The sequence below is a fragment of the Bidens hawaiensis genome, unplaced genomic scaffold (assembly GCF_021521415.1).
Source record: "Bidens hawaiensis isolate Kalapana, Puna unplaced genomic scaffold, B.hawaiensis_p1.1 tig00014913_1, whole genome shotgun sequence".
NCBI lineage: Eukaryota > Viridiplantae > Streptophyta > Magnoliopsida > Asterales > Asteraceae > Bidens > Bidens hawaiensis.
The window spans coordinates 85,617-156,753 of NW_027492324.1; the positions used below are offsets into that span (position 1 = coordinate 85,617).

The window sequence follows — 71,137 nt, forward strand, 5'->3', positions numbered from 1 at the left end:
CCCGGCCCATTAAATGGAAGGCCGAGATAGATATAGCTCATAGGCTGGTGGAGTGTTTCTTGTTAAAATCGTTATTTAGCTTTTATATATATATTATTTATTAGTAAATTAAATAGTTTTGATAAACAGGTTTAGGGTTTGTTTATTTTAATCTATTTGTTTTATTAATAAATAAATGAGGTGAGGTTGTTGTACAAATGCTTCTTATTATTCAAAGTTTATGCGATGACATAATTGTAAATATGAGATGATCTACGCACAAAAGATACATAATTACACTTGAAGAGAATAAGTATGCACATTATACGCGTAAGTCTTAACACATGTTTGTTCTAGAAAAAAAATACAATGTATGTTCTAGAAAAAAAATTGATTATTTAAGAAGGATAACAATAGAGTGCTTAAATTAAGGAGAAAAAATCCTCAAGTTTTCTAAAATGAAAATAATGACAAGACAAAAAGTTATCAACATTTAAAAGGTGGTGATGTACAATTGAGCGTGATCTTTTTTCCAAAATTACAACTATGTTACCGCATATTTGTTGTAACTTAAATCATTTGCTCAAAATCCTTACACTATGTATGATAATATGTATGATAACAAATCTTTGTATTAGATTCTTTACCTAAATAATGTGTTAAAAGACATATATACGTGTGTTTGATAGTGTGTAGTTGTAGGAGGTGAGAATTGATAGGAATGCCTTAAATAGGTTCTTACTCCTAATTAGAACATGTTACTAAGGGAAGAAGTTTGGTCCACCTATCAATGTCTATGGATATTGTTGATCGATATATATATGTTTTTTTTGTTATAATATTTGACACATACCCCTAACATCTATTTTTTTTGAATAACTTACGACTAGATATACTCTTAATCTAACTATACTATTAAAGCAATAGGCTTTAAGTCCATTTCCCTTCTTTCTATTGGTTGTTGATTAAACCTTTCATGTATATCAATCACTTCTCTAATTTCTATCTTAATAAAATAAATCAAAAATATATTTAAATAAGATACAATAAATTCTCTTTAATTATTCTCTTTTATATTTAATTTAATTTTAATCTTGAATCTTTTATAATTATCTTTCAAGTTAATAATTAAAATTCATAATTTTAACTCCGGCTAATTAAATTCATTTTGGGGAATTTCTAGGCAATTAATGATATTTACGAAATTATCACTACTAAATTATATGATATTAAAAATTTATTTCATCACAGGTCAAATACTCATTTATTTGGGTGAGATACTTACTATTTAACATTTTTCTTCAAATAATTATAAATATCATTAAGCAAACCTTTAGGGAGAAAATAATAAGAACCATCCACAAATGTGAATTTCGTCATATTTACCGTTCTGAAAATTTAAATTTAAACCCTTTTAATAACCTAACAAAAGGAAATATTTAATTATGGAATTTCTATATTCTAATTAATTATTAATTATTATTTGATTAAATATTTGACTAAGCATGCATAAGACTTACTATAACTACTAATGTTGACCGAGAATAATTATTCATAATTTAGCAATTAATGATTCAAATATATGAGGTTGATTTTAAATTAAGGAATTATTTAATTACGGAATTTGTATATTTTAATTAAAGGTGGTATATCGTTTGATTAAGGATTTGATTAAGCATCTATACATGTTTACTATAAATACCGATGTTGACCCATTGAATGATTCTAAATTCAACAAATATTGATTTAAATATATGGTGTTAATTTTACTTTTCAATTATATTAAAACCAAATTAGTAACTTATTTTTCCACACCTTATATGAATTACTTAATTATTTAAATGCTAATTAATTATATTGTGTTGAGTATTTTTATTAATAATTCATGTGAATAAATTAAAACACTAGACAATCAATGATTATTAATAATTCATGTCAATAAAAAATTCTAAAATAAATTAAAATACTAGACAATCAATAATTATTAATAATTATTGAATATTTTTAAAATCTGGTCAAACATCATAACTAACCTATTAATGTAATTATGATATTAATTATTCTAATTTAATTATTCTAATTATTATAAGAATTCAAAAACTTAATAGATCATCTCATTTACATTATATAAATCTCAAGATAGAAATCATTAACCATTTTAATCTCTCTCTCTCTCTCTCGGCTTATTCCTCAACCGTCTCCTATATTTCGGTAATGGTCGATTTTGTTATACGTTTTTCCGGTAAGGTTCTATTGTTTCCGGTAAGGTTTTCCTGTAATGTTTTATATTTATTTTAATTGCTATATGATTTTTTTATAATCTCTTTAGGTTGTAAATCAAAATCCAAGATTGAATTGATATGTTGAAGTTATTACGGTTTTTCGGTAACGTTTTCCGGTGAGATTTTATATTTATTTTAATTTTTATATTACTTTGTTATAATATCTTTAGATTTTATATCAAAATCCAAGATTAAACTGATAATTTTCTGTTTTTTTTTTGTATTTATATTAATAATTATATGATTTTTTCTTATAATCTTTTTAGGTTATATATCAAAATCGAAGATTCGGTGGAGATCTTCACTATTTAGTTTTTCCGGTAACGCGATTCAATTTTTCCGGTTGTAAGTTATAACATCAATTTTACATTTTTTACATGATTCAAATCTTCCATAATTTGTAATATATTTATTATGTGATATTAATATTAATATTAATATTTAATTTTATCATTTCAGGTTATTGTCCCCAACTTGCTATAGCTAATTTCATGGATTGAGAATTGTTTGATAAGTTGTCTTTTATTTTTGTTTAATATTGATTTATATTTATGTTAGTATTCATGTATTTATTTATTTTTCACAATTTATGTATTTCAATCGATTATTGTATAAGCTCGAAATTAAATTTAGTTGATTATTCTATAATACATTAAATTATCTATAGTAAGATAATCAATCTTATATTGTTGTTGGTCAAAGTCTAATTATATTGAATAAGTTTAAATAACATTTACATATTTGATTATATTGAATATGTTTAAATAACAACAATTTGAATAAATTAAAGATTTGACTCAATTTGACCATTTATATTGAATAGGTTTAAATATTAAATAAAATTTACATATTTAAGCATAATTCTCATTCCTAATTTGACTAATTTTTTTCAACCCTTTTGATTTTTTTGAATACCATCCATAAATATAAACTCATTTCATAATTATTCAATATTCATGCATTAAATAAAAAAATTATTAGTTTCTTCTAAATATTTCAAGTTATTATGAATTTAATGTCAATTTCAATTAAATTCCTTAAGTGAATAATAAAAATTATTTATTTGAACCATTTTGAAATTCGAATTCTTGACCACTTATATAAAGTTTACAAAAATATGTTATAAAGCTAATAATTCGGTGCTCACGTACATTATAGAATCTTTAATATATTTTACCAATTTAATATGTCTTTATTATAATAACAAACATTTCCCATTCTGTTTATAAAGATTGACTTATTTCACCACTGTTTCCAACATTTCCCATTCTGTAACTACCAACTCTTCCTCTCATTCCACCATAACCTGCATATTTGTTGCCAAAACAAATGAAACCGTTTTTAGTCAAAGCTTTAGATTGCGAGTAATTAATTTGGGTAGGCGTTTTGTTGTAATAAAAGTTATTCAAGTACTAATACTGGTTGTCGCACTTATATAATCCGTTGTGGTCTAACACCTTAAGATAAGAAACTTTCGTTTAAAATGAAAATAAGGTAGTTTTTTTCCAGTTGATAATTATTTAAACTAGATAAATGAAGAAACACTAACCGGACCCCAGGCAGATTACTGGTAACCTGGGGGTTGGAGAGATGTTTCCCACGAGGGGTTAGACCCTTGGAAGATGGTTCTTCTGATAACCTGCAAAACAGACACCGTGAGCTCGTCACTGAGAAGGGGGGGGGGGTTCCTCCTTGTGACCACCCTCCGGCGTGAGAATCAGACTAGATTGCTCTTTAAATATAAAAGTATACTAAGAGATTGCTAGAGCAGATATCAGGTATAATATGATGATAATGTGTTTTTGATAAGATGATCATACCATTTGGGGTATTTATAGCCGAAGGTAGGTTTCCAAGGAGGTATGGCCGGCTGCAACAGTGTTCCTGTTCCACCAACAGTAGCCTACGCACGTGTCCTGCTAGTAGTTGGTGGGTAGGTAGCGGCTGATAGTGACCAGACCTGCTGTATACTATTCCTTTTCCACCAACTGCCAGCTACGCACGTGGTATGACAAGAGTTGGTGAGTAGGCAGCGGCTAACAGTGACAAACAGTGTAGGAGCATGCTGCTCGCCATACTGTTGTCCATAAGCTGTCGTATCTTTAGTCAGATCTTTTTCCCATACCTCGTCAGGTACAGTACAGAAGATCTTCATGTATCGTACGGACTGGCTTATTTGGGCGGGAGTATTCCCCCTCCCGCCCTTGTGCGGGATAGTTCCCGGCTTCGCTCATTCCTTCAGGTGACACTGAGTGATTGAGAGCTAAGTGCCTTGTGCGTGTAGCCTTGCTGCGCGGGTGGCCTTCCCTCATGGCTTGTATCCGAGGCTGCGGGAACAGGCGGAGTCCTTCACCATGGGAGGCATTTCCTGCGGGAACAGCTTGCGTACTGCGCGTAAGGACGTCACGTCTCTGAGCATGGTTGGTCCTGCGGATCCAGTTGGTTTCTGCGCAGACGTCCCTGTTTAAGGTGAGTCTTGCGGGTCCAACTGGGCTCTGCTGGGACCTACCTCTTCAAGTCCCCCCAGTCCAATATTCTTCTCATGCGTGTTTAATAAAGTGAGGTGAACTTTTGGACTTGAGCAAAGGGTTTTGAAAAGGGGTTTTTTAAGGTTTTCCATAGGGATTCCTCCCGCGGAAGTCCTTGTCACTTGCAGAAATTCCCGAGTTTCCTGCTTGGTCTTTGGGTATGATGCGGGCAGGTCTGTAACCTCCTCGCAAGTCAGGAGCGTTGAGTCCCACTTGTGTGGTCTTTCCATGAGGTTTTGGTAGTTTTGAACATAGTGATCAATTATGTTAAAACCACCAATTCCATCCTGGAGCTTCCAACAACGTAGTTCTCGACGTTCCCGCTATGCGGGGATGTTATTTCCGTTTACGCAAGCATTGCCCAGAAGATCCTTCTTGGTTTCAATTCCCAGCGGAGCGCTAGGTATGTGAAGGGTTTTGCCTTAACACTGTACCTGCGCTCGTCTTACGGTTACTTTACTTGCAAGGTATTCCTGGCGTCAATTCCCTGCGGGTGCTAGGTATGTGAAGGGTTTTGCCTTTACACTGTACCCGCACCCGTCTTATAGTTACTTGGTTGCCGAGGAATACTTGGCTTCAATTCCCTGCGGGTGCTAGGTATGTGAAGGGTTTTGCCTTAACACTGTACCCGCAGCCGTCTTACGGTTACTTGTTCGCCAAGATTTTCTTGGCTTCAATTCCCTGCGGGTGCTAGGTATGTGAAGGGTTTTGCCTTTAACACTGTACCCGCAACCGTCTTACGGTTACTTGTTTGCCAAGGTTTTCTTGGCTTCAATTCCCTGCGGGTGCTAGGTATGTGAAGGGTTTTGCCTTAACACTGTACCCGCATCCGTCTTACGGTTACTTGTTTGCCAAGGTTTTCTTGGCTTCAATTCCCTGCGGGTGCTAGGTATGTGAAGGGTTTTGCCTTAACACTGTACCCGCAGCCGTCTTACGGTTACTTGTTCGCCAAGATTTTCTTGGCTTCAATTCCCTGCGGGTGCTAGGTATGTGAAGGGTTTTGCCTTTAACACTGTACCCGCAACCGTCTTACGGTTACTTGTTTGCCAAGGTTTTCTTGGCTTCAATTCCCTGCGGGTGCTAGGTATGTGAAGGGTTTTGCCTTAACACTGTACCCGCATCCGTCTTACGGTTACTTGTTTGCCAAGGTAAGGGGGGATTTTCCCGCTTACTTTTTAATACTTTTAAATTTTGAATTTTGAAATTCGAAAGGTTGGTGGAAAGATAGGAACAGTCCAAACCTCTGAAACGTCGTGCGACAGTTTCTTCTGACTGTGTCAGGACGTGCAGGAAGTTATGGTGACGTGACATTATATGGTCATTCCAGACGCTTTTTACGGCGCGTGGGCGCGATTTTTCTGGCGCGTGGCCGCGAAATTTCTGGCACACGTCCTGTCAACAGCTGTTGCCAGCCTGCTTTTTGCCACGTGTCATAGTTTCATTGCACCCTCGATTTCTCTCTCCTTCGCATTAAATTCACCGCATTAATTGCGATTAGTATATAAAGGGGGAGAGGCCTCTTTGTAATCCACACTTTCACCTCTCTTCTTCTTCTTCTTAGTGATTTCCGGCAAATACTCCCCTTTTTCAGGCAAGCATTTTCCCGAAATCACTCTTCTTTCTGCAAAAATGTCTTCTCATGATGCTGAAGCTGTAGCCGACGATAGGAGTACTGCTGGCGAGTGCCAGTGTGCTCTACCTGTCGATCAGTACCAGTACATCGTCAGGAAGTTCATGCTCGAGTCTCTCGAGCCTGAGTTTCCTGAATCCCACCAGACTGTGTACGATGCCCCCAGTGGCAAGATCGGGGTATATGCTGCATTCTTTGTTTATGGGAACCTTAGGTTCCCATTGACAAAGTTTGTGTACCGTGTCCTGGAAAGGCACGGGGTGCACCTGACCGAGGTGCATCCGATGGCGATTGCCAAGGTCCGGCACTTCGAGTGGGTGTGCCGGATTCTGGGTATTGAGCCCTACGTGGACCGCCTGATGACCTTCTATACTTGGAGGTGCGTCCAGGGGTGGTACACCCTGACAACCCGTATTAAGGGTTTGAAGATCTGCGTGACCGAGCGCAGTCTCCGATCGTGGAAGCGGGAGTTCTTCTACATCTCTGCCCGCGCCATCCCCATTGCCATGAAGTTCAAGAAGGGTCAAGCGCTTCCGAGCCTTCACGCTTCCAGCTACCAGGAGGCGGAATGGTTCGCGAAGATATCCCGGGTCCAATCTCCGGTTTACCGGTTTGCGGAGTCCGGGATGGTGCTGCTGGGGATGAGCCGGGTATGGAAGGTGGCGTCTCGGTTTCCTATCCTTCTCGAATACGGTTTGAACTCTATTCCTTATGGTATGTTTTGTCTTTCTTGCTGATATTAGTTTATTTTCTAACTGTTTCTTTTCTTTCAGAGGGGAATAATTTGGAGTCGCTCCTGTTCCCGCGGGAAGCTGACGGTCCCGTGCGGGTGGGCACTCGTGCTCTGGACGACAATGAGTTGCCCATCCTGGAGCAAACGGCGGATAGGTTTGTGGAGGTCTATCCGCCGGGCCAAGAGATCCTGAGCCACCGGCGGCCAGGTAAGGAGATATTCTATCCTGAACCCCTCAATGCTGTACCCGCTGCTGGAAATCCTTACATCCTGTCTTCTTCTGAGGAATCCGCAGATGGTCCTCCCCTTGTGCGGAAGAAGAAGGCTGCCGGAGGGAAAGGAAAGGAGAAGGTGGCCTCCACGGCTGATCCGGTGCTTCTATCTGACACCGAGTCCGATAGTGGAGAGGTGGCGGGGAACCCCGGTGGTGAGAAGACCACTGCTCCGGAGGCTACGACTGTTACCTCCGGAGAACCAATGACGACGACGGTGACCGGCGTCAAGAGACCGGCCCCATCGGGCTTGTCCCCGCCCCTTCGTACGTTCAGGCTCAAGAAAACCCGTAAGTACAACATTCTTCTTTTTGTAGATTTATCACTTCATAAATTTATAACACTTATCTTCTTGTGCAGGCGTGGATGTTGACGCATTCCAGGGTGAAGTACCGAGCAGTACCTTTCCGCCGATGACGGTGGGCTTGGTCAGCCTACCTGAGGCGTCGACCCAGGCGCCTGCGCCTGGTCCCGCTGGTTCAGTTGCTCATTCTGAGCCGACTGTTCCAGCCGAGTTTATGCCATCGCCGGCCGTGAGTGCGATTTTTACGGCGTCCTTCACCGAGCCGGCGGTGACGATTGCTGCGGATTCTGCGGCAGCGACTGCGGCGGCTGCCACCATGCCCCCGCCACCGGCCTCGATGGCCGGCCCATCAGGTACGCATGGGAGTACTCGCCAGTCCTTGCCACCTTCCCATCTGCCTGACCTTTTGGATGGGTTTCCTTTGGGTTCAGGTGATGGGTTCGGCGGTTATCGGCCTGTTATAGACCCTACAGGTGCGTAGGGTTCCTTTGGCCCTTTTTCACTTAATTTTTTTTTATCATCTTTTTCCTAACTGCTTTTTTGTTTTTTGCAGTGTCGGATTCCAATGAAGTGTATGTTCCGCGATGGAACATACGCCGAGGAACAACCCTTCGTACCCCTGTGGAGTGCGTGGACTGGGCTCGCCACGCTGCTCCTCATGGTGCGTTGGGGGAAGCCATGGCTAGCTACCAGGAGGGTAGGCTAACCAATGAGCTTCGGGTTCTCCAGGCCCGGATGCAGCCGCGCGTCGAGCTGCTTTGTCGTGAAAACGACAAGTTGAAAGCAGCTCGCGCCAAGGACGTATCTCAGGCGCGTGCTCTTCGGGAGGAGAACCAACGATTGACCGCAGCTGCTGCGGAGAAGGAGAAGGCCTTCAAGGCCCTCGAGGTTGAAGTTCAAGCGCGACTCGAGGCCCGCTCCAAGGCTGCCCAAGCTGTTAACGAACAGCTTCGGCTGGCTAAGGAGACTGCGAGGAACGCAACTGAAAGGGCTACCAAGGCTGAAGCCGTTGCTGAGCCTTTACGCGTGGAGAACGAGGAGCTCAAGGCCCAATTAGAGGCTCTCCAACGTGCTCATGATGCCTTGGCGATGGAAGATGCCAAGAAGCTCCAAGAGATCCTGGACCAGAGGGGCGTGCTTGACCACACCGAGCGGAAGCTTAAGGGCGTTGAAGAGGCTGCTGCAAAGGAAGTGCAACTTGCCAACCTCAATAAAAGCGAAGCCGAACGCGCCTGCACCCAAGCCCTGGTTGCCAAGGAATGGCTTCTTCGAGAAGCGTTGCCTCAGGTATTTTATCTTTCCGTCTTCACGCTTTCCTTTGTACATAGAAAAGGTTTGACACTTGTATTTTCTTTGTAGGTTGTGCATCGGGTCTTCTCAGAGACATCCTATGACGATGCGATGAGCGCAGCCCTCAACGCTTCTCACGAGGATGGGGAAGGTGAACCAAGTAGCTGCTGCTGATGATGGGTTAGCTGTCCTTAAAGCTTTCCTCGAACCGCCCCGTTCTGATGGAGCGGGTCCAAGTGGAGGCGGCCCTGAGGCTTGATCCTGAAGATCCCTTCCCATTGCTAGGATAATCTTGTACAGATGTATTTTTCTTTTCGTAGGCGGGTAGTTACCCGGCCATTCTTGTAATAATTAATGTGAAATATAAATCTTTTTGCGTATAAGATTGTTATTTCCTTCTTTGGGTTCCTTGCTTTATAAACTTATGACTTGCATACTTAGTTTAAATTAGCAATTTTCCAAGTGTTTAGAATAAGTTAACCTGTTAAACGTAGTTGATAATGGGTTAAAGTTTTGCTTCCTCTTTCGTGATTGTGCGGGTAGAACCGTCACTTGCACTTAGTAGGATGGCTAAACTTTAACCTTCATCTGACCTGCGTGTAGGTTTTCTTCATCTTTGAGGATAAGTTAACCTTTGAACGTGGTTGATAATAGGTGTGAAGTTTTGCTTCCTCTTTCGTGATTGTGCGGGTAGAACCGTCACTTGCACTTAGTAGGATGGCTAAACTTTACCCTTATCTGACCTGCGTGTAGGTTTTCCTCATCCTTTGAGGATAAGTTAACCTTTGAACGTGGTTGATAATAGGTGAAGTTTTGCTTCCTCTTTCGTGATTGTGCGGGTAGAACCGTCACTTGCACTTAGTAGGATGGCTAAACTTTACCCTTATCTGACCTGCGTGTAGGTTTTCCTCATCCTTTTTAAGAGTTTTGTTTTGAACCGTTCGACGCGCGGTTGTCGATAGGTTAGTGTTCAGTTTCCTTTCATGATTCATGCGGATAGACCGGCGCTTTCATTTTTGGGTGCTGAACTTTTTCCCCTTCCAACTGACCTGCGTGAAGGTTTGTCACGTTATTGGGTTCGTGCGGGTAGGACCGCCTTCCCATGCAATGACTTCACGTAATTATGCGGTGAAAACCGGCATATTAGTGTTCAGAAAAGTATTAAATGTAAAATCATCAGCTTCGATGTTCTTAAAGAGAATCATTTCCATTAGAAGTGGCTCTTGGCCTTTTCTTTACAAATTGGAATTGATTTACATGCAAACTGTGTAAATGAGCTCCCTTCCATGTTGTTGGGATGGGAGTGCCATCGAGCCGATACGCACCTGGTTCGGGATCTCGTTCTTTACGCAGCATGTAGTCTCGATATTGAAGCTGGAATTGATTCGTGTTTTCCCCGGCTGGGGTTCTACACGCACCCGCCTGCTCATCCTTTATTGCGCCACGAGGTGCGCGAGCGTCCCATCTCTGACAAATGCTTCGACCATGTCTTTTACGTCTGTGCATTCTTCAGTGTTGTGGCCTTTTGTCTTGTGAAAGTCACAGTATTTGCTCCGATCAGCATCGTGACGATGTCGGATTATTGGAGGCTTTGGCCACGGGAGCTCTTCGGTGGCGAATATCTCAGTGACGCTTTTGCTGAGCGGCGTCCATCTGGAGTTCCGGTGCGGGTGTGCATTATCCCTTCCGCCCAATCGATGTTGCAAGCCGGATGAGGTGTCAAAGTTTACCCTTGACTGCCAAATGCCTTGCTTCCGCTTTTTATTTAGTCGGGCGGTGAGGACGTTGTCTTCTCTCGTCTTCTGGGTGTAGAGGTTTGTGCTCTGTGGGAGATCTCTACCCAGTTGCTTCTCGGTTTCCGCATAGCGTTTTGCTGCTGTCATGATGGCATCCCATGTGGATGGCATGCCATCTTTACCCGTTAGGGTGCGGATGAGCTCTGGGTCATGCGCGCCCTGGATGAAGGCAGCGCGAACAAGATCTTCGCTGATATTGCCCAAACTTAGCTTCTTTGAGTTGAAGCGAGTGATGAAGTTTGGCAGAGATTCATCTTCTTCTCGTATGCATTTGAGGATTGTCCATTGCTCCTCGGTATACTTCCGTTGCTGGCTGAAGTGTTGGCTAAACTTCTGCTGGAAGTCTGCCCAGTCGTAGATGTGGTTGACCGGTAGACGATCAAACCAAGCTCTAGCAGCCCCAACAAGCGTCATTTGGAACATGTAGCACCAGGTGGGTTCCGTCCAATTGCTGACGGTTGCCCCTGCTATGAACCTGTTCAAATGATCGTCTGGATCAGATATACCGTCATATGTGCATATGTTAGGCATTTGTTTGGCACTCTTTGGGGCGATTGCTTCCGCAATATCCCTTGCAAACTTGGACGTCCCTGCATTTGCAATGTTTGGTCTGAACGTTTTGGAGAAGTCTCGTGGACTTCCACCTGTGCTTTTTGGTTTGAAGGCTTGTCCAAAATGCCTTTTCGGTTGGGATTCCATTTCCTTACGCTTCCCTTTTGCCCTATGGCGAGGGTTCGCGTCGGAGTCGGATTCCTCCGAGTCATCCAAGTAATCTTCGAATTCGTCAGCCTGTTGGACGGAACGCAAGCGTTCGTCCAACTCAGCCTGGAATTCCTTTTGTCGTGCCTCCGCCCATGCCTTGACTTCATCGAGAGTTTGGCGGGGGAGTCTTCGTTTCTCAACCTGGGTATCAGTGGATCCTAGTAGGCGATCGTTTACTGCACTTGCCCCAGCCTGAGTAACTGGGGTAGTGTTCGTAAAATTTACTTCACTTGTCCCGGCTTGGGTAACCGGGGTAGTGTTTGTAAAAACTGTTTTACCGGTGTTCACCCCAGTAGCTGGGGTTGTGGTTACCGGAATTTCTCTAACCATCTTTTGTAGAAAGTTTGAAAAAACTGGAGATAAAGTTCTAGCTTTATGCACGGATGGCGCCAATGAAGAAACACTAACCAGACCCCGGGCAGATTACTGGTAACCTGGGGGTTGGAGAGATGTTTCCCACGAGGGGTTAGACCCTTGGAAGATGGTTCTTCTGATAACCTGCAAAACAGACACCGTGAGCTCGTCACTGAGAAGGGGGGGGGGGGGTTCCTCCTTGTGACCACCCTCCGGCGTGAGAATCAGACTAGATTGCTCTTTAAATATAAAAGTATACTAAGAGATTGCTAGAGCAGATATCAGGTATAATATGATGATAATGTGTTTTTGATAAGATGATCATACCATTTGGGGTATTTATAGCCGAAGGTAGGTTTCCAAGGAGGTATGGCCGGCTGCAACAGTGTTCCTGTTCCACCAACAGTAGCCTACGCACGTGTCCTGCTGGTAGTTGGTGGGTAGGTAGCGGCTGATAGTGACCAGACCTGCTGTATACTATTCCTTTTCCACCAACTGCCAGCTACGCACGTGGTATGACAAGAGTTGGTGAGTAGGCAGCGGCTAACAGTGACAAACAGTGTAGGAGCATGCTGCTCGCCATACTGTTGTCCATAAGCTGTCGTATCTTTAGTCAGATCTTTTTCCCATACCTCGTCAGGTACAGTACAGAAGATCTTCCTGTATCGTACGGACTGGCTTATTTTTTCCAGTTGATAATTATTTAAACTAGATAAACTTACAAAATTTTTATAAATTAAATTGATAATTATTTAAACTTTCAGACTATTAAATAAATCTTAATTAACTAGACTCTTTTGAAATGCCTTTCCACTTTCATTATCTTTCAAAACCAACTTGTTATTTTTACGATGGTCCATTTTAAGATTAACTCCTAATATGTAGATGTAGGAGGTGAGAATTGACAGAAATACCTTGCAAACATGTTGCTTGTAATTAGAACATGTTAATGGGAGGAGTTGGTCCAACGGAATCATAGTTAAATCCTTGTTACTTGCTAAAACTAGAAGATTAAAAAATAGTAAGAACTTTGTGATTAAGATTTTATTATCCTATACCATTGTTGCACCATTGGTCCATTATGCCAACCGCTATACTCCACAATCCCTCACGCGTGAGGATAATGCATCCAACGTGGAAGGGGTCACGTGTGTGACACCCCTGGAATACCCCCCCCCCCTGTTGGTCAGGTGTGGCGTCAGGATGGTGACCATGGTCACTATCGTCACGCTGTCTCCCTCTCCAAATTGACCGTTGGCATATATATATATACATACATGGAAGAAGAGATCTTTTGAGAACTTGATGAGTTGTAAGAAATTTAAGAACTCAATATGGACCGCACATTTAAATAAATGATATGAAATATGTGGCTGAGAATAAATCTGATTAAAAAATGAATCATGAGAGAGAATAAATATTCTTGATAATTACACAAGTTTAAATGTTAGTTACACATGATAAGTCGATTCGGTGTTTAAAAAAAATACTGTAATTTTTTTACGTTACTTACACTTACTTATTACACATGTGTAAAAAAATTCAAAAAATATATATTGTCACGTTGAGTTATTTCGATTTCTTAAAACTCAAAGTGGTTCTCAAAGAAATCAATCCAATACATACATATATATACAATACATTTCAACCAAAAACAAACCCATTTCAACCATTATAGAAACCTATTTCAACCAAAACAACAAAGTTTCAAAATAAATTATTCTTCTTCATCCAATGATACAGATATTTTTATTCATGTAATGGCATACATCACGGTTCATGATGCTTTGGACGAGTATCTTCAAATGCCTGAAAGAATGATACACGATAGTGTTTATAAGTTTACCAAGAATATTATTAAGTAATATAGCAAGAAATATTTTACGTACGGAGTATATTCAAAATTATATAAATTGTATTAATAAGAAAAAATAGAAAATGGAGAATGAGGAAATTGTGTATACCCTTAGAGCATTCCCAACCCATCCCCCATAATTATGTGAGGGGGATTGGTAAATTATAAGGTAGAGTTTTGAATGGTTGTGAGTGTAAATTATAGGGTGGAGAGAGAAATGTAGTGATTTTTGTAAATTTGGGGAAACATTTAGGGAACATTGTTTGCCCCTATTTATTTTTTAATATTTGTTAAGTAGGTTGTGAGTAGAGGAGAGAGAAAACTGTAATAATAAAGGTATAAAAATTATTATTTAATTAAACAGGAAAAAAAATGTAGTGTTTTGTAGTGTAATTATAGGGATATGGATGGGGAATGGATTGTGAATGCTCTTAGGTTGAAGGATGTTGAAGGGTGATGTTGAATGATGGGGGGAAAAGTGAGATGTGACGAGTGAGGAGTATGATGTTGAGAGATGTATACCTCTTAGTCTTACACCACACCTCAATTGATAGCCCAAAGGCTGTGCAACAGTTCGGAACCGCGAGAACTGAACCAGAATCGAAACCGAAAGTGACTGGAAAATAACCGGAACTGGAACCTATTATAGTAAACCGATTCGGTTCTAAAACCAGTAAAGTCGGTTCTCGTTAATCGGTTATGTGCCATAACCGGTTTGGTCGTTTATTTATCAAATGGGTTATGCAAAATCTGCAAATTGAAAAACAAGTTTATATAATTGTTTGTTTTCTTTCACGGTAAAATTACTTTAGATTGCAACATGAATATCAATTATATTTATTATTAAAACCAAATTGTTGAAGTTAAATAAATCATTAGTGTTGATAAATTAAAGGAAGATCATATCATTTTATATTATATTACCTTAAAAGCTTGAATCAAAATTTATCTTGGCTGCTAGGTATTTGACGCATAGAAAAAAGATTTGAATTAAAATATTATTGAATGGATGTCGGTTAATAAGTAACCTTATAAAGAATGAGGATTGCTAAATTTATTTAAAAACTTTTTAATATTCCGGTTCTTCGGATCCATGTCTAGTACCGTCGTTTTTACCCAAAACCGAACCGGTAAACGTTTAATACTTATACTGAGAATCGAGAATCGTAAGGTAACACACGTTAGTGGTTCTGAGGCATTGGTTCAGTTCTGGTTCTAAACTGTTTGTTGCTCACCCCTAGATAGCCCTAAGAAGAAACTGATAAAATAAGCAGCTCTAATGATACGAACACGACACATCATCGTAGTATCCCTTCAAATATAATGGTTAACTTCGAACTCAAGCTTGTTTGTTTTTACACAATAGTCCAATGATATCCACATCACCGAATGCGCATTGATGGGTCAAGTCATATTAGAAAATCCCAGGTGGAGATTTTTCTAGGGTTTATCTTTCTTTTCTTTTAACCGTGGGTCGTGTCTATATTTGCAATCGGATCAATTCCAGAACCTGAATCAAATTCCCAAATCGATTACTTTATATTATTCCATTCAACTTAATTTGTGCTCTGTGCAATTCAAATTCCATGATCTTATGGATCCATCTGTGCAAAACGCTCCAACTATCGAAGAAGACGAGTGGGGTAAATCATACAAATCTTCATAGTTTGCTTGTGCTTTATTTTCGATTAATGTATTGTAATTTTGTTCTAGGGCTTGTAATAGTTGTTTGCCACCCTTACTGTTTATAAAGATCCATTTGTTTTGTTGATTGGATTTGCTATATGTTTTAAATCAAGAATCAAACTTTTTTATTATAAGACTAGCCAAGTGTGATTAGCAGCATTTGATGAAAGTTCTGTTATATGTGTACCAATTGTGATATTTTGTGTTGTTATTATTGATCAAATGTTTAATAACCTAATTGTTGTCTGTCATACTGTTTTTGGTCAGATAATGATGACTTTGTAATCCCGAGTCTGGGAATTGAAGATCCGAATCAAACCACAGCAAATGATCCGCCAGTAGAAGATCCAAAACAAACAAGCGAAGTGAGTTGCTAAGTTTTTTAATATAAGTTATTGAACTATCTGTGTTTATTGTACATAGAGCTCGAAATTTTGACTCGTTTAATGTTTAGTCAGGACTTTACTTTGCCTGTAACGGGCCAAATGGTTTAGTCGTAACAAAGGGTAGAAAGAGAAACGGGTCAAACGTCACCCTAAATGTAATTAAATGCATAAAACATTCTAACAGTGTGTTTGGGACTGCTTCTAAAGTTGTTTTTTTAATGATTTTTTTAAAAAGATTTATATAATATAACAATAAGCTGTTTGAAGGGTGTTTAGGAATAGGGATTTGTTATCTACACTGCTTATGTACGTATTAGCGAGTAAAATAGGCTGTTTTGAATAAGCAGTTAGTTCTCAGGTCAAAAAACAAGCAGTTGTAAACTTCTAGTGAGGTAGTAAGCAAATCCCAAACACCTGAGAGCTCGTTTTGATTTACGAGGGCTCGAGCGTTGCTCTTGAGTTGTTTGTTAAAGCCTGAGCTCGCTTCGTGATCGGCTCGTTTAATATTTATTAATTAATTTATATACATTTTTTTATGTTTATATATTTTGAGAAAAAACTTAAACAAGCGTAAACTTGGCTTGAGCTCGTATAGTACCTTGAGCTTGGCTGTGAAGTGTTGAGTACATAGAAGTCCAAAAGAGGTAAAACTTAAAAATACACAAGGCTCTAGTGTGGGCTCAATAACTAAACGCGCTTTATTTGATGATCGGTTCGAGCTCGAAAATCCTCGGCTCATTTCAAGTTTTTATTGATCCAAGCTCAAACTCGTTTGCACCCTACAAACACCCCCTAAGTAGCTTTATATCCTAACTTAGATTATTATTGTAACATTATGAATCTAAAATTTCCAATCATACATTAACTAAATGTAAAATCCAAGAAAAAAAAAGTGTTTGTGGGTCTGCTTAATCCAACCTGTTTCTAAATCGCGCATTTCGACCAGGACCCACTTTGACCTATTACCCAACCCAGCTGACCAATCATTTTCCCACCTCTAGTTTACATTTATCAAGATTAAGTTCTTTACGTTTGTGTAGGCTAAAAAGGAAGAAAGTATATATCTTGGGCCTCACGGAGCTCCACCGTCCCAATCAAAACAAGACGTGAACTCGTATGGACGAAAACAAAGATTCAAGCAGAAATTGAAGGACGCTGATCAGAAAATTAGTGGGTCGGGTCGAGAAAATAAGATTGAAAATATAAGGGATCTTGTTGGTGGTAGCAAGATGCATGGTAATCCTTCCAAGAATTCTAGGGATTGGCTGGACCCTCATTGTCACGAGTCAGAGTTTGAAAAGAGACGACCTCTATAGAAGCGTGACTGTAATGAGTATTTGAACTGGTTACTGGACCAAAAGTTTCTTTAAAATGATGTTTTATATAATCTATTCCAAAATGTAACTTTCGCCGTTTTTGTTGTTTTGAGTTTAAAATTTTGCGTGTTTGATGTAAAAGTATAAAAAAATGAAAGATTTCCTGAACTTCTAAAACATATTGCATAAATGGCCAATGGCATCACCTTTCCTTTATAGTATGGCAATACTAGCAGCTACATGTATAACATATGTTATAGCATATTGTTTTGGAAAATTCTACTTCATTTAAGAGATTAAATACGCAGCAAAAGTTGGTATCTGGTTGTGAAAACTGATTTGGCGTTTAGGTTCATGTATCTGAAACGATTTCAGTTTATGTCTCATTTAACGCTACAACCTACTAATACAAGCCCATGTCCCATTTTAACACCCTAGAGTTTTATGATGATTTTCTACTAAGTACAAACACATAGCTTTGGTACAAAAGATACTATAACACGAATTTGATGATGATATTCAACAAAGTACAAGCAAATAGCTTTGGTACACGATTATCCAACGTGCCATCCAATTGATATACGTTTTTCCAATAAAATAAATAAATTAGTATATTACGAACTATATTTAACTAATAAAACAGTTAATTACCAAATTATGATTGTAGTTGTTTCATGTGCAACATCAGATGGATGTTTGCGTAAGCAGCGCGTTTGGGTCGTACCACGAAGATTGTGAAAGCAGAACACCAGATGCAGTCAATGTGCCTGTTTTGCCAAAGTCAAGCCTTTCAAACTCCTCCATAATTGGTGTCATGTCTTCTTGGCTGATCTTTCCCATTTCTTTTAATTTATAAAGGATGAACTCCGCCGCCCTACCAGATCATCAAAACAAAAAAGCCTATAGTTTATAAAGGATGAAAACCGGACAAGACTGACAGGTTAAATTCTTTTCTTAAGGCATGATGACTAAGATGTTCCGGTCCGGACATCAGTGTTCTCATAACCAGCCTGGCTTGTCGGACCGGAAAAGGACACATTTTGACCAAGTGTTCAGACCAGATATCAATTATTTTGTATTTTTTACCTTATAAAATATCATTTAGGTCTAGCCCCTACTTAAAATTTTATGTTTTGTTTATTTAAGGCTTCATACTTTATTAATCTTGTAAATCAATACAAAAAAACAGTGATGTAAAGTACTGTTTAAATTTCGTTAATATATTTTATGTAAAATTTATAAATTATATATGGCATCATCCCATTTTCAAATCGGGTCCGACCGCTGTATAGATTGTAAACAGGACTCAATATGTGTTACCTATTTATCTAAAAAGATTGTAAACAGGTTGACCAAGTTAACGGGACACCGTTATTGGGTAAAACATGTCGATAGGATAAACTTATACGTTACAGTCTTATATATTCAACCCCAAGTTTAAACAAGACGAGTTGCTAACGGGTTTATAACCAGAACAACCCAAACACAACCCATAAATAATCAATATAGACACCCAAACTAGTTTATTTTTATGTCAGGTTCATGTCACAACAGACCATTCACTAATAATATTTGAAGAATGCAATGGTTTCTAATACTTACAAAACAACACCATCATCATCAAGATCAGCAGCCTCGAGATCAGCAGGTGTAGTCTTTCTTTTAAGAGCCCATTTCACCAACGACCTCTGTCTCCGTTGAGTATGCAACACAGCAAAAGTAAACAACAACTGCCCTAAATAAATAGTACCCGACAATATCCAAAACAGAGAAAAAACCCGCCCACCTTTCGTCGAAAAACACTTATCAATATAACCCAAACTCGTAATCGTCCCCACGACACAATAAAACGCGTGAACAAAATCCAAGTCCTCAACCGCCACCAAAACCACAGTCCCAGCCGCCATAAGAACCACCAGCAAAACCACTAGCAGAATACACTTGTTTCTAACTTTATTATTTTCCATTCTTTTAAGTGTTTCTGCAGTACCAACTGTTTGATTCATATGAAACGCTTTCGCAAAAAGCAATTCTTGTTTTTCAATCAAAAGATCTGCAGCTTTACTTAAAACGAGCCCGATAAGAAGCATGCCCAAGAAGACAAATAAGCAGGCGAGTAATATTGTAAGGTTACTACCCGGGAAAAGATCTCCATAACCAACAGAAGTCATTGTGACAACTGTGAAATAAACTGAATCTAGAACACTGTTTGTTTTTTTGCCGTTGATCTGGTGTCTAAGAAGGTAAAAACAAAGTGTACCCGAACCTAAGTAGACGCATAATATGATGGCTACTTTTCTGTAACTTGGATGGAGGTAGTTAAAAACAGATTTGGGGCGCGGAAGTGAGCTGGTTGATTTGGGTTGTGAAGGGAATGAGTCGGATATCGGGGCGCTTTTGATTCGTCTGAATCGTTTTCTTTTGAGGGAGGTTAGATGGTCTTTTGCTAGTGAGGGTTGTTGTAGGTTAGTGGTTGTTGGTGACCGTTGGTTTGGTGACATGGCGGGTTGCTGTGCACCGGTTGTCAAATTCATTGTGATTTTAATATCTGTAAATAACAATTAGTGAGCATTTAGTCACTTCAAAGGGTGGCGGATGTAGAATAGTACATTATAGGCATTAGTCAGTTTCAATAAAGTTTTTGTAACAGAGTAACTTTTGCAGGATACCTTAAATGATTTGTATAACAGCTCCTCGTATAAAACTAAAATAAACTTGATTTTAGTTTTATACAAATGATTTGTATACGGTCCGTAAATCCTTTTCCACGTATCATATGGGCCGTATAATATTTTATAGGGCTGGTATAATAGGTGGAAAATGTTATACATGCGGTCGATATGAGGAATAAGAAGATAAGATTAAACTGACCTGAATGAAGTTTATTCGAATTGTGGAAGTGCTAGCAGAAGCAATTATACATGGTTTCCAATTGCAGAAAGTCGTAATGTGTAAACGAAGTGGAGTAGAATTTTAATATGTAGGAAAGTCTCCGGCACCAAATTAAAATTCAAGTAGAAAAACGGTCCACACGCTTTGATTGTCAACCGTCGGATCACGTTTCGATGTCGGTGATAAGCATTACTACTTTCTGAGATATCGTCGGCAGGACGATTAATAATTATGCTTTCGACATCCGGCATGTTCAATTAAAATTTAAAATATTGAAATTAACTGCCAGTGGTCGATAACAATTGAATAACTTAACTAGTGCACGAAGATCTAGATCGTCAATAAATGTGTAATGCTTGACATTGAAGCATGCATGGGCTCATGGGGATTAAACTAATACGTCCATTCATCTTCATCTTTTGACTATTGAGAACATGTTCTTTCCGGGAACAAAGGAAACCTTTAGTTGTATGTTATAAAAGATATATTTTTTTAGAGTAAAATGCGGTTTAGTCTAGACGTCGGCAACCGACGGTTTATTTCAATAGTTTCAAATTTGTAATTTTTCTTCATGTGATTTATTTCACTTGCAATTAAACCGACTACACTAACCCTATTAAGTCTTGTCATTAAACCTATCAGCGTGCCCTTCACATGAGGGACACTTTTTATTGAGATTGAAATATCAAAAAAATGTATATTGATTTGTGTAATCTGTTACAAAAGACAAGGTAAATATATAGAGGAGACATTCACAAAAAAAGGAAATACAATCAAAGGCATTAAAGTTGAACAATATCCTTGAATAGCTTCCAACGGTCCTTGACTTCACAAATCATAAAGCTGTCACAATCTTCATACAAAAAGGAAATGATGATTTAGCTTATCCTTTTATTTTACCTTTTTTTAGTTTTCTAACACTCCCCCTCAAGTTGAGCAGTGGGATTTCCGATGCTCAACTTGTCAAGATAATTGCTAAAGATCCTCCCGTTGACAGCTTTTGTTAATATATCGGCTAATTGGTCTTCTGAACGAACGAACGGCAGTTCTATAATTCTTGCTTCAAGTTTTTCTTTGATAATATTCCTATCAACCTCCACATGCTTTGTGTGATTGTGTTGAACTGGATTTTCTGAAATTTGTATTGCAGCTTTGTTATCACACATGATCCTACTGGCTTTATTTTGAGGAAACCCAACTTCAGTCAGAAGTTTACGTATCCATAGAACTTCAGTAACGCCTCGTGCAATCCCTCGGAATTCTGCTTCGGCGGTAGATAAAGCTACCACTTTTTGGTTTTTTACTTCTCCATGTAACTAGATTTCCACCAACCAAGGTAAAGTATCCTGATGTTGATCTTTCATCACCTTTATCTCCAGCCCAATCTGCATCTGTATATAACTCGACATTTAGGTGTTTATTTGGTTGAAAGAGAACTCCATAGCTTGTTGTCCCTTTGAGATATCTGATAATCCTCCACACTGCTTCCATGTGAGTTAGTTGAGGTTGATGCATAAACTTGCTAACTACCCCTACGGCATATGCAATATCTGGACGAGTATGTGAGAGGTATATCAGTTTTCCTACCAAGCGTTGGTATCTTTCTTTGTCTGCCAATTCTCCTTTTTCCATACGAAGCTTGTGATTGACCATCATAGGAGTTTCGGCAGGCTTGCAGTCGATCATTCCTGTTTCAGCTAGAAGGTCAAGTATATATTTCTTCTGATATATATAAAGATACCTTGTGTAGACCTTAGTACTTCAATTCCGAGGAAGTACTTTACTCTTCCTAGGTCCTTCATTTCGAATTCTTTAAACAACCTTTTCTTCAACCTCTTCATTTCTTCCTCGTCATTTCCTGTAATGATCACGTCATCAACATATATAATTAAGCAAGTCACAAGTTTACCTCTGTGTTTAAGGAAGAGTGTATGATCGGAGTTGCTCTGTCGAAATCCATATCCTTTCATTGCTAAAGTAAATCTGCCAAACCAAGCTCGGGGAGACTGTTTAAGTCCATAGAGAGATTTTTTCAACCGACATACTTCCTTTGTCCTGAAATTTTCTATGAATCCGAGCGGAGCTTCCATATATACTTCTTCTTTTAGTTCACCATGTAGAAAGGCATTCTTAACATCAAATTGAAGAAGAGGTCATCCTTCGTTTGCAGCGATCGAAAAAAGGACCCGGATTGTGTTAATTTTGGCTACCGGAGAAAATGTCTCTGAGTAGTCAATCCCGTATGTTTGGGTATAGCCTTTAGCCACTAATCGTGCTTTATATCTTTCAATAGTTCCGTCTGGTTTATGTTTGATCGTGAAGACCCATCGACATCCTACGGGTTTCTTTCCTGGTGGACAATCACACCTTTCCCATGTGCCATTTTTATTAATGCCCTCATTTCTGTCTCCATTGCATCCTTCCAATTTTTTGATTCTAGGGCTTGTTCTATAGAGTTTGGGATTTGTTCAGTGTAAAGGGATGCTGTGAAGGCCATGGCTTCTTTGTAAAAGTTTCCTTCAGCTATGTTGGCCATGGGGTGTGACATCTGCCCCGATCCGACCCGACCCAGGTACCCGTTTCCCTTATCCGATCTCTTTCTTTTATGATTTAATATTTATTTATACTTATATTTTACTTTTAATAATAATAATATATTTTCCTTCCCGCCTCTTTCTCTCTTTCTTTCCGCCTTCTTTTCCCTCTTGTTGCCGTCCCGCCTCTTTCTCTCTCTTGCCGTCGTTCCGCCCTTAAGCCTTGTTTCCCTCTTTTTCTCCTAACTCTCCTTGTCCTTTGTTTCTTCCCGCCTAAGGTTGTCTGCGCAGCTCCACGCGCCAGACTCCTTACAAGGAAGCCTGCGTGATGACCATCTGTTCCAGCGATACGCGAGACGAACTCTTCTCGCAGCGCGCTAAGAATTGTAATTCTTCTCGCAGCGCGCTAAGAACGGTAGTTCTTCCCGCGACGCGCTAAGGATTTGTAGTTCTTCTCGCAGCGCGCTAAGAATCGTAGTTCATCCCACGACGCGCGAAGAATTATAGTTCTTCCCGCGGCGCGCTAGGAATTGTAGTTCCTCCCGCGGCGCGCTAAGAAATGTGATTCTTCCCGCGGCGCGCCTTAGCCTTCTCGCGCGCAGCTTTCTCGCGCGTGCGCTCGAATCTTCTCGCGCGTGCGCTCGAAACTTTCTCGCGCTGTCTTGTGTCCTTTCTTCTGTTTTAACTTGCTTGTTTGCTTTTGATATCTTATCTTCTGTGCTGTTGACCTGACCTATCTTATGTCTGAAAAGCCACTTTTGGCGCAGCATGCGCACCAACCCCATTGGTTGACAGAAAAAGTGACTGACATTATCTTTTGAGATCTGCTTTTTCCATGCTTGACCAGTACCTTTATCTGACCCGCCCATGCCTGTTTACTGCTACCTGTCAGCTTTTCCTTGTTTCTTGCAGCTGCCATATCTTTTGATATCTTTTGCTTTTGGAATCTTTTGCTTTTTGAGATCTTTTCCCCTTTTCTAGGGATTGTGTTCCCTAGGGTTTCCCTATAAATAATAATGTTAATTTCCTAACACTACACACACAAAGCACTTAAACTCTCCTGTTCTTCCTTGCTCTCTGCCGTTGATCCTCTGTCGCCTCCCTCTCTGCCTCCGTCTTCCTCCATGTTCTGCCCTGCTTTTCCGGTAATATATATTATATATAATAATTTACTTATCAATTATGCTAACTTATAATCAAGACATTAAAACAAATCATTAAAACGATAATCTTTAATTATAGGATAACTTTGCTTGTTAAGAGTTGGTTCTTGCTTTATCTTACACCGCACCGTTTATCAAGTGAGTAATCTCGTATCTAATCCCTTTTTATTTTTAATGTTTTGGGATGTTCATGTGTTCATACAAACTTAGAGTCTTAAACTTGTTTATGAACTTTAGTCGCGCAGTATCCCATGTGTTGAGGACGTTTACTTGGCTGTTTATTTGTATGTGTGTATCATTAACCGCTTTGTTCGGCCTATTCCGAAGTTTTCATGGATCCATTAGATGAACACCGGAGACCTATCGTTTACGGTTTTCTTTGTTTACACTTGCACAGATGTTTTCTTGTTTTTGTGCTCATTTGGGAGCACGGATTGAACTATGAACTATGATCTATTTAGGCTTGATCACAATCTGATTGCACCCTTGTTAAACACCAGACATACACGTGTTGCGCGCAGATTTATTGTTATCTATGTATTGTATTAAACTTGATTTCTCACCAACACGCAAGTGTTTGACGTTTATTTTAACACATGTTCAGGTTTGCAGTAACTGTTTCGGAGCTTGTGGACACGTAGGAAGTTTTCTTTATTTTGGACCTAGATTAAAATGTATCAAGACAAGTTATTGTTGTTCGAGTATTATAATTTATAATATATTGATTTATGTTGCTTTATGTTATCTTCTGTCTACTTTGCGTGTGCGCGAATGAATGTATTTATTAAATATTGACACCCAATAGTGTCACGAGTAATGAAACAATATGTGGCGCCCCGATGTATAATCCGCCTTTGGTCGGGGTGTTACATGGGGTACCTAGAAGATTTAGACTGCTTTTCTGGGGAGTATCGTTTTGCTGGAATTCCTCTATTAGATATTGGTGGTAGAGCATATTTTTCGACTGTTTCCTCTTATCTTTTTACTTTTTGTGTTGGTGACTCATCTTGTTCATCCTGCACTATTCGTTCTTCTGTTTCATTGTTGTTAGATATATCAATATTTTGGCTCTCATGAGTTTCATGAATCTCTTTATCTATTATATTTTCACATGTTTGATAATCACTTACCTTGGACGTCAAGTCAGGAGGATTTGGGTATGAAACACTAATTGTTGGTCCAGATTGTTGTGAAGTGGGTGACTCATTTTAGATACTGATATTGACTTCTTCGGATGATAAAACACATTTTGGAACCCATTTTAGCCAACTCAGTGTGTCATAATCACTCTCTCCTTGACCACTATGACGGGAAATATAAAAAAATTCGGTTTCAAGGAAATCACAATTCTTGGTAGTGTAAATTTGACGACTTTTGGGATTATAACAACGGTACCCTTTTTGGTTTACACCATAGCCTACAAATACACATTTTTCGGCACATGGGTCAAGTTTGGTTCGATTGATCTTGGGTATGTGGACAAAGACGGAGCACCCAAATATTCGAGGTTGTAAAGTAAGGTCGGGTGGTAATTTTGTAAATTCAGAAAGTTTTTGAAGAGGGGTTTTTAGCTCAAGAGCTTTTGTTGGCAGGCGATTAATAAGATACGCGGCAGTGGCGAGAGCTTCAGGCCAAAAAGATTTAGGAACTTGAGATTCAATCAAGAGGGATCGAGTTATTTCTAAGAGAATGCAGTTTTTCCTTTCGACGGTGCCGTTTTGTTCGGGAGTGTGGGAGAAAGACGTTTGGTGAATTATTCATTTTGTTTGACAAAATTGTTTCATTGAATCGTTTAAGAACTCCCCACCATTATCAGACCGAAGAATTTGGATATTGGTTTTGAATTGTGTTTGTATCATGGCATAAAACATAGTAAATTTATCAAAAACTTCGGATTTATGTTTTAGAAAATAAATCCATGTCATACGAGTACAATCATCAACAAAAAGTACGAAAAAAACGAAAGTTTTGTCCCCCGATAACTTTTGCCGGTCCCCACACATCCGAATGGATAAGGGAAAACGGAGAATTAACTCTTGTACTATTTAGTTTAAAAGTATGTCTATGACTTTTTGCTAAAACGCAAGTTTCACAAATTAATTGTTTATTTGAAGGAAATAATTTAGGAAATAAAAGATGCAAATAACCGTTGGAAGGATGCCCCAATCTTCTATGCCACAACCACGCTTCTCTGTTTGTAGTCCCATGAGCTAGCATCACAGTACCGTGTTGAGTCACCTCTTCCACATAGTACAATCCTTGGCGTTCAATGCCATGCCCAATGATCGCTCCCGTCTTGATATCCTGTAGGATACAAAATGTGGGATGCATTAAGACCGTACAATTTAATTCCTTAGTCACATGACTAATAGATAATAGTTTATGTGATAATGATGGGATATACAAATAGTTTGAGAGTTTTAAAGTTAGGGATATTTCAATAGTTCCCCCTGCCTTTACGGGAACTATTCCCCCGTTGGCGGTTTTGATATGGTCGATGCTGGGTTTAGAGTTTGAAACGATGTCAAACAGGTCATACGTCATGATATCGATAGCACCACAATCGAATATCCAAAATATTTCTGTATTTCCATTTGTTTGTACCATATTAGCTTGTACATGATTTAATGTATACTTAGTTTTAGATACCCCACTATCTTCATTTTCCTTAGTTTTGTAAAAAAAGAGTTTTGACGAGGGGAATGTTTTAAATTGTTTTGACCAGTATCATGAATATTACTCTTCAAGGTGGTTATTTAATAATTTTATAACATTATTGTCAAAATATTTAAAACTAAAAAGAGAAGGGCTTGAGAATAATATCTCAAACCCTTTACCTCCATCAATATGCGTTCCACCAAATCCGGTGCCTCGTGGCTGATCGTTGCCGCCGTTTGGCTGGTCTCCGCCACTTCGTGTTTGGTTACTGCCGATGGCCGCTGTGTGTCCGACGACCGCAGCGGCTTCGCCTTTTTTGTGCCCATCGTTCCACCACTCGGGGTAGCTTGTCGAAGCACTCGTCTTTGGTATGTTTCATCATACCACAATGATTGCATTTCAATTTTGTTTTGTCGAGCCGGGATGATGATCCGTTGTTCGGACCTATTCGCCCTTTCGACGGATAACCTAGACCTCCAGATCTGTGTGACCCGTTGGCAACCAATCCTGCCGCCACACCGGAGTATCTCCCTCTTTATGGTGTCATATTGTCGGTCAAGGGCGTTTAGGAACTGGAAAAGCTTCTGTTCTGACCGGAGTTTGTTGTAGGTTGCAAGTCATTGGATTTGGATCTCTTCTTTCAATTTCTCCCCAAATACCTTGCATAGTGATCCAAAAAACTTCAAGTGGTGAGCCATTCTGTTTTATGCCGTTGGCCTTGACATGGAGATCGAAGGTTTGTAGTTTGTCTTTTCCGCTACTATAAGTAACAGCCAATGCATCCCATAGTGTTTTTGATGTGGGAAACTCGGTTAGATTAGCTGCTAAAGCGGGTTCGATATTTTGTATTAACCATGAGAACACGATTAAATCATCTTGTTCCCATTGTTCATATTTTTCATCGGTTGGGTCTGGTGGTGCCGGATTTCCCGAGAGGTGACTCAAAAGAGTTTTTGATTTACCCCCTATCGCTACTCGAATCATTCGAGCCCACATGGCTTAATTTTGGCTGTTAAGCATGAGGCTGATTTTCAAGCTATCAGACAAATTTTGTTTTTGGGTTTGGGTTTGGTTGTTGAGGCTATTTTTGAGAATATTGGTGATTAGCAAAGCAAGATCATTGTTGTCGGTCATGGTGGTAATTGATCGGCTGAAAAAAAGGTATATGATGGGTAGTTTGATCCTAAGATCGTATATGCTCTGATACCATATTGAGATTGAAATATCAAAAAAATGTATATTGATTTGTGTAATCTGTTACAAAAGACAAGGTAAATATATAGAGGAGACATTCACAAAAAAAGGAAATACAATCAAAGGCATTAAAGTTGAACAATATCCTTGAATAGCTTCCAACGGTCCTTGACTTCACAAATCATAAAGCTGTCACAATCTTCATACAAAAAGGAAATGATGATTTAGCTTATCCTTTTATTTTACCTTTTTTAGTTTTCTAACACTTTTGTCATCTTTCTCCCAATATAATCCGCAACCCTAATTTGCAAGGTCCATCTCGTGAGGGGTTGGAGTGTATTTGGTGGGAATGACAAACTAATCCTCATGTGAGGGGTGCGCTGATGGGTTTAATGACCATAATTAACGGGGTTAGTGTAGTCGGGTTTAATGCAAGTGAAATGAAACCACACGTACGAAAATCACAAATTTGAAACTATTGGAATAAAACCACATGTTTAAACAAATCAAAGGGACGAAAACCATAGTTTATTTTTTTTATTTATATGTCTGACTCCTTACGCCAAATGTAATGGGGCGTTGTTGAGGGCGAAAAAGCCCCATAGTGTCGGGCACACCGCCTCCCGAGACGCTATTGGGCACTTTGGAAGAAAAAATGGTTTGGGTGTTTTATAGAAAGCGATGAAATAGGTTGATTTTGGTCAACAAAAAGGGTTCGAGGCAATGAAGAGGGCGGTGGAGCACTTTCCCTCTCCACCACTACACATGGTCTTACAAATAAGAATTTAAAAACCTACCTATCATTACAAGTATTGTTGGCTATCGTTCATCAAATAGTTATTTCACAAAACGGATCAAACAAAACGAGTAGATTGAGTGAACTTTTCTCTATGTGTCGGTATATAATACAGTATGAAAAGATTCTTATGGCGGTTTACGATAGAGTTTAAAAGTGTTAAAATTGTGCGTGAAGGAGTTTATGTGGGATATTTTGTCATGTCTATCGATAAAACATACACTAGACATCATCAATGGCTAATGATAAACAATCTTGTGGTGATTTTCTATCATTTTTAGTTTGAGATCATTGGTAAATCATTGAGATCTAGGCTATTTACAAACACGATCAAAAGGTTTGAATCGATATCAAGAACACTGAACAAATAACTGAAGACACACAATTTAATAGAAAACTCCCTTTATTAAAATTAGAAAAATAACTCACAGTCTAACTACAATAACCCTAAATGATAAGACTCTAACTTGGTAATAATTTATTTATAGAGTTAATAAACTAAACTTTGCAAGCAACAAACTAAACACTAACATGAACTTGTCAAGAAACTATAACAGATTCATGAAACCATTATACATTTTCATACTCCATGTTATATGTCAAGAAACTATAATTGAACCACATAAACTCAAGAATGCCATGAATTAAGAAAATATCTGACCAAAACCAGATCTACAAATGTAAAGATACAAAACAATCAATAAGAACCTTCTTAAAGATTTAAATGTAGACATACATCACAATGATGAGCAAAACAAGGAGAGTGAAAAGAAGAAATTTGATAAGTGTAATGCAAGCAACTGTTTCTCATAACTCTTTTTGACTATACCAAACTCGACCACACATCAACATTCAACTACACTCCAAAGCCCAGCTCTTTAGCAGCCCATACAATTAGCCTAACATGGCAAATAAACATAACAAAAAACACTATTAGACACTGTGGGACTAGCTCACATGATAGAGGTGCAATCATCTTAGGTAAGAGGTCTTTGATGGGTTCAGTCCCGGACAAGAAGGAAATTTGGTGCAGTTTGTTAAAGAAAAAAGAAGGTGAACCAAAGAATCAATCAATATTTACCATGTAATGGCTACGATATTAAAATGAGACCCCCTCACACATTGTTCATTATGAAACTTATGATGTTTGATACGTTATTCATGATGTCTCGGGTGCAACATTAACAGCAATTAGCCCATCCATTAAAGTAGGTTTAAGCAATGTAATATGATGGTTAATAGTTATGCGATGTTTCAATATATGTTCACACAATGGTTGAACCAAAACCTTTTATCTTAAAGGGTTTAAAATAATATAGTTTTTTTTTAACATTTACAAGCATATATTGGTTCCATTTTTTAAGATGGATGTGTTATATGCGTGAGATCGTTGGCGACTTTCTTGTTGCTGTAGCTGATACTTAAAAAGTATTTGATAATAGATATTTAAGTATTGGCTTGAAAAAAAAACACCTCCACCGTATTATTAGCAACCACCAGCGAATGTAATCCAGTTAGCATCGCTCGTGTCTTATTGTGATGTAAAAATTTTACATAGGTGGTTTATGGTTTGTATCCAGCTCATTTATCCTAAACACTATCATGTTTAACTCCTTAAGATACCAAGTGATACCATGTTAAAGGGTTGTATCATAAATTGTCATGTCTAATCAAAGTGTGTTGCCAAATTACTAGTTGATATCAAATATAATCTTTAACAAATTATTAATCGTGAGAAAGTAAATAATATCACTATGTTTGTAATTCTTGTTACTCCCGTGTATCTCTTAACAATCAAAACCGATGATTCTCTATACACGTCTCAATTAATGGCTTTAAGAGGTACAATTTTAAATGATTAATACAAATACAATTGTATGACAATTTATATAAATAATTTTGTAACATATAAAAAGCACTATCATAGTATCATATGAAAATTGAAGTAAACCGATAAAACTAACAATCAACATGAGAGATCTATGGAGTAATCAGTTCGTAATTAATTAATTCATAAAAAATTGGTTACAAGAAAGAGATGGGAAAACATAATCCTATTACAAGAGGAGACGAGAGAACATAGTTTCTTCTACAAATTCATTCATACATATGCTATTCTTCGTTTACTCCTTATATCACCGCTCTTTACCTGGTTGGGCCTATTTTTTAACTCTTAACTTGGGCCTGGATCGGACTTGAATCGGGCTGGATCATAATTCATAACAAAAATTTTATCAAAGATATGAATAGTCGACTAATTTCACATATGCCGTCAAGGTTTCCATAGTTAAGGCAAGGCAGTCCACACTGGTTTTTATAAACTTAACCTTCATACATTCTCCTGTTTGTTTGGTCAAATAAAAACTATGTTCATGGTATAATCATCCACCGGAACAAAAAGACTTATAAACATTAATTAATAGACTTATGGTTTTTTTTTTATAAAAAATTAAAAAAAAATACGTTGTGACCTTAAACATCTATCTATAGTCGATATAAAATATATTAGTTTGAGGCCCGTGTATTACACGAGTAGTTCTTGAAAATACAATATTTAATAAATAATCAGTATACAATAAACAATAAACTCGTTAAACACTATTAATACATTCGTTGTACAATAGTCTTTAAAACAATTTTAAAGTAAAAGATAATTAGAAAAACAAAATGTTTGAAAAAAAATATGAAGTAAATATTAAATTAACAAATTTTGAAGTATAAATTTTAAGAATGGTAACTATTATTTTACTATTATAAATTTGTTAAAAATGGTGAGTTTTAAAGTAGAACTGACAAGTGGCAAAACTTGTAGCATTTTCTTAGAGAGTATAGATAAGAAACAACAAAAGAAAGCTGACGTGCCATCCTCAAATTGCTTCTTAGTCTTTTTTTTTGGTACGTGTGACGGTAACGTTGCTCATAAACGTTCTTTTAACCTGCTTTTTTATGGGTTATATGAAGACTTACTCTCATAACTCATATACACACTTGATTTTTTTTTTTTGAATGGTGATTTTCTTGTGTGTTAGGACACCGTACTCTGTAAATTCGAATAGCCGTGTTGTTCCTCTATAGGCAGACTATGTTGTCTAAAGTTGTAAGCAAACCGGATGTCAGGTGGGAAGTTCGTTTATCTTCGTCCGTTTAATAAACGAAACGGGCACGAAGATTTTTTTTCGGTAAGCTTAACGGACGAACACGGACAAGGGCCGCGTCCGTTCAATAGTGTTCGTGAACATTCGGTAACGTCCGTTTAATAGTGTCGTGTACGTTAAAATTCCTTGAAAATGAAGAATTTGAAGCTTGTTTTTTGTTAAACGCTAGAAGTTTGTGGATTTTGAACACCAAAACATTATTTTGATATGATTATGTGTTTGGTTACTATGTTAAGTCTTAGGTATTTTTTGATATCATGCGGTGCAATGTTCATTAGTGTTTTTGTTAAGTATTTTGACATGTTTATGTTGTTTGTCCATTTACGTTCATTAGTGTTCATTGGTGTTTGTTTGTCCATTAGTGTCAGTTTGTGTTCGGTTGTCGATTAGTGTGTTTGTCAAGTATTTAGATATGTTTATGTTTGTTTGTCCATTAACGTTCATTAGTGTCCGTTTGTGTTCGGTTGTCAATTAGTGTCCATTTACAATACTAACGAAAACGAGCACAAACAAACTCAATTCCTTAACGAACGGACACGACACAAATTTTAGTTCGTTGGGGTGTTTCTGAATCGTTCGTTTGTCCGACAAAAAACGGACAAGGTCTTGTTCAGTTCGGTCTGGTCTGCTTATAGCCCTAATGTTGTCTTAATCGGGCCAAACTTTCCCCATGAAACTATACCGTCGGCTGTCACTTGACAGTCGCTATGCTATCACAAGAGCATAACTCTTTAGTGTGACACACGATGGGACGAAAACCTGGATGAGCTCGGGATTCAAACTGACAACCTCTCAAGTTCTAGCTCAAATTCTTCATTACCCTAATCCACCAAAATTAACACATATATAAATCAAACTTGGATTTCCACTAGATAATTATCTGTTCTTCGACCACTAAACCACAAGAGGATTATAAATATAGAGAAAAGATAAAATACAATAATAGCTTATCGTACAAAACGTACGCAACAATAGGGAGTGTCGATTTCCACTTTTGGTTCAGTTGCATTTAGTTGATCAGATTCAATTTATTCCTAAGCGAGAAGGGTACAATTGTCTTTTGATACGTAATCTAAATTAAGTAATTTGCATATAAACGGTTACGCGTATCCTGATTTATAGTTTAATCAAATCATTTCTAGATTAATTACATAGATGCAGATGATGCAAGAACCATAAACGCTTATAAAAATGCGTAACACTACATCTAGATTAACAAAATTTAAAGTTATGATACAATAACATTTATACGCTTAATACCACAGTCAAATTAATAAAATAGAAAAATATGATACAAGAACTATAAACGTTTGTCAAACGCATAACACAATATCTAGATTAATTACATAGATGCAGTTGACACAGGAACCAAAAATGCTTTTCAAACGCTTAAATTAACAACGGTTACATTTTAACAATAATTAAACCTAAAACGCTTACAAGAATCATAAAAAAAACACATGTTTTCTCTGTAATCTGAGGTCTATCATGATTTCTTTCGATCTTCGTTCCATTCCCAAAGTAGATGATTTAGAGTTCTTCAATTTCTCCATCTTCGTTCCGTGACTAGTACTTTCTGATTACGCTTACATGTAGAACTGAATCGGCGCCGTGTTATAAGATATTGAAATTTGTAGATAGATTCAATTGATTTTGTGAGTGATTTTCGGGATGGTTTATGAGAGATTATTTGACGATCTTACCCTTTTAGAATAATTAAGACGCGTGTTTTTTATTTTTTCCTTAGACACTTAAACTGATCGTGTATTTATCATACAATTAGGTATTATTGTACGATAACCACCCTTTATAAATATAAACACACTTGATTTACATACTATGTGCTTTTTATAACGTATTTTATTTTATATGTTTGTTTGCAAAACCCCCTAAAAAACATTATTCTATCCGTCATCTCCTTTAAAACCCTTGCGTGGATTCTCTTTCGCCGCCGCCGTTCCTGTCTCCTCCACCGGTTTTTTGTAAGTTCCTTTAATCAATTGCTGCTGTTTTAGTGTATTTATGTCAAATTTAGGGTTTGTGTGCTTATTGTTTCGATTCGACCTCTTTAACATATTAGATTTTCAATGTTATAAGATTCATAGTTTGTTTGACCTAACATACTAATTGTTGACTTCAAGTTAGAATTGTTGATATTATTTCATACACATTGCTGTTGATTTAATGATAATAATAATAATAATAATAGCCAATTATTTTTATTTTTTGTTTTCAGAAAACATGTTGGACCTTAATCTATTTAGGGGGGAAACCCTGAAATTATTCGTGAGTCTCAACGGCGTCGCGGTGCAAGTGTAGAAGTTGTCGATGAAATTATTCACCTTGACAAAGAGTGGCGACAACGTGCGTTTTTCTTTTTTTTATTTTATTTTACTTTTGTTAATAGCTGTTTCGGTTATACACGATTATTATTTGGTTGTTTTGGTCAATTTGAGTTGGCAGTTGAAAAAAGACTAACAGGATTAACAAAGAAGTCGCTAAACTTAAGATTGTAAGTCCTTTTTCATGTGTTAAAACAGAATGATTGTCTTTGTGATCTTAATTAATTAATATAATGTTTTGATTCCAAAAACAAAAGCTAAGCTGTAAAATTTATTGTTTTCAAGTCTGGAGAAGACGCAAGCTCCCTAATTCAAACCACACAGGAAAACAGGGACTCAAGCGCAAGGAAACAAGAAGAGGTTCAAGAGGCCAAGGATGCATTAGATTCTAAATTGGCGACAGTTGGGAATCTTGTTCATGATTCAGTTCCCGTCAGCAATGACGAGGTTAACATATGTATTTTTTAATAGTTTCTTTTAATACATGTTATGTTCGTAACAGTTATCTTTTATCTTTTATGCATTTTGTACATGGTGGTTGTATTACATTGTTACCCTTGTATAGTATAGGCGAACAATGCTGTTGTTCGGACTTGGGGACAGAGAAGAGAAGAACCGAAACTAAAAAATCATTTTGAGATTATTAAATTATAAAGGCGTGTGTATATATATATAAAGGGCAAAAAACAAACACATAAGTAAAAAATGTGGAGGGACTTTAACGTGTAAATTTAACATATGGAGGGACTTTAACGTGCAAAAAATTGTCGAGTGACTTTAATTAGGAAAAAACAAAAAATATATTGGTTTTTTATGATATTTGTCCTAATAAATACTAAACAAGCCGACTCCGAGCTAAGCCTAAGCTTGACAAAACAACTCACAAGTCGAGTCAAACTTTAGAAAAATAGCTCAAAACAAGTCAAACTTGAGCTCGGATTCTCCTAAATAAAAAAGAGTCAAGGTCGAGCTTGTTGATTATCTAATTAGTGTAATTGAGAACTTTAATGCTACAAAGTGTATTATTTTTGTTTTTGTATATATAGTGATGGTTTGGTTATTTAGCATAACTCTTGGTGTTGGCGAGATGGTTATCTTGATAAGGTTAAGTTAAAAGTTAAATGTTTGGTCACAAACCCAAATTCAAACCTCTTTGGTGTAAACATTGGTGGAATTTTTTGTATTAATAGGTGGTGTAGAGAGACCCTTTGTATTTCTACATGGTTTACTAACTCTTTTTTAAAATTGATAACTCGCAAGGGGGGCTGTTAGTAACAGACTAGAAACTCGCAAAGAGGGGGGGGGGGGGCTGCGAGTTTTAAAAAAATCTGACACATTTTTTTATCTTGCAAGGGTGGGTAGCGATATATAAACACATCAAATCTCTACCTAAGTTTTATGTACTATTTTCTCTCTGCATGCTAAGAATAAGAATCTTGCACTCTTTCAATTTGATTCCTTACCTATACTTGATATATCAAATCCTACACTAATATTCCTTTACATGTTTTGGGTAAAATTCTTGGTCAAACAAAAAGAAATCATGTGAATGCACAAAACAACTCAATTTTTAACATACCTAGCGCCGTATGGTTTGGTAAAATCGACCTCATAATAAATTGTTGGATCCATGCAACGTATCTTCTCCCATGCCCATATCTGCAATAGGAACGTAAGACCACAAATCTCCGCAGCTAAATTAGATGATGCTTTGCATAGGTTTTTATACAAACTTGCTAATACTGCACTCCCACAAATTAACTGACCGCATGCATTTAAATCAACTAAGTGATTTAAAAAATAAAAGTGTACCAAGTTGTTCACGGAATCAACAAAAAGGGTAGAACCAAACAAATGCAATATATACAACCTCGCGCTTTGTATATATTGCTCTTCGGTTGGATTGTCCGGAAAGCGGGTTTTTATTTCGTTTAAAATGTGTGGCAAACTTAGCTTACACCCAACTATATCTCTTGTTTCAGGCGTAAAACCCAAAAGTTGTTCACACATACTAACCATTTGCTCTCACGAGAACTTGTAATTAACACCGGTAATTGCAGCACCGTTGACCGGCAAACCCACAAAACTTGTATGTCTTGTAGAGTTACCGTTGCTTCATCGAATGGAAAGTGAAAGGTATGCGTTTCTGGACGCCATCTCTCGATCAAAGCGGTAACTAATGCATGATCGACGGTCCTATAACCGCTAAACGAATGTATGTCATAACACTTGGTGGGATTGCTTTATCTCTAAGAGACTCCCAAAATTTTTGATCGCCTCGCGTAACATTCAATACACTATTTTCCTTCAAGTATCCTGTAAACAAAGAATAAGCTCGGTGTTCATTAATAGCAAATAAAATATCATTTTCTAGTAGACCCGGATTTACCCTCAAACTCATTTGTACTACAAATTTTAAAACAAGTTTTAGATTTTTTAAAAGTACCCCATATTCAAAACAACAAAAATATTTTTGAATGTAAGATTGGGTTTATCTCTTCAAAACAAGATTTAGATTTTTGTATGTGAAGTTGAGTTTATATATTTGTTGGCAGCTCTTCCAAACCATACACTCGCGTGATTTCTTTTTGTTTGACCAAGAATTTCATCCAAAACATGTAAAGGAATATTAGTGTAGGATTTGATATATCAAGTATAGGTAAAGAATAAATTTGAAAGAGTGCAAGATTCTTATTCTTAACATGTAGAGAGAGAATAGTACATAAAACTTAGGTAGAGATTTGATGTGTTTATATATAGCTACCCACTCTTGCAAGATAAAAAAAATGTGTCAGATTTTTTTAAAACTCGCAGGCCCCCCTTGCGAGTTTATAGTTTGTTGGTAAAACTCGCAGGCCCCCTTTCGAGTTATCCATTTTTACAAAAGAGTTAGTAAACCACCTAGAAATACAAAGGGTCTCTCTAAACCACCTGTTAGTACAAAAAATTCAAGATTGGTGTATCTCTTTCAACTTCGTTGGTGGGTTTGTTTGGTCACAAACCCAAGTTCAAATCTCTGTTGGTGTAAACATTGGTGGGTTTTTTTTTTTTTTAACTTTGTTATTTATGTTTTTTTATACGTGAGAATGGCTGTCTTTCAACATTAACGTTTGGTGTGAGCCAGATGATTATGTTGTTAAGTGAAACCGATCAAATTCGATCATTCAATTTTATTTTAATTCTGGTACCATAACAAACGTGACGAAGACCGGCAAATTTCCGTACACTCATTGCATGAATGCCGGGCCGGACGCCATTACATTGACTCACCTCAGTTTTATATTTTATATTGTTTTTTTCTTATTTTTAGTTTTAATTATGATATCATAACGCACGTAACCAAAAATAATCGAATTCGTGTCGACTTACCGTCTCAAAACAAAGACTGACAACGTGTGAATTTTGCTACACCCGGGCTTTACTGACATGTCCCGACACAACGCGTCGGGTAATACACCGGCTTTTTTATAGCACAAATTGTTAAAATTTTAAATTTTAAATTTAAAAAGATTTATAGTCAAAACTCAAAACCCACTAATAAACATTATTATTCTATCAACACAACACAACACAATACAATACTCGTTTAAAACCCTTTGCGTAGATTCTCCCTCTATCTCTGCCTCCGTTTTCTTCACCGGTTTTCTGTAAGTTTCTTTTCGATTTGAAGTAATGATTGTTTGTTGCTATTCTAATTCTTTCAGGTGCTCAGATTTATATTAAAAATAGTTCCAATTACAATAAAGAGGCAGGTAAGCGGGCAACAAGCTGCGCCGCCACCCCCTTTTGAATGGCAAAACCGATCCTACTGAAAACAAAGTTATCGTTTTTCGGTGTCGATGAGTTACTGTGCACGACCCGCTGAACTCTTTTTAGAAACGCAACAGCATCGGGGGCAAGAGACCCAAATGTGTCAAAAGCAAAAGGAATGAAGGCGTGTTGATTCTCCACACACGCATTCTCGTGCTTAGCAATTTTTCCTGCTTCTGCTTTTAGCACGACATGCCTAGCAACAAACCCGGTGTCCCTAAGCCCGACAAGAGGGGACACTCCAGTAAGGTCCACACAAGCATGCTCCCCCCCCCCAAACACAAGAATGTCCGTTGGTTGGAGAGTAGACCTTCCTTCACGTGGATCCGACAAGAAATTCACAGGAGCCTCTTTTCTTGCCAAGATTCCCTCCCGTTTTAACACATCACAAAGGACATCTCTGACCAAATCATGTCTATATTTGAACCCAGGGAGTTCTTTGCAATGAATCGCGTGTTCACCAAAATTATCTAAACAAACCTTACGACAGACGGGGCATGGCTCATCAACTGGGAACAGTGGAATCATTAAACGATATTTAAGAATGGCTCGGTACTCCGCTGCTGACATGTGCTGCCCTAACCCTTCGATTGGGGTGACAGTCAAAAAGTCTTGAGCATGAGGAGCCTGAAGACATTCTAATACCGCTCTTTGATGAGAGGACATGCCAAACTTTTCTCCCAAACTTTGGACGGTTTTACTATAAAGGGCACTCCCCAAAGCATTTTAGGCTTTAGGGGTGGCGGCGTCCTTATTAGCGAACCTGCCAAGATCAAAATCGGGAATAGAGTTGTGCAAATAATCCATCGCACACCCAAAATCGGAATCCAACCAATCAACACCACAATCACGCAAAATGTGGTCCTGTAACTTCCAAGATTGTGCTCTCGAGGCGACGAAAGTATAGGTGGAAACATCCTCAGCTGAATATAACCCTAAACCACCGAAATGGATAGAAAGAGAGACTAGTCTCCATTGAAAATCCCCAAAAAACGAACCCCACATACCACAATTCTAATTCTAGTCGTATCGATGTATTTGCCTTTGATTTGTCACTTTATATCTCAAATTTAACATAATAAATTGATAAATCTGTTAGCATATTGGAGTATTATTGAGTTTGACCTAACATACTAATTGTTGACTTGAAGTTAGAATTGTTGTTATAATATTTCATACACATTGGTGCTCATTTAATAATAATAATAATAGCCAATTGTGTTATGTTATTAGTTTTAAAAAATCTTTTTATTTTTTGTTTTCAGAAAGCAAGAAAGCATGTTGGACCTTAATCTATTTAGGGAAGAAAAGGGCGGAAACCCTGAAATTATTCGTGAGTCTCAACGGCGTCGCGGTGCAAGTGTAGAAGTTGTCGATGAAATTATTCACCTTGACAAAGAGTGGCGACAACGTGCGTTTTTCTTTTTTTATTTATTTATTTATTTTACTTTTGTCAATAGCTGTTTCGGTTATACACGATTATTATTTGGTTGTTTTGTTATCATACAGGTAAATTTGAGTTGGATCAGTTGAAAAAAGACTTTAACAGGATTAACAAAGAAGTGGCAAAACTTAAGATTGTAAGTCCTTTTCGTCTTTTCTTGTGTTAAACTGAATGATTGTCTTTGTGATCTTAATTAATTAATATAATGTTTTGATTCCAAAAACAAACTCTAAGTTGTAAAATTTATTGTTTTCAAGTCTGGAGAAGACACAAGCTCCCTAATTCAAAGCACACAGGAAAACAAGGACTCAACTGCAAGGAAACGAGAAGAGGTTCAAGAGGCCAAGGATGCATTAGATTTTAAATTGGCGACAGTTGGGAATCTTGTTCATGATTCAGTTCCCGTCAGCAATGACGAGGTTAACATATATTTTTTAATAGTTTCTTTTAATACATGTTATGCTGGTAACATTTATTTTTTATGCATTTTGTACATGGTGGTTGTATTACAATATTACCCTTGTATAGTATAGGCGAACAATGCTGTTGTTCGGACTTGGGGAGAGAGAAGAGAAGAACCGAAACTAAAAAATCATGTTGAGCTTGTTGAACTTCTTGGAATTGCGGATTTGAAGAAAGGTATTACGATGATTTGACTATATATGGTATTCTTGTGGTTTATTATTTATATTTTGATATTTGGAATTTTGGCATATGTTTAGTCAGGCTTGGCTTGTAAACAAACCGAATGTTCAGTGTACTATTCGGTTGGAAGTTCGTTTACATGCACAAAAGCTATTGTCCTTTTATTTAAATGAACTACATAAAATGTTTCGTTCATTTGTTTACGTTTGTGAACGTTCGTTCATATGTGTTCGTTTATTTACATTTGTGAACGTTCGTTCATATGTGTTCGTTTATTTACGTTTGTGAACTTTCGTTCATATGTGTTCGTTTATTTATGTTAGCTTAGATATCAATAGAAAATGTCAAATTTATAAATGTGTGTGTGTATACATGGGATTATTGTTATTTATGTTAGTTTTTTAATGCATTAGACATTTAGACTTGTACATTTGTGTTAATTTATGTATGTTTATGTTTGTTGGCTTGTTCAATTATGTTGTTGGTGAACCGTTTGCTTAGAATTTTACAAACGAACATGAATGAACACGAACATGTCATTTTCTTTATGAACAAACATGCGCAAAAAGTTAGTTCGACCAAGTGTTGGTGTTCGTGTTTCAGTAAAGTTAAATGGACGAACATAAACATGCTCTGTGCTTGTTTGTTCAGTTTGTTTGCAGGCATATGCTTATCCGTCCATAGTAGAGGTGGCCAAAACTGGCTGGTCAATTGTTGAGTTACGGGTCAATTAGGTTTTGGTGATTTTTTTTAATTAAGGTAAAAAAGGTTTAGGTTTAAGCTTGACTCATCAACAACTATTTTCATTTTTGCTGGAATTCTTGAAATAATTCATTTATTGGATACGATTAAAAACTTTTATATATTAAGAATCTAGACCTAAACGGCTAAACCAGTCATTTTAAATTAAGAGGAGAAGTTGCAAGTATTTTTAAATGCACTTATGGTATATTTGACTTTGACCAGTTAGTTATAAAGTTTTACCCACATGGGTCAAAGTTGCAACTCTTACCTTATGCGACATAGATGCTAGTTTTCTTATTCTGCAAATCTATGAGCTTTCTAATCGTTCTTCTAAACAAGTCAAACTTGATATTTAACAAGTACAACGGTTCCAAAACTTAGTCCAACACCTATTTCGCTACTCGACTTCTCAAAGCACGTGGTCAAGTTGCACGAGGGAAGTGAGTGGAAAGATAGCGGATTAGTAGGACTAAGTAGTTAGTTGTTATTTTCTTTTCTTTATATACTGAGTTATGATCAATACTAGGTCAAAACACGCACTCATTAGCTTACAGTCGCATACTCTAGCTGATAGTTCGAGTTTTTTACTAAAATGGGTGGAAGGGAAAAATTATTTACCGTAATAGGTGATTTTGAAAGTATTTACCAAAATGGGGTTTTTCTATTTATCACTTATTTACTTTTATTTTTAAGGTTTAAAAGGAGAAAAAAACTACTAATCGGTTATGAGTTTATCCTCTCTCCCTTCGTCAATAATCAGATCTTCTATAGCAGCTCCAATCCACTGGACTTCAATCGTAATTCCCAGGTTCGATTTAATACTTTCGGTTTTTATAATCGATTTTCATGTTCTGTTTTTATACACGATTTGATTCAGCTTTTAAATCAATTTTCATAGTTTTCAATCTGCAGGTTGATTTGTATGTCCAATTTTGGCTTTCTATTTGGTATTAAATTTCTCTAAAAATATTGATTTCATTATCGTTATTTTTTATTCTTGTATTTCATTGCTTTTAGAATATGGTTTTCTTACTACCATCTTTAGTGGGTGGTGTAGGGGTATGGTATTAAACCCAGTTTACAATCCTAAATTTATTATATTTGGTTTGTTTTATTATATGGGCTAATACATTTGTTATTGGGCTGAGGAGGTTTGTGGAGGTAGCCCTAATTGGGCTAGGCCCATTAGGGTATCATGATGGTGGCCATGAGACTCTATATAAGGAGGTCTTCTCATGAGGTCATGCTCAGTAGGTGCCACCACCAGTTTTTGTGTCTGTGAACAAGAGATCTTCAAGATCATCTTAGCGGTCACCTCCACACCCCCAAAACGCCACTGCAGATCGCGAGCAGCCGGAGGAGAGGATCAGCAGACCAGGATGCGGTTCATTCATCTCGAAATCCGTGGAAGCTCCGTCATGGGTCAGGTCAGATTCCATTTCGTGCTTCGACATTAGCGCCATCCGTGGGACGGCAATGAACCACACTGGCCTCTCTTCTCGGCCCTCCGATCCGTTCATCAAAATCTCAGGAAGAACCACCAAGCTTTTGGGGGAAACCCTTAGATCTATGTTTTCAGATCTGGAAAATACTTCCAGATCTGGAAGATGCAGGAGGAAACCACCAAGCTTTTGGGGGAAATCCTTAGATCTGTGTTTTCAGATCTGGAAAATACTTCCAGATCTGGAAGAAACAGGAAGAAAACAACGAGCTTTTGGGGAAAACCCTCAGATCTGGGTTTTCAGATCTGGGTTCGTCCGAGCAGCAGCCACACCTCATATTCATAGGTTTATAAACCCTATCAGATCTGTTGGTTTTACATAAAACCTACCTGATGTGAATATTCAAAACCTTTGGGTCGCGCGCGCGCCCAGGCAATTACTCTGCGCCTCAGCGGGTCGCGCGCGCGCGCCCAGGCAATTACTCTGCGCCTCAGCGGGTCGCGCGCGCGCCCAGGCAATTACTCTGCGCCTCAGCGGGTCGCGCGCGCGCCCAGGCAATTACTCTGCGCCTCAGCGGGTCGCGCGCGCGCGCCCAGACATGAAGGCAGAGCATGCTCAAGCAATAAGCATGCTCAAGCATCAAGCATGCTCAAGCAATAAGCATGCTCAAGCAGCAAGCATGCTCAAGCATCAAGCATGCTCAAGCAATAAACATGCCCAAGCAATAAGCATGCTCAAGCAGCAAGCATGCTCAGGCATCAAGCATGCTCAAGCAATAAGCATGCCCAATCAATAAGCATGCTCAAGCAGCAAGCATGCTCAAGCATCAAGTACGCTCACGCATATCGCATGCTCACGCGTAACGCATGCTCACACATCACAGATGCTCACGCATTCAAAATCTTTAGATTACGCGTCCCACCGCGTATGAACTTCGGGTTCTGCATGCGCGCTCCCGGCGATCACTTCGCCACAGCAGTTTTGCATTCGCGCCACCTCATACAAGTTTTCGCATACATGTTTCGCACTTTCTTTTACTAATTTGAGCAATATGACAACATTATATTGACATCAAATTAAAAAAAAAAGCGAAGTAAAACATACATGCGTGAGCTCCAAGCTCAAACGCGTTGACGAGTCTTAACTCTAAAACGTCAGGGCCTTAGCCCAAAAATATGAGCTTTAGCTCAAACTTAAAGGTTGGGAATCCTCATAATATCCCGTATGGCTACGCGCCAAACTTAAGGGTTGGGGACCCTCATAATATCCCACACGGCTCCGCGCCATAGGCTGGGAATCCTCACAATTTCCCATACGGCTCCGCGCCATAGGCTGGGAATCCTCACAATTTCCCATATGGCTCCGCGCCATACTTAAAGGTTGGGAATCCTCAATTTCCCATTCGGCTCCCCGCCATACTTGAAGGTTGGGAATCCTCATAAACCCGTCGGCCACGCGCACAGGCTTTATTATTTTCAGCTCGTAAGACGCCTCTCGCGCGCAGGCTTTATTATTTTCAGCTCGTAAGACGCCTCTCGCGCGCAGGCTTTATTATTTTCAGCTCGTAAGACGCCTCTCGCGCGCAGGCTTTATTATTTTCAGCTCGTAAGACGCCTCTCGCGCGCAGGCTTTATTATTTTCAGCTCGTAAGACGCCTCTCGCGCGCAGGCTTTATTATTTTCAGCTCGTAAGACGCCTCTCGCGCGCAGGCTTTATTATTTTCAGCTCGTAAGACGCCTCTCGCGCGCAGGCTTTATTATTTTCAGCTCGTAAGACGCCTCTCGCGCGCAGGCTTTATTATTTTCAGCTCGTAAGACGCCTCTCGCGCGCAGGCTTTATTATTTTCAGCTCGTAAGACGCCTCTCGCGCGCAGGCTTTATTATTCTCAGCTCGTAAGACACCACTCGCGCGCAGGCTTCATTGCTCAGCTTGTAAGACGCCTCTCGCGCGCATGCTTTATTACCCTGCTTGTAAGACGCCTCTCGCGCGCAGGCTTTATTTCTCAGCTCGTAAGACGCCTCTCGCGCGCAAGCTTTATTATCCTTATAACTCGACACCACCATTATCTTAAGGATCACAACGCGTCACCATCATGGAGAAAATCTCCCAGACTCAAGACAATAAAGATAAGGCCGAATAAAAGGGAAAAAACCGCCCTAACACCTTATAAAGTCCAACGCTCCACCTAAGCGCTTACGCGCCCAGGAGCAACGCTGGACTTGGGGGGGCTTGTAGGGGTATGGTATTAAACCCGGTTTACAATCCTAAATTTATTATATTTGGTTTGTTTTATTATATGGGCTAATACATTTGTTATTGGGCTGAGGAGGTTTGTGAAGGTAGCCCTAATTGGGCTAGGCCCTTTAGGGTATCATGATGGTGGCCATGAGACTCTATATAAGGAGGTCTTCACCTCCTTATCATGAGGTCATGCTCAGTAGGTGCCACCACCAGTTTTTGTGTCTGTGAACAAGAGATCTTCAAGATCATCTTAGCGGTCACCTCCACACCCCCAAAACGCCACTGCAGATCGCGAGCAGCCGGAGGAGAGGATCAGCAGACCAGGATGCGGTTCATTCATCTCGAAATCCGTGGAAGCTCCGTCATGGGTCAGGTCAGATTCCATTTCGTGCTTCGACAGGTGGAATTATTTTTGTTTGTATTTTGATATTGATTCTTAACTTGTTAAACAATTTTGTGCCATACCAATATGACTACATTTTTAATCGATGTATAATTTGTAACTGGATCCAAATTTATATACAAAAGACGATGGATACCATGTTTACAAAAGAAATTGGTTATGGAAAAAAGAAATATAATTAGTTGATTGAAGAAAACAAATTAAAAAAGATGATATAATAGATTAATGGACTAAATAAAAGTTAAATAAACTCTAAAATAGATTATTAGAAAAAGGTATCAATAAAAAACCCTATTTTGGTAAATACTTTCAAAATCACCTATTATGGTAAATAATTTTCTCCACCGCCCATTTTGGTAAAAAATTCCTGATAGTTCTCTGTAATCAAACACGCATAGCTTTATTGTATTCGTTGATCATAAACTCCACCTATTACCCTTTTTTAATATTAATAAAGTGGTGATAGACGATTTGTCATCACCCGAGGTTTTTTTTCCTTTGATCTAATCAGGCTCAAGGGGTTTTTCCTTGCAACAAATCAAGGTGTTCATCCCTATTTCGTTCATATATTCATTTTTGTTACCTTAGCACTAAACCTCACATAACAGATTTGGTTACTGGATCCTTAAACGATTTTTGACCAAAACAGTTACTTACACTTACGTATTACATACATGTAAAAAAATTATAAAAAAATTAGTTACGTTGAGTTCTTTCGAGTTCTTAAAACTCAAAGTGGTTCTCAAAAGAAATCAATTATATATATATATATATATATATATATACACACACAATAGAAACTCGATAAATCAATACTCGATTATTTAATAAACTCTCTAAGATAATATATTTTGCCGGTCCCGACTCGGGGATAGAGTGCTAAATTAATAATTCGCTAAAATTATAAGATAATACATTTTTGATAATTTCTTTAGACCCCTATAAAATATAAATTAATAATTTCTTATATATAGCATATTACATGAATGATTTATGAAGGTTTCTTGAAAAATTACTCAATTGTCTTTTGTTTTTTGTTGAAATCAATTTCCCCTTGAATCTCGTCTCTAATTTTCCTTAGCATGGTAAGAACTTCTAGTGTTGTTTTCTCATAGCTCAACAAGAAATTGTTCAATGTGATTGCCGCTTTAATAGCTTCGTTTCGCGAAGGGGGCTCCATTGTAGAACTTTCATCATCTTCTTCTTCGATATCATCTTTATTAATTCCAATAACGCTTACAATAATTTCTTCATCAGTCAACAACTGTGCAACTACATTTTCTTCTGGGTGAGTCAGAACATCTTCGACATCCATTGCATTGCGATAACCCAACTCTTTGATCAAATTCTGGAGTTCTTGAGTGCTTTCACCACTTTCATCTGAGTTCTCAAAAGTCATGTTATCTGTTGATCGAAGTTTACAATGACGAAAGCAGTTCGCAATTGTATTTGCACGAACATCCATAGTTCATGCTGAAATTGCAAGATTCATTGTATACAATAATTAAGTGGAAGCTTGAAAGATGTTTGTAAACTAATTATTCTACTATAAATTAATAAAATATTAATTAATATATAAATTAATAATTATTAATTTATCGATTAATTAATAACTCTTTTAATTAATAAATTTTGGTGATCCTAAGTGTATTATTTTATAGAGTTTCTATTGTATATATAAAGGAAAAAAACAAACACACAAGTAAAAAATTGTTGAGGGACTTGAACGTGTAAATTTAACACGTGGATGGACTTTAACATACAAAAAATTGTCAAGGGACTTTAACAAGAACAAGCAGAAAGTATATTGGTTTTTTATGGTATTTTCCCTAATAAATACTAAACAAGCCAACCCCGAGCTAAGCCTAAGCTTGACAAAATAACTCACAAGTCGAGTTCAAACTTTAGAAAAATAGCTCGAAACAAGTCAAACTTGATCTCGGATTCTCCTAAACAAAAAAGAGTCGATGTCAAGCTTGCCGATTATCTAATTAGTATATTTGAGAATTCCGATGCCACAAAGTGTTTTATTTTTGTTTTTGTATATATAGTAATGGTTTGGTTATTTGGCCTAACTCTTGGTATTGGCTGGATGGCTGTCTTGATAATGTTAAGTTTAAGTTAAATATTTGGTCACAAACCCAAGTTTGAATCTCTGTTGGTGTAAACATTGGTGGTTTTTTTTATAATTTTGTTATTTAAGTTTTTGTATATGTGAGAATGGTTGTTTTTCAACATTAACTTTGGTGTGGGCCAGATACTTGTGTTGTTAAGTGAAACCGATCAAATTCGATCACTTGATTTTGTTTTAGTTTCTGTATCGTAACGAATGTGACGGATACCGAACAAATTTGCGTACACTCGTCGCATCAATTCCCGGCCGGACGCCATCACATTGGCCCACCTCACTTTTTATATTGTTTTTGTCTTATTTTTTGTTTTAGTTATGATATCATAACACACGTGATCAAAACTGACCGAATTCGAGTCGACTTACCGCCTCAAAACAAAGACCGATAACGTTTGAGTTTTGCTACCGCTCGGGTTTTACCGACCTGTCCGGTGGTACACTAGCTTTTTATAGGGCTGGAAATTCGTGTCTTAACAGGTTTAACACGTAAGAAGCAACACGTAGAACACAAATATCCAACATGAATACGACTCGCTTAACTACTTTATATGTCATGACTATAAGACCATTTTAAGTTTTATGTATCACTAAGGGTAAATGATGGAGTCTAGCCAACTAATTTCAAATATTTAAAAAAATAAAAAAAAAATCACTTTCGTACTTTTTTGATTAACAAATCTTAAACTGGTACACACTAATTTTAAAGTTAAAAGATTTATAGTCAAAGCCCACTAAAAACATTATTATTCTATCAACACCACAATACAATACAATATAGTCAAAACCCACTAAAAAAACCCTTTGCTGCGTAGATTCTCTATATCGTCGCCGCCGCTTGCAAGCCGTTTTCTTCACCGGTTTTGTGTAAGTTTCTTGTCGATTTGAAGTAACGATTGTTTGTTGCTATTCTACTTCTAGTCCTATCCATGTATTTGCCTTCATTTATCCCTTTATATCTCAAATTTAACATAATATATCTGTTATTATACTTGAGTATGTTTGTGTTTGACCTAACACACTAATTGTTGACTTGAAGTTAGAATTGTTGTTATAATATTTCATACACATTGGTGCTGATTTAATAATAATAATAATAATAATAGCCAATTGTGTTATGTTACTAATTCTTAAAAATCCTTTTTGTTTTTGTTTTCAGAAAGCATGTTGGATCTTAATCTATTTAGGGAAGAAAAGGGTGCAAACCCTGAAATTATTCGTGAATCTCAGCGTCGTCGCGGTGCAAGTGTCGAAGTTGTCGATGAGGTTATTCAGCTTGACAAAGAGTGGCGACAACGTGCGTTTTTATTTTGCTTTTGTTATTAGTTGCTTTGGATATACACGATAATTATTTGGTTGTTTTGTTATCATACAGGTAAATTTGAGTTGGATCAGTTGAAAACAGACTTTAACAGGATTAACAAAGAAGTGGCTAAACTTAAGATTGTAAGTCCTTTTCATCTGTTAAAACAGAATGATTGTCTTTGTGATCTTAATTAATTAATATAATGTTTTGAATTTTGATTCCAAAAACAAAAACTAAGTTGTAAATTTTATTGTTTTCAAGTCTGGAGAAGACGCAAGCTCCCTAATTCAAAGCACACAGGAAAACAAGGACTCAACTGCAAGGAAACAAGAAGAGGTTCAAGAGGCCGAGGATGCATTATATTCTAAATTGGCGACAATTGGGAATCTTGTTCATGATTCAGTTCCCGTCAGCAATGACGAGGTTAACATTTATTTTTTTAATGCATGTTATGTTTGTAACAGTTTTCTTTTATCTTTTATGCATTTTGTACATGGTGGTTGTATTACAATATTACCCTTGTATAATATAGGCGAACAATGCTGTTGTTCGGACTTGGGGCGAGAGAAGAGAAGAACCGAAACTAAAAAATCATGTTGAGCTTGTTGAACTTCTTGGAATTGCGGATTTGAAGAAAGGTATTACAATGATTTGACTATATATGGTATTCTTGTGCTTTATTATTTATATTTTGATGTTTAGTCAGGCTTGGCTTGTAAACAAACCGAATGTTCAGTGTACTATTCGCTTTTGTCCTTTTAATTAAATGAACTACATGAAATGTTTCGTTCGTTTGTTTACGTTGTGAACGCTCGTTCATATGTGTTCGTTTATTTACGTTTGTGAACGTTCGTTCATATGTGTTCGTTTATTTACGTTTGTGAACGTTCGTTCATATGTGTACGTTTATTTATGTTAGCTTAGATATCAATAGAAATTGTCAAATTTATAAATGTGTGTGTATATACATGGGATTATTGTTATTTATGTTAGTTTTTTTAATGTATTAGATTTGTACGTTTGTGTTTGTTTATGAATGTTTATGTTTGTTGGCTTGTTAAATTATGTTGTGGTGAATCGTTTGCTTAGAATGTTAACAAACGAACATGAACGAACACGAACATGTTCATTTTCTTAATGAGCAAACGTGCGCAAAAAGTTAGTTCGATCAGGTGTTAGTGTTCGTGTTTGGTAAAGTTAAATGGACGAACATAAACATGCTCTGTGCTTGCTTGTTCAGTTTGTTTGCAGGCCTATGCTTATCCGTTCATAGTAGAGGTGACCAAAACTGGCGGTCAGTTGTTGAGTTACGGGTCAATTAGGTTTTGGTTCTAATGAAGATTTTTTTTAATTAAGGTCAATGTGGTTTTGGTTTAGGTTTGACTCGTTAACCTTTATTTTCATTTTGCTGGAATTTTTTAAATAATTCATCTATTGGATATGATTAAAAACTTTAATTGTTAAGATTTTAGAACCAAACCAGTCATTTTAAATTAAGAGGTACAAGAAGTTGCAAGTATTTATAAATGTACTCATGGTATATTTGACTTTGACCAGTTGATCATCTCAATATTTTAAATTCAGGTGCTAATGTTGCTGGTGGCAGGGGATATTATTTAAAAGGAGACGGTGTACGTTTAAACCAGGCACTTATAAATTTCGGTCTTGATTTTTTGGAAAAAAGGAATTACACGGCACTGCAGACACCGTTCTTTATGAGGAAAGATATTATGGGAAAGTGTGCTCAGTTAGCCCAATTTGATGAAGAACTTTACAAGGTAACTTACTTTTTATAAAAAATATTAAAGTCATACACTTATACAAACTTGTTATAATAGTATAATTTATATATGTCAAGATGAAGCTCGCAGTCATGAAACTGTTCTTGATAATATAAACTGATTTTATTTTATTTTTTTAATTTAAAGGTAACAGGTGAGGGAGATGACAAGTATCTGATTGCAACTGCTGAACAACCACTGTGTGCTTATCATATTGGTGACTGGATTCATCCAAGTGAACTACCATTGAGGTCTAATTGTTTTTTGCACACACGCATATATACATACATATATTCTCTTTTTGGTTGTGTAACGTTGGAAAATTTATCAGATATGCTGGATACTCGTCTTGCTTTCGTAAGGAGGCTGGTTCACACGGTAGAGACACTCTTGGAATTTTTCGTGTTCATCAATTTGAAAAGGTTGAACAGTTTTGCTTAACCAAACCAACTGGCAATGATTCTTGGGAAATGCATGAGGAGATGATTAAAAACTCCGAGGAGTTTTATCAGATGGTATGCATCTTTTGAGTGTATAATAGTCTGTTTTTTTGATAGTTTGGTTTTGACTTTGATGAACTTTATATGTGACAGTTGAAACTGCCCTATCAAGTAGTGTCTATAGTGTCGGGTGCTTTAAACGATGCTGCAGCGAAGAAGTATGATTTGGAAGCATGGTTTCCTGCCTCCAAAACTTACAGAGAACTTGTTTCGTGTTCGAATTGTACTGATTATCAGTCAAGGAAGTTGGAAATCCGATTTGGACAAAAGCAGGTTTGTTTTTTTTCATTATTATTTTTATATTTTATACATACTATTATTTATTCTTTTTTGATGTGCAGGGCAATGATTCGGTCAAGCAATACTGCCATCTGTTGAACTCTACTCTGACAGCAACCGAGAGGACGCTTTGCTGCATTCTTGAAAACTACCAAACTGAAAAAGGTGTTGCGATACCAGAAGTTTTACAGCCGTTTATGGGTGGCAAGACTTTCTTGGAGTTCTTGAAGAAAATCAAGAAATGAAAATGATACCCGATTCTGATGTGTTTCTTAATGTTATAGATACTTCTGTCGGTTATTCTGTTAAAACTGTTTGATATTTCTTATGACTACTTGTTATTAAATCATTATTGCTACTTGTTTTGAACATACTCTTCTGGCCAAGAATGACATAGATTCTGCTCAAATTTTCTTTGTTTTTTACCACTCATAATGAATCTCTTCAACATTATGAATGGTTTCAAACCGTGTGAGACGTGTTTGGGTATGTGTCTATGAACGACAATACTTTTAAAATGTTTTGTTACTATAAAACATGTATGATATTAGGTGATACCTAATAATAGTATAGTTGTTCAACCACAAAAAAGTGCGTACATGGTTGTCCTTTTTTTAAAAAATGCCAAAGATTAAAAACAAAAAGGGAACATTCCAAGCAAGAAGTTAGAAGCCTAGAACAACAAGAAGGAAACAATACAACGAAATAAAAAGACAAAAAATACAAGATTATACACATGGCTAAAATTGCTTCATTTCTCTCTATCCATGCTCGTCGTTTTGCTTCTACTTGTCACCTATAAGGACGTTGCCTTTATATCACTAACTTAGCAATTGAGACATGCTCATTGTTGGAAATAAACCATTTCTTGATTTCCATAACCAACAATTAATTACCGCCTATATCACTAACATAACTGTTTGTCTGAATCTTAGCAGCAAAAACCTTTGTTTTAACATTTATAGTCTTACATAATATAGTAATCTATGAACCTGGGCCGGTGGTGGGTTTCCTTAACCAAGTCACTGCCTATTAGTAGCCGGTTCATTCTTCAACAGGTACGCGGTTAGCTCCCCGGTCTCTAAGGGAAGGAATTAACTGACCTGTTCCGACATGTGCGAACATGGCATATCGATAAAATGATTTGAACTACTTATTGGGTCCCCCCCCCCCCAATTTAGCCAGTCTTTGTGATAACACGATCAAATCTTATGCAATAATTCGTGATAGGGATATTTTCAAGTTTATAAAAGTTACATAAATCAAATTTATAAAAAAAAAATGTATATAAAATCTATTAAAGGTGTTTCCCTGAGTGTTAATAGTCTTATAGTCTGCATGCGTGTAGATTTAAATGTATTTTAGAAAGTGTGGGATTTAGTCATTCTAAATTTTTAAAGGTAAGCGAGTTTGTTTTACATCAAGTATGAAACTGGAATTATTCCGTTGTCATCACTCCTATTTCTAAGCAAATAGAATGTCACTACCATCTTCTTCACTTTATTAATAGAATTTTGTTTTATGTATAAAAATATCTGCTTCAACATTACCATACGTAAATAGACTGCACACATTACCTCATTTGTGTTTTGTGTATAGAGTTTATTGTTTTCACTTTTGATATGCATTGATATGTATGTGTCATACTAATGAAGAATCTTTTCTCATTTCAAAAGTTCTCATACAAACTAAGGATTAAAAAAACGACGGGAACCTCTAAAACAAACATGTTAAAATTGACCGTAACGAAGCACAAGCATTGTTACTTACGAAATTAAGGGGCAAAAAATTAGTAGATTAAACCGGCATCTCACTATATATTATTATTAGAGTCACTCATATTAATTTAGATGCTTGATACAAAGAACTGGAACTAACAATATTATTACAATAAAAATATGGAAAAGACACCTTTCAGTCATGTTAATTCAGTTGTGAATCGGGTTCGGTCCAGTAGGGACTCGCCTTTTTGCTACACCGTATCTTGGATCAATTTCATCCACTACCGATGGCTGTGGCAGAAGTGACACGAAGAAGGGACGCTTTGGGTTGGGAATGGTGGTTGTTGCGGCAGATTGCTTATCATGGAGGGAAGTTTCCGCTGAACTGGTGGCGATGATAAGGAGAGGGAAGAGTAACAACAGCAGAAGGGTTTTCATTTTCAACTTCTTAAGATTATGTATTTGTCTGCTCTCTATTTATCTCAATTCCTTTCCGTACACTAAATACAAAAATATGCACTATTTAATATCTAATGATCTTGTCACCAATTTACATTTAAATGAGGCGTGCTCAATCACTTGTTTAGTCTTTTACACAAGATGCCCATGTTAGTATAGGTATTATTAGCATGTTAGAAAGAAATAGTAAATGGTGAACAACAAATAAAGATATAAAAGTAACTAAACTAAGTTCAAAATGCATGTGTTATTGCGATGATGCGCATAAATCAAATGTTATGCTCAAGGTGTCACAAATAAATATAGAATCTTAATTTTATTATTATTCCAAAACAAGAATGTTTACATATTGAAACAAGATCAACGAATACACAACAAATTCACATATAGAACTCAAATCATCATTGTGACAATATGATACAAGACTTTGTTCTAGAAATATAGAGAAACCAACATAATCTAAACAAAACTATGAAACTCTAGATTGAGGGAGACGAGTTCAAACCAGAACGGTAAAAGAGAATGAGATTGATACGCACCGAAAACATTTTCTAAAAACTCAATACAGAATATCAGGCCCTTGTTTCCTTCCATGGAGAAAATTAAAAATTGGGTTAGCCACACAAACTCTTTAAGCCCAGCTTCCAAGCACATTAGTCATCTAACAAAACCTCGTTAACAATACAAGAGCAAAGAATTAGAACTAAAAACATACAATATTATACCATACTTTTATTATTTGAATTGAACTAATTTGACACATCTCAAACAATGTATCTCTCATTCTCCCTGTTGTTTCATCAACAATTGTTACAACTAAAATCTTTGTTATCAAAATTTTGTCATAACAAAAAAAATACACAACAAAACACACACTCTAGAGCTCCAAATGAGAAACATTAGCAAAACAAGACGTTACGATCAATCAATCATAGGCTACACCATAATGTTTTAACTGTTTATCGTAATGCTGATATTACTTAAACTATTTATAAACATAAGCTACCACATTACTATACGTAAATAGAGAGCAACACAAGGCACAAGTTTTGCCTATCTTTTGTGTACCTTAAGATTCTTTTTTTCTAACCAGAAACTGTGCTTTTTATAGTAAACGCAAAATGCTATTTATTACATAGAACCCTATTTTGTGTTTTGCATATCTGATCGACTTGGCAACATAGACTTTATTATTTCCACTTTCGGTATGCATTTATGTATATATCATACTAAGATCATGCATGATCATAACTCTTTTGTGAGGCGTTATGCGACACGTATATGTCAGCAAAGGGGGCTATGACAAAAAATAGTGCATTAACGTAACCCCCCATAACCTACTTACAATCATTACTCATATTTGACCAAACACACACACCATGGGCATAATGTGCATAACGCCTAAGCCAAAAAGAACGCCATTGCATTGTGTTCGGGGTGCTATGGTGGGGTATCACGCCCCCCTACACATGGCCTAATGAACAATCTTCTACCATCGTAAAAATTCTCACACAAACTAAAATTTAAAAGAAAAGGGCAGCAACCACTAAAACCAACGTGTTTCAACTGACAAAAACGAAGCACGAGCATTTGAACTTACGTAATGGGAAAGAAATTAAAGTAGATTACACCGGCATCACACTATATATATATATATATCAAGCATATCATATTATTAGAGAAATTCATGTTATTCAGAGGCTTGATACAAAGAACTGAAATCAACAATATGATTACAATAAAATATTATAAACTCATCTTTAACTCATGCTAATTCAGTTGTGATCCGAGTTCGGTCCAGTTGGGATTAGTCTTTTCGCTACGCCTTATCTTGGGTCAATTTCATCCAGTGACGATGGTTGTGGTGGGAGAAGTGGGCGGCGAGTGTGGAACATATGAGATTTGATAATGGGATGAAGGGGGTGCCTTGGGTTGAAGATGGTGGTTGTAGGGGCGGATTGCTGATAATGGAGGGAAGGTTTCGCCGAACCAGCCGAGTAGGCGGCGGTGATAAGGAGAGGGAAGAGTAATAGCACGAAGAAGATTTTCATCTTCTTAATATTATGTTTTGTTGGAAGAATGAAGATGGTGATGGTTATTTTAATAGTAATGGTGAATGGGATATTTATAACTTACGATATAAGTTATATTATATATTTACGGTGTATATGTATATATTTGTATTTTGGTATTGTATCTCCTATTTATTTATCTCGATTCTTTTCTCCCAATGTTAGGAAACCTCTTTTATATGAAGAAGAAGAAGAAGATCGATATAAATAAGAATAAGATACAATATACCATATACAAATAGATAGGGATGCAGTCACTTTTACCCGAAACCCGAAACTTAACCTGAGAAAACCCATATTCGTGAAAAGACTAACCCTAACCCAAACCCGAACCGAAGTAATTTGGGTCTCAGGTTTGATTTATAAGTTTTGGGTCAACCCGAATAAACTTTTAGTTTTGAAATGAAATATATTTTTTAGGAATAATAGGCTAAGTCTAGCCGCTAAAATTATCAAAATATGACCATAATCAACTGATGTCATTCCAACTATTATGAGTCGATTTTTATTGTTAATTTATGTTTTCTGTTTATTTCTAATAGCAACAATAATCGAACAACCAAATCACGCTCGACTGAAGACGATTATGATTCGAGTTAGTTTTACTCTTCTTTTGAATTATTTTATCAAGTTATGTTGGTTTCTTATTTGATTATGTGTGTTACGAGAAACAAAAATATGTTTTAATTTTAGCATTGTAGTTTTTTAAATTTTTTTGTTTTTTGTTTTTTATTCTTTGTTTTGTTTTTTAAATTTTTTTGTTTTTTGTTTTTTATTCTTTGTTTTGTAATCTAGGATACTTGAAACCCGATTAACTCAACCCGAAAAAACCCGAACCCGAAAAACCCATGAGAGATTTGGGTTGAGTTTTGGGTCAAAATTTAAAACTTTGAAACCCAAAGAATCCGACCCGAAGAACACACCTACAAAACACGTACTTTAAATGTACAAATATGCCCATGTTATTATTATAGGTATTATTAACATGTTACAAAGAAATAGTAAATGATGAACAATAAACAAAGTTCAAAATGCATGTATTATTGAGTTGATACTCAAAATTCAAATGCTATGACCAATGTATCTCCCTATTGTTTCATCAACAATTCTTACAACTAAAATCTTTGTTATCAACAGTTTGTCAAACAAAAGAAACCAAAACAAACACTCTAAAGCTCCAGATGAGAAACATTAGCAAAGCAAAACGTTACGATTATAGGTCCAGCCATGTCACCAAGCAAACACCCTGTAAAACAATGAACGCGTTAATTAAATAACCACTTTTATTGTAGTTGATATAAATTTGATACTTGATCTCTATAAATATATAAACGAATGGCAAAATGCTTACCAATTGATTGACCAGATGAAGGACGGAAAACAGTTGCACCAATCCCGGCTCCAATGGATGCAAAAACTAGCGATGCACCGCACCTAACCGTAGCACCACACACCTTTTTCCCAAGAACTTTGACTTGTTGTGACCGGTCAAAGTCAACATCAACATCTTCCGATTTGTTGGAGTTCACAACGTCACGAACATAACGGTAACATTCAATCCCAACTTGAACAAGCCATGATGCTGCAACTCCTAAAAAGTGGCCTGCTCAAATGATAAAATATATATATTATTTTAGTGTTTAACTGTTTGTCATAGTGTTGATATATTATAAATAGTATATTAAAATTAATATATTCTTAACACAAATTAGATAACTGACCTCTAAATGTTGTTCTGCTGACACAAAAGAAATAAGTATAAAACGGCATCCCCCTGTTTGCTTTTCGCATGGCAGACTTTGGTACATCTAGCGTAAACAATTAAAAAACGGTTCTCAATTATATTATGTGAAACTGAAAAGTGGCAATAAAAGGATAATATGCACCTTTAAGAAGCTTCCACGCAGCACGCTGTGAAAAATGATGTACAGCAAGACGTTCCAGCACACGTCTAGTAGTAACAACACTAGTCTAAAATAAAAACGTTACAAAACACATTTAAGTATTAATGTTTTAAGCTTTTGGGAACATGTTACAATATATAAATTCATACTTACTTCACGAAGGATTTGTTTTACTGATTTCTTGAAGGGTACAACCAAGTCAACATGGTCATCAGAAGAATCAGGTAAGAAATCATCATTGTCATCATCTTCTACTTTAGGTACCAAAATTGGAAGATAAAATAATAGGAAAGACCTTAATGTGGTCATCACAAACGGTCTCGGTTGGAAAGCTGAGAATAATGGCTTGAGCTCGATAGAGTATTCTTTTGTGCTGTAGTTGAGCACATCATGCCTAGAGATTGTTTCAGATGCGGTTTTTAAACTCGTTAGGTAATCCCCGGCTGAAAGAGATGGAGTCGGAGCAGCATCACAAAATGCAAATCTTTTTTCACTGAAACGGTTTTCATTTTAATAATTAATCAGTAGAAAGTAAATCAAAGTTTTGCCCAAGAGTATAACCTAAATTGTAATGTATATAAATTATAAAACTTGCAGTTTATTAACTATCATCATCGTACTCAGTATATCCCACCAATAACCAAGCTATGGTAGGGTCTGAGGAACTATGCATTATGTATTTATGTGTATGTTGAAAATATTATTACTTTTTTTTCTTTATATATATATATATCAATATATGTAAAACTATAAATTATCTTTTTTAATAAACGAGCAGCCGGCTTGAGATTATTACATGTAAAACTCGGGCTCAACATTTCAGCTCATTAAGGTAATTGAGCCAAGCCAGCTACATTTGTAAACGAGCTGAGCCCGAGCCAAGCTAAGCTCAGCTTGTTAGGCTCAATCAGTTGGCACGTTTAAATCAAAGCCAAAATCTTAATATATATAAACTATAAATTTTGTAGTTTACTAAATATTGATTATGTGTACGTTAAAATTATATTTTTTTCTTTTTTATCTATATCAATGTGTAAAAACATAAAGTTTGGTCTTTTAAATAAACGAGCTGGCTCAAGCTTTTTACGAGCGGACAATTCAACTCATTGAGGTAAATGAGCCGAGCCAGCCCAACCTGATTCAGCTAGATTTGTTTGCAGCTTTAAAAAAAGAGGGACATTCATTACATAACCAAATTTAGTTTATAGAACCATAAAAAAGGAATAAAGCATATACGTTTGACTTTAATCGTGATAACTACAGTACTTAAGTTTGTTCTGTAATATGTATTGAACCCCTGCACATATAATTAAGGCAGTGTTTGGGATTCAAAAGCAAATAAGCAACTTTTAAGTGTTTAGATAATATAAAAATTTATACTTGTTTACTTTAACAGTTTGAATTTGTTTATTTCAAATTGATAGTGGATTCAAATTTATCAATAAGCAATGCCTAACAGCCCTAAATCCAATAAATCAACTAATTCAATTTCAACAGATCATAATAATAATAATAAAAATCAAAACTTTATGCCTAAATGGGTAAATACATGAATAAATAAGACGTAATTAATAAGTGGGTATACCCGAATAAAGCCCTGGAAGCAAAAGGGGTGCCGGCGGCGATGTAAGCGGCGGCGGAGGAGGCGGCGAGAGTGGCGGAGTATAAGCCGGTGGCATGTAGAGTTTGGCCATTGATGCTGGGGTTCTTCCTCAATAGATCCATAAACAAAGCTATTCCAGACATTGTGTTGTTGAAATCAACGATTCAATTGAAGGGTTTCAGTGAATTGAAGATGGTAGTGATGAAGAGGGTGAGGGTTTCAAAGACAAGACGGATCGATATCGATCGTGGTGGTGTTCTAAAGGAGAAGAAGAAGAGGACATATAATAATAAGATATTGATATTTGAGATCTTTAATAAACGGTAGTATAATATTATTATTATATTAATTAAGTTAAAACATTTAGAAATTTTTATTCTTTTAAAACTAATTTTATCACGGGCCGGCGACACTCGCAGGAGAAAACTCATCTTAGATGAGATTTAAGAAAATTGTTTGTCTTGGAATTAAAATTTCATATTTATTTCTTTATACGTCTTTATGAAGATGGCATGCCGCCACTCAGAATTAAATCGAGATGCTTTAGAATTGCTTCCTAAAAGTAGTGTGTCTTCCGATTTCACCATAGCGACTTGCTCGAACTCAAAATAGCTTATTTGTATTCAATCTTAGAAATTGAACAAGTTAACTCAATCAAGTGAGTTCTTTTTGTAAAAAATTGAATTAATAAAAAGAAAAAAGAGATCGAAAGTCAATTTGAAGGTTTGTTAGTTTTTAAAGGTTTATAAGTTTTATTTTTTTTATTTTTATTGTTATTATTTATGGTTAACCTGATTTCATAATTTTGAAATGATAAATAAAAAATTACAAAATTACAATTTTAGTTCTTTTGGTTTGTGTTTTTTTCTACTCTATTTATTAAGCAATTTACTTTTGTACTGTTTGAATGATGTCTTGAATAATGATGTATCTAACCTAAATGGAGAGCTATGCAGTTGTTCTTAATCGTAAGACTAAGTAACATATGTTGAAAGTTGATGTTAAAACGATTTAAGAGAAAGTTGAAGGAGTTAAAGTAGCAAGTTTAGTTTATTCGATTAAGATTTAATTAATAGTTTGAAAGTTTAGATCTGTTTGTATAGTTGAATGTTTTGCAAATTTATCTAGTTTGCTTGAGTGTTTTTAAGTTAAGTGTTTGAATATGTTAAGATTAGTATAATTTGAGTAGGATTACTATGGTTTATTTTACTATAAATATTTGGGTTAGAGGTCAATATTAAAGTGTCAAGAATTACGTATAATTAAAATAAAAAAGTTGACCTTGGACGAGAGTGAGATCAAATTTTGTATTATGTATTTGGGTCTTATTTCCAACAATTGGTATTTAAGCGTAGTCTCAAGAGTGTAACCTAACATGTGCATATGTGTTATGGATTACTCAGCTATATATAAGTTGTGGCATATAGATTTAATAGTCTTACTAAAGAGGTGTAACATGATCTATTCATCTACACCTACAAGAATTAGAAGAGTTCAAGTGTGTAATATGAAACTCCATCGAGTAACCTATGGGACGGGCGGATGCTCACCAAAGAACTATAAAGCCCATAATTAGTTCATTTGGTTATGTTTTTCATCATAAATGCTTATGTTGAACTCTTGGGATAGGGAAAATAGAGCAAATCCTTTGTAACAAAAGGATATGGTTATTATCATTCATTTATCTTTTTCATTAAGTGACTATGGAATAGCATTGAGGATGTGATAATCATTTGTAGCTCGATTCATAATCTGGGTGTGTTGAGGAGTTTCAATCGAAAATAAAAAAAGATAGAACAGGAGGTTGTGTGGCCCAGAGGAAACGAAGTAGAGATGACTAAGGCTGAGGTGGTCAAACTAAGGTTTAGGATGGTGGAATGAGGGTTGAAGTAATCAGGCATCAAGCAGGCATGGGCAAAAATGGCTTAGTATGGAAAGTTACAACGTATATCAAACGTATGATGAATGACGATAGGTGTGCAGTCTTTTAATGTGCAAGATACCAATGTTCATGAGGTTAGTTGTGTGTTCATGTGAGCTTCTACATACCCACATATTAACGCGTTTAAACATTGTTTAGGTTGGGATGCATCTTGTATGAAAGATTTTGAAAGTATGCAAGCAATTATCTAATTTAGTTGAACAACATGTGTACCTTGATGAAATGGCATGTCCGTTACTTGTTACTTATGATATAACTATATGATTGACTCATATGACTATGTGAAGCATCCATTGTGCGAGTATGGGCTCGTGGTTGCCTTGAATAATATGTTAGTAATAGAGAATTGTAATGGCGTGAAACGGTGTTTGTGAAACTTCATGATGATTTGTAATGATAGTATAGAGCTAACTAGGATTAGCTGACTTGTTTAACGTGCATATTAGGAAGAGGTGAAGCATCGACTAACAAGGCGGATCTAACAGAAGACCCAACATAGGATCTAGTTATGAACATTTTATATATTTCCTTTTATCTTTTAGTGTCGGCTTAAATGTTATTTCCTTTTAAACTTTAGTTGTAGGATTGTTTTGAATTATTTTGTGTACTTCCAATAAGCAACATGCATAGCTACAACCAGGGACGAACCTATGTATGCCCTAAGGAGGGCGGCTGTCCACATTATTATTATTATTATTATTATTATTATTATTATTATTATTATTATTATTATTATTATTATTTTGCATTGTTGTATATATGCGAAAATCCCTCCCCCCCCCCCACACACACACACACACTCACACTTTTTTTAAATCTTGCAATTGCCTCCTTTTCGTGTATTTTAACCTCCTAGATCGCCTCCTTAAGTATTTAAAGTTGAAAGAGGAGACCGAGTTTGCAATTTTTTAGTTTATCTGGTCCGACGACAATGATCCAATGACCGGGGGTTTGAAATATATGAAAGAAATAAGGAAGACGATATGTGATTGGAAATGATGAATTTTTACTTTTAAATATTTATCATTCCTCTTTTTCCCAACATGCCTCAATAAAATACTCTTTTTATATATTTTATGTATACTATTACTTTCTTTCTTAACCATTATATTGATAATCATCATCTTTTTATTTTGTTGGATAATGATCTACTAATTTGTTTTTATATTTGTTTTGTAGTAATCTTTTTATCACTTCAGTATTTGTTAAAAAGATACTTTTATGAATCTCTATAATTAGAAATCGATAAACGTATATACAAAACACAAAAAGAAGTTAAATGACTGTAATATGAAATTGGTAAGTACACAACCCGGATATGTTAGCCCGCCTTGAAAAAGTTATAATATAGTTATAATCAAACGATCTTTAAAAAATTCCGTTTTTATGAAAAAGTTTTTTGGGTTCGTCATAGGTTACAACACATGTTTTACGATGTTACAATAATCATTAGTCTAGTTCATTCCAAACGCTTACACAATTCTTAAGATTTATATTGAATTTTCCTTTTCTAAATTTCATAATCAGTTCACGAAATTCATCATAATTGATAAGATTTTCCATACGTTTTTTTGTCACATGTTCCTTCAATCATCTTATTTCCTTTCACAACAAATATACAGCCTGCATATTAGAAATATGATTTTGTCTAGTTTACTAACCGTTTTTTATTACTTTATTTGTTTTTTTCCCATTTCACATAAATGTTGTGAATACTTTATTTGTTTTTTTCCCTTTTCACATAAATTTGTTGAAACAATATTGGTTTAGCCAATAGTAAAAAACCATAAATTGTTTAATAAATCATTCACACAGTTAATTCACTTTTACTTGACTAATACGGGTGAAGTTGGGGGTACATTCGGATTCCCTCAACCCGAATTGGGTATGCTCCCCTAATAAATTGTATATGCATATTGGGTATGCATTTAGATTTCATAAAGGGATGTGTTATTCATACACCCTTTATAGGGTGTATATATAGATATGTTGTGTGTTAAGAGGGTGTGTGAATAATCAAAAAGGATGTATGAATAACCATTGCCTTCATAAAAAGTTACTCCATTAATTTTCTTATATACCCTTATTAAGCAAAAATCTCTCTACTTTTGACATGACATTACGCATTAGTCGGTTTTCCTTCATAATTATCCATAAATCTCCATATACGCTGACTCCCTTACTAACAATCTGGTTACACTTTAAAAGTCGATGATTTAACTTAAACAATGAGTTTATAAAATATATTGTTAAACTAAAATAATCTATAATTAATTTAACAGGGAAAAGTTAAAATAAAAAAATGAGAAGTGTGAGAAAAATTTGTGACCACATAAAAAACTCTTAAAAAATTCAAAAATAATAAAAAAAATTAAAACTCAAAATATAAATAAAAAACAAAAAAATTTAAAGACTAAAATATTTTCCCGCCATTCCCGTTTAAAAACAACCCTAAAAAGACATAATGATGAAAATAACTAAAAAAACACAATGATAACTAAAAAAACACAATATTGTCAAACAAAATATAACACAATTTTAAATAATATAACACAATATCAAGAAAAAAAAAGACATATGCTATGTTTGGCAGGAAGCTTTTAAGAGCTTCAAGCTTCAAACTTTTAAGAAAAAACTCATGCTCAGTTAAAAGCCTTGTTTGGTTCAAGGAGCTTGAAACTTTTAGGTCAGAAGTGAAAGCTTAAAGCTTCTACTAATAACGTTTAGAAAGAGCTACAAATTTTTAATATTTTAATTTACTTAAATAACATTTCAAAATAAATACATTTACTATTATTGATGTGTTGTGTGCGTTGCGGTTAAAATATGATGGATTGGATATTTAGCTTTTGCACAAGATTGTGTTTTAAATTTATAAAAGTGATTTCTACGAAGACTAAACACACACAAAATAGGCAAGTGTACCTATCGTATATGTAGAATAGTATTGATAAGAACCAAGTATCGATCCGTGAACACAAATGTTTCTAATAATAAATCGTTGTTTTACTTTAATCGGATGTTTTAATCATTTTGGGTTAATTTTTGAACTTTTTATAAAATATAAATACTTATATATAATATATAGGTGACCAAGACGAGAAATTCTAAACAAGTAGTTCAATTATATGAAGGTTACCATCTAAGATCAAGAATCCACTCCATTTTATCATTGATAATTAATATGTAAACATGTGGTAAACTTGCCGTAATAATATATGATAGATAGCTCCTCATTTCTAAGCGAGCATATATGACAAAAAGGGAGTAGCATGCGCATTTTAAAGTCGACCATTTCCTAATGTCATGCTACCTCGAGAATGTCAATTTAAGTTGGCAAGTAGTTTCGTAAAGTAGAAATATTAGGATTGACTTCGATTTCTCAAATACCAATTCTAACAACTTCGGGTGGTTATAGTTCATCACATAACCTCCCCTTGGTTGATTTAAGTAGGTTATAATTACACATTCCGTTAACATATGATTTCTTAACTAGCATGATATCCTAAGCAATTGCGTTAGCGATGCCATTTTCGGATTACCAAAACTTAGAGAAATAGATCATAACTTATATCTCATCATTTCTAAGTACAATATAAGGATCCATGTTTCGATAAGTTATCAAAGTATTTCTATCTTTCAAGAACATGAATCGATCATGAATGATTGCCAATATAATTGACAATCACCAACTTTGAATTGTTTAATTAAGATGGTGAAACATTTCTCATCAAAAGATAATTGCAAAATAAACCATGTACTTTACTAGACTAAACCACATGTCTCATATAATTATCAAGTAAAACAAAGCTTCTTCATATGGTAAACGGAGTTTAGCTCATAATGAGCATAGTTATGAACATTAGAATGGATGATAATAACAAACACATGATTAAACTAGAACAATCTAACCAAATGTGGATGAATCTTCCTTCTTAATGATGATGATGATGGTTGATGATGATGACCTCCAAGCCTTCAAATTCTTCACTAGATCTTCAATATGAGTGTTAGTGGGTGTTTTTATAAGTGGTAACCAGATATAACTCTCTTCAAGGCACACCGAATGAGTGCAACATGAGCCACAATTTATAGGCAATCTGGAGAGAGAGAAGCACGACCCCGTGCCTTTGTGGGCACGGCTCCGTGCTTTATTATGGCATGTGCTAAATTTGTTTTGTCTTTTCTTGTAGATGACCACGGCCCCATGGGCAAGGGGCACGACCCCGTGCTTTTGTTTCCTGTTTTTGTCCTTTCTTGTAGATTTTTGTCTTTTCTGGTGTTCAGAAGCATGGGGCGTGTTTCTTGATTTTCTTGTGTTTTCTTCTGTTTTTCTTCGTATTTTCGCTTGTTTCTTCGTTTGGGACTTGGTTTCACCTGAAATTGTATTTTATTATGATAAGTAGCCTTCTGTGCTATGTTATTTGATAGAAATTGCAATTTTTAGAGATTATTTAATGCTAAAAAGATGTATAATTTTATGTACATCAATTATTGTTTTTAGTTATTCCCATTTTAGTAATTTTATACATTTTTATTAAAAGCTCCAGCTACTCTGCCAAACATCTAAATATATCTTAAAAAGTACTGCTACCAGCTATAACTTCCAGCCACCAGCTAGCAGCTTCCAGCTACAGCTACCAGCTAGTTTTGCCAAACATACCCATGTTTGACAGAAAGCTTTTAGGAGCTTTTAGGAGTTTATAGTTTGAAGATTTTAAGAAAAAACTCATACTCAATTAAAAACATTGTTTGGTACAATGAGCTTGAAACTTTTAGGTAAGGAGACAACTTAAAGCTTCTACTAGTAGCGTTTAGAAAGAGTTACAAAATTTTAGTATTTTAATTTACTCAAATAACCTCTCAAAATAAATACATTTACTATTATTGTTTTTAGTTATGTCCATTTTACTAATTTTATACATTTTATTAAAAGCTCCATCTACTCTGCCAAACATTAAACATATCTATAAAACTACAGCTTCCAGCTATAGTTACCATCTACCAACTTCAAGCCACAAGCCACCAGCTTACAGCTACATCTACCAGTTAGTTTTGCCAAACATACCCATAATGTTAAGGAAAAAGACACAATCAATCACGAAAATAAATACAAAACACAATAATAAACAATAAAACACAATAAACCTTTTACCCTCAACATTATTTTCTTTTTTTTATAAAATAAAAAAGACGATGAAAATATTTATGTGTTTTCACTTTTTAAGTTATAAATTTTTCCTTTTGTGTGACTATGAGTATGTTTGGCAAAGAGCTTTTAGGAGCTTCTAGCTACAAGCTTTTAGGAAAAAGCTCATATTCAATAAAAAGTCTTGTTTGGTTAGAGTTTAGTTAGAGGAGCTTGAAGCTTTTATATTAGGAGAAAAAGCTCCATGTTGAAACGCTCCTGATAGTAGCGTTTGTAAAAGTCTACAAGCTTTTAGGGATTATAATTACCTAAATAGCCTCCCTGTATATATATTATTCTATCCCACCTTCCTTCACGTCTTTATCAATTATCAGTCCAAACTATCAACTTTTCTGATTCTATACGCTCCTTCACGTTTCTTCAAGCAAGCTTAAAGGTATGAAATCTGATCTTCGATTATTAGCCGTTTTTTATTTCATTGATTACACATGATATATGTTGTCAAGATTTGATTGATGATTATTGATGATACGTAACCGTGTGCGACGAATTTGATTTTAGTTTATGATTTAAATCTTCAACTGATTGATGATTATTGATGATACGTAACCGTGTGCGACGAATTTGATTTTAGTTTATGATTTAAATCTTCAACTGCTTTAGATCATTATCCTTATTAAACTAAATTATGCAGAATTTTGGCTTAGTTTTCTATGTAATCTATAATGATGAATACAAAATTAGGTTGTAGATGATATTATAACAAATCATATCTTCTGTCTTGAATGTGAAACTACTTATATGTTTTGATATGACATAAGTATTAGAAATCTGAAGCTCTTTACTTGATAATCATGTTTATGTATATTTCGTGAAACTGATGTATATATTTAGAAATCTAAAATTGTTGCCAGTAACTTCATTTGTATGGACTATCAATAGTAGTATATAGGGCAAAATATAATAATTTGTTAAAGAAAATAGGGAGAACTGATTATTTATTTAATACTAACTTGAAATCGTTTAGGCTCGCGAGCCGGATCGAGCTCGATAAGTGAAGCTCGGCTCGTTTATTAAACGAGGCTTACTTTTAGACTCGAGCTCGGGCTGATTGAGGTTTTACACGAGCCGAACTCGAGTGGCTCGCGAGCGGCTCGGCTCGTTTACACCCCTAAGTCTGGTATGACTGATAATCAACTTGTTTGTATTATTTGTGACAACTTAGTTTCATGACCGTAGAAAACATGACTATAGAGGGGATGAGGGGTAGAGGACGACCTAAATTGACGAGGACGACCTAAATTGACTTGGGATGAGAGGATTATGCGTGATTTGATAGACCTAAACCTCTCCGAGGACATGGTTGGAGATAGGAATTCTTGGAGAAGTAGGATTAAAGTTAAAGATTTTTAGGGAGAAATGAGCACCTTAAGGCTTCTATTTACCTTATTTTGGTCACACACCATATAGTATTATTATTATTGTATTATTACTATTATTGTTTTTATTATTACTATTATTAGTATTATTATTACTATTATTATTATTTTATTTACTTTATGTTGCATCATACTTATATATAACAGAGCTGAGGGTCTCTCTGGAAGCCACCTCTTTATCCTGTTGAATAGAGGTACGGTGTGCCTACATCCCACCCTTCCCAGACTCTACTTATAGCTTTGCTGTTGGTGGGACTTAACTGAGTATGATTGATTGATAGTTTCATGACCTGAAAGAATGAAATAAGATTCTCAACATTTGATAATCATGGCCTGCTGTGAACGGAACCCGTACTGAACCAAACCTGTACTCACTTATTTTGCATCAATATACTCACATTAATTTTCAAACTCATATAACTTCTTAAGTGATTAGAAGATTCAACATTCAGGAAACGAAAAGTTGATCATAGAACCTAACTTTTCCTTTTGAAGTGATTAGAATATTCAACATTAAGGAAACAATTTCTGGTTCAACAAACTACAGCTCATGCGAAATTTAACTGATAAATATTTTTTGTTATAGTTGGGTGGCATGCAAAGTAATGTAAAAATTCCCAAATTGCCCTTGTATGCAACCTGTTAGAAAACAAACCTGAATTGAGCTATCAAAATAACCTGCCAAATCTGACCCGTTTATAATTAAAACAAATCTGTCCGAAATGTCTCTTGTGACCAAAACTTTGAATTTTGGCCCGAAATTAGCATGGCCCGCCCGTTTAAGTTGCAAATCTTTAAAAAAAAAAATTCAGTAATTCATTCCTCCTGCAAATATTCTTAAATACTGTTGACCCGTAACAAAACACAAACTGACCAGTAACATGAAAAACTGAAAGTCTGACCTGAACCTGCAGTCCGCTTCGGCCCGTTATCAAAATTACATCTTTTAAAGCTCAAGTCTGACTTGAACCTGCAGTCCGCTTCGGCCCGTTAGAAACATATAATGCTTGATAGGTTAAACTAGTATTGTGACCATATACCATGAGTGAGTTATGCGAAACATGTCCATCTGAGTTTAATGGAAAGGACCTGAGAAAATCTGTGGTACTACCAATGAATTATGAAATGCAAAAGTAAAAGAATCTTTACATACCAAGTTAATAAATTGAGAAAATGGAAGTTTTAAATGGAAATCCTATACGATGTGTAAATGCATTCAGAATGCATCCAAACGTGTTTATGAAATTATGTAGAGAGCTTGAATCAAACTATGGATTGCAATCGAGCTTGAATCAACTTTTGCATTGGGATTATCTAACAGGGATGTTGGGGAGTGTTTTCAACGTTCTGGGGAGACTATTAGTAGAGCATTTCATGAAGTTCTAGAGGCAATAGTGGGTAGAGATAAAGGTTTTCAAGGTCTAGCACACGGCATTATAAGACCAAAAGATCCAACTTTTGAATTTGTACCACCTCAAATCTTGAACGACAAAAGATACATGCCGTATTTTAAGGTATTGAATTGATTAATGTCATTCATGATTGTATCGGATGTATTGACGGTACACACATAGGGGCCCGCATCCCAGAGAGTCAACAACTACCTTATATTGGTAGAAAAGGGGGTACCAACTTTCAACGTAATGGCAACATGTGATTTCGATATGTGTTTCACATTCGTATCGATCAGATGGGAGGGTTCAGCACATGACACACGTGTTTTCATTAGCGCGACCCAGGATAGTAAATTCAACTTTCCACACCCACCTGAAGGTAATATTTAGAATTGTTTAAACATATATACGTAACTGTTTCATGTTATTTTTAATAAATCTCAACGTCTTTTATTTTTCAACTCCTTTATCAGGTAGATATTATTTGGTTGATAAAGGATATCCAGGCAGAAAAGGATACCTTGTTCCATATTCCAAGACAAGATACCATCAATCTCAATTTCAAAGAGAGCCCCCGAATAATATGCAAGAAGCTTTCAACCGTTCACATTCATCTTTACGAAGTTATATTGAGAGATCATTTGGAATTTTGAAGAAACGATTTAAGATACTCGGTACAATGCCCAAGTATAGCGTTCAAACACAAATTGATGTTATCATGGCTATATTTGCATTGCATAACTATATACGTAATTCTCAAGAAGATATCATGTTTACTACAATGGAACAACATCCAAACTACATACCACGAGATGAACTTCATGATGTTAGTAACCATGACACAAGCACCAACGATCTATTTGAAGGAGCAACAAATGAGATGAAATTTGTTTGCAACAATATTGCTGCTTTGATATGGAATGCACGGCAATAACGATTTAATAGTATTATATTTTATTCTCAGACTGTTTGGTATTGACTGTGTTTTATTTAATTGAAAATAACCATGTTTTATTTATTTGAGAAAACACACACACACACACACACATATATATATATATATATGTGTGTGTGTGATTACGTTTAGCATTATGTTTTTTAGTTATGTCCATTTTGGTCATTTTATGCATTTTATTAAAAGCTTCAGCTACTCTACCAAACGTCTAAATATATCTAAAAAGCTACAGCTACCGGCTAATTTTGACAAAGATCCTCTATAAATCTTTCTTATCCATTTCATCACCCACCCACCCCAAAATAACTTACCCGAATTTAATAATGATTACTAAAACGTTCAATTATAATTTTATAATTTTTTAATACTCATCCACAAATCACTATATTCACATTGTAACCGGGCCATCCGGTCACCCAATAGCGGCCCCCAAATGGTCACTCAGCAAAACCTTGCCTCTTTATCATCATTCACATTTCACACCATCCATAATAAATAATAAAATATTACACTAAACCTTTTATTTTTTTCTTTTTCCTATGATTTCTTGATGGTTTTTTGCCCCCTTTCATTCCGGCCAGCCACCACCACCACCAGCAGCTGCCGCCTTTATAACCACCCTACATATGTACACATACTCCATCCATCCTACTCAGAAGAACCTCAAGTTTCTTGACTGTTTCTTGAACCACCACCACCATCCACCGTCTCAAATCACCATAAAGTTTGTTCCTTTAAGTCTTATAAGATACCCACACATGGTTTGCAAAAGGGTTTTCAAAATATTGCACCTTTTGTCATCTGGGTCATAGTTTTTGATGTATTACAGTCAGATCTTCAAGAAAAATAGTATTTTAAGCTATACCCAGTTCTTATTTCTTGATTTTAGGGTTTTAATCAAGAGTTTTGGTGTGTGTTTGTGAAGGGTTTGGTGGTTTGTAGCTTAAAGTTGTGAAAGATTGTTGCTTTTTTAGGTTATGATGTTAGTTTTGTGAATTAGGGTTTTTTTAATTTTAGGGTTCCAAACATGGCTGCAAATAGTCAATGTTTTGTGGAATGGAAAGAACATTATGTTTCGAAAGAAAAGGGCAAAAGGGTAGTTCATTATTTCTTGAAAGATGTATCGGGTGAGTCGGTTTTAGCGGTTGTGGGAACCGAAAGGAGTATTAGGCATATGTTGTATGTGGTTGCTGAAGATTTCTTGAAAGTCAATGAGGCCGATAAGTCGGTCAATGCAGGGTATAGGTGGAGGTCAAGGAGAGAGGTTGTGAATTGGCTTACTTCTAGGTTATCGAAACAACACCGACAAGGTGAACCCTCGAGTAAGTTTCTTAAAAATGTTGTTAACATATTTGCATATATTATATGTTGAAGTGTCTTGAATATGTAGCATTATTGTGTCATTGTACTTGAAATGTGATATACGTTGTATAATTGAAGATGTACTTTGCGATTGATTGATAGAAGCCGGCTTAAGTTAATAATAATGATGACGTTTTCGTGCGATGTATAATGTAATAGAACCCTAGCCTTGACATAGATACAGGCAAGCTGTTGACTCACAAAAATACCTAATTCGGTTTAATTTATTTCGTGTGTATTCTATTACTGGATAAATTTCTATGAATAGTTTCGTATATATCCTTCTATAAATTGCAAAATTTTTATGTATCCTTTCAAATTTCATAGTATGATGGTATCATATTTATAAAGGAATAAAATTTGATAGTTGCTCATTTTATAGTAAACAAAACAAGTCTTAGTGCGTAATGTTCTTTTTGTTTATTCATTGAAACAAACTGTTATTAGTAACTGATTTTGTTTTATTTACCGTTTAATGAGTAAATATGGTTCTTTTAATATTTTGAA

At 36.2% G+C, this 71,137-nt stretch overlaps 6 protein-coding genes, 1 long non-coding RNA gene and 1 pseudogene across 11 annotated transcripts in view; 5 read left to right on the forward strand and 3 right to left on the reverse strand.

Annotated features, from left to right (window-relative positions):
* The window catches only part of LOC143548144 (nuclear transcription factor Y subunit B-3 pseudogene), a 1,007-nt pseudogene extending 835 nt beyond the window's left edge, over window positions 1–172 (forward strand).
* A 15,097-nt stretch (window positions 173–15,269) lies between these two features.
* On the forward strand, window positions 15,270–17,334 carry LOC143548127 (uncharacterized). The gene is made up of 3 exons (XM_077039374.1): window positions 15,270–15,428; window positions 15,739–15,836; window positions 16,898–17,334. The coding sequence occupies exons 1-3, from the start codon at window positions 15,380–15,382 to the stop codon at window positions 17,171–17,173; spliced, it is 423 nt and encodes a 140-aa protein (XP_076895489.1). The 5' UTR covers window positions 15,270–15,379; the 3' UTR covers window positions 17,174–17,334.
* A 441-nt stretch (window positions 17,335–17,775) lies between these two features.
* Window positions 17,776–20,139, reverse strand: LOC143548128 (two-pore potassium channel 1-like). Its single transcript, XM_077039375.1, has 3 exons — window positions 20,045–20,139; window positions 18,776–19,721; window positions 17,776–18,047 (listed from the first exon to the last, which is right to left on the reverse strand). Exons 2-3 carry the CDS (start codon window positions 19,705–19,707, stop codon window positions 17,858–17,860), a joined length of 1,122 nt encoding a protein of 373 aa, XP_076895490.1. The 5' UTR covers window positions 19,708–19,721; window positions 20,045–20,139; the 3' UTR covers window positions 17,776–17,857.
* A 6,836-nt stretch (window positions 20,140–26,975) lies between these two features.
* LOC143548121 (uncharacterized) lies at window positions 26,976–27,416 on the reverse strand. The gene has a single exon (XM_077039370.1). The coding sequence runs from the start codon at window positions 27,414–27,416 to the stop codon at window positions 26,976–26,978; it is 441 nt and encodes a 146-aa protein (XP_076895485.1).
* A 6,079-nt stretch (window positions 27,417–33,495) lies between these two features.
* Window positions 33,496–50,990, forward strand: LOC143548145 (serine--tRNA ligase). 4 transcript variants are annotated; one of them, XM_077039388.1, is made up of 10 exons: window positions 33,496–33,547; window positions 38,987–39,128; window positions 39,227–39,297; window positions 39,419–39,580; window positions 39,695–39,800; window positions 49,655–49,848; window positions 49,999–50,102; window positions 50,183–50,366; window positions 50,445–50,624; window positions 50,693–50,990. In XM_077039388.1, the coding sequence occupies exons 2-10, from the start codon at window positions 38,996–38,998 to the stop codon at window positions 50,873–50,875; spliced, it is 1,317 nt and encodes a 438-aa protein (XP_076895503.1). In that variant the 5' UTR covers window positions 33,496–33,547; window positions 38,987–38,995; the 3' UTR covers window positions 50,876–50,990. The 4 variants fall into 4 exon arrangements, with proteins under 4 accessions (XP_076895503.1, XP_076895502.1, XP_076895504.1 ...); XM_077039387.1 differs by lacking the exon at window positions 33,496–33,547 and adding an exon at window positions 37,530–37,554 and having other exon boundaries at window positions 38,983–39,128; XM_077039389.1 differs by lacking the exons at window positions 33,496–33,547; window positions 39,419–39,580; window positions 39,695–39,800 and adding exons at window positions 37,530–37,554; window positions 48,332–48,493; window positions 48,603–48,708 and having other exon boundaries at window positions 38,983–39,128.
* Window positions 34,032–34,546, forward strand: LOC143548129 (uncharacterized). The gene is made up of 3 exons (XR_013137889.1): window positions 34,032–34,077; window positions 34,193–34,354; window positions 34,478–34,546. It is a non-coding gene; the product is annotated as an uncharacterized LOC143548129 (long non-coding RNA).
* Window positions 50,991–55,899: 4,909 nt separating the features above from the next.
* On the reverse strand, window positions 55,900–58,680 carry LOC143548146 (uncharacterized). The gene is made up of 6 exons (XM_077039390.1): window positions 58,372–58,680; window positions 56,940–57,279; window positions 56,769–56,853; window positions 56,604–56,690; window positions 56,234–56,485; window positions 55,900–56,128 (listed from the first exon to the last, which is right to left on the reverse strand). Exons 1-6 carry the CDS (start codon window positions 58,530–58,532, stop codon window positions 56,052–56,054), a joined length of 1,002 nt encoding a protein of 333 aa, XP_076895505.1. The 5' UTR covers window positions 58,533–58,680; the 3' UTR covers window positions 55,900–56,051.
* A 10,987-nt stretch (window positions 58,681–69,667) lies between these two features.
* LOC143548147 (uncharacterized) overlaps window positions 69,668–71,137 on the forward strand; it is a 4,739-nt gene continuing 3,269 nt past the window's right edge. Inside the window, exon 1 of one of the 2 annotated variants that reach the window (XM_077039392.1) lies at window positions 69,668–70,578. In XM_077039392.1, the coding sequence (XP_076895507.1) occupies window positions 70,296–70,578 (283 nt within the window). In that variant the 5' untranslated portion in view covers window positions 69,668–70,295. Of the gene's footprint in view, window positions 70,591–71,137 lie in introns of both variants that reach the window. The other variant, XM_077039391.1, reaches the window with a different exon arrangement.

What these genes read in the sequence shown, in the direction of transcription:
- LOC143548146 (XM_077039390.1), bottom strand. Translation starts at nt 58,532, where the DNA reads ATGTCTGGAATAGCTTTGTTTATGGATCTATTGAGGAAGAACCCCAGC. An exon ending in GCTTCCAGGGCTTTATTCGG is followed by an intron (nt 57,280 to 58,371) that starts GTATACCCACTT and finishes AAACCGTTTCAG; the next exon opens with TGAAAAAAGATTTGCATTTT. An exon ending in TAAAACAAATCCTTCGTGAA is followed by an intron (nt 56,854 to 56,939) that starts GTAAGTATGAAT and finishes TTTTTATTTTAG; the next exon opens with ACTAGTGTTGTTACTACTAG.
- LOC143548121 (XM_077039370.1), bottom strand. Translation starts at nt 27,416, where the DNA reads ATGTGGGCTCGAATGATTCGAGTAGCGATAGGGGGTAAATCAAAAACT.
- LOC143548127 (XM_077039374.1), top strand. Translation starts at nt 15,380, where the DNA reads ATGGATCCATCTGTGCAAAACGCTCCAACTATCGAAGAAGACGAGTGG. An exon ending in TATCGAAGAAGACGAGTGGG is followed by an intron (nt 15,429 to 15,738) that starts GTAAATCATACA and finishes GTTTTTGGTCAG; the next exon opens with ATAATGATGACTTTGTAATC. An exon ending in ATCCAAAACAAACAAGCGAA is followed by an intron (nt 15,837 to 16,897) that starts GTGAGTTGCTAA and finishes ACGTTTGTGTAG; the next exon opens with GCTAAAAAGGAAGAAAGTAT.
- LOC143548145 (XM_077039388.1), top strand. Translation starts at nt 38,996, where the DNA reads ATGTTGGACCTTAATCTATTTAGGGAAGAAAAGGGCGGAAACCCTGAA. An exon ending in CCGAGGAGTTTTATCAGATG is followed by an intron (nt 50,367 to 50,444) that starts GTATGCATCTTT and finishes TATATGTGACAG; the next exon opens with TTGAAACTGCCCTATCAAGT. An exon ending in TCCGATTTGGACAAAAGCAG is followed by an intron (nt 50,625 to 50,692) that starts GTTTGTTTTTTT and finishes TTTGATGTGCAG; the next exon opens with GGCAATGATTCGGTCAAGCA.
- LOC143548128 (XM_077039375.1), bottom strand. Translation starts at nt 19,707, where the DNA reads ATGAATTTGACAACCGGTGCACAGCAACCCGCCATGTCACCAAACCAA. An exon ending in GATGATGATGGTGTTGTTTT is followed by an intron (nt 18,048 to 18,775) that starts GTAAGTATTAGA and finishes ATGATCTGGTAG; the next exon opens with GGCGGCGGAGTTCATCCTTT.